The sequence below is a fragment of the Conger conger genome, chromosome 3 (assembly GCF_963514075.1).
Source record: "Conger conger chromosome 3, fConCon1.1, whole genome shotgun sequence".
NCBI classification, from domain to species: domain Eukaryota; kingdom Metazoa; phylum Chordata; class Actinopteri; order Anguilliformes; family Congridae; genus Conger; species Conger conger.
This window is the reverse complement of record NC_083762.1, coordinates 69958531-70023780: the sequence shown is the minus strand read 5'-3', so window position 1 is coordinate 70023780 and position 65250 is coordinate 69958531. Positions and strand designations below refer to the sequence as shown.

The following is a 65250-nucleotide window of genomic DNA, read 5'->3' as shown; positions in this document are numbered from 1 at the left end:
TTAACTATGCCACAACAGCCACCAAATGAGATCATCCCTGCTACTCTGACCAGAGCCTGTTAGCACCATCCCACCCAGACCAACTCCAAGGGAAATGGCCCACCAGGTCCGTGTCCATATAAAACCCTCCAATGGCTGGGAAAATGGCTGAACTAAAGCTTTAATCTGCTGATTCTTTTCATACATCTTCAAGTGCAAAATATTCCAGTGCTCTAGGCTTTGTGCAGCAGTTCTGACTGGCCCGTTAATGGTACAGTAAGTGCTTCCTCCTGACTACACCATGCTCTCTTTTTCCATGATTTAAACACTCAGGGTCTCATCCCTAGTTTTGATCTGGGCCGTGTCATTAACCAGTATAAAAAGGGAGACCGTAGCAGTGGAACACAACTAAATTGGTTGGGCACAGAGTTGCTAGGGTTATCATTGCGTCAGCAGCTTTAGCTCCTCAGTAGATGTGTACAGTCTACAGAGCAATGAGAGATGTGGCACTCCTCTAATTAGTGCTAGCTCTCCTGCAGTTTACATTATTACTTACAGACCTGGCCTATCTACCATGTGTACTAAACTTATGTTCACGTCTGTACAACCAATCCTATATGAATTGTACCTTATCCGACCTGTTACGTAGTTTGTTCTGCGACCTTGGTTTGCACTATTTGTGCTTTGTGCTTTGGATAAAAGAGCCTGCTAAATAAAATGGAATGGAATGGAATGTAGTGAGGGAAACGATCACTGGAAGGGCTGCTGTTGACTGTCAAACCACTGCTGTATTCTGTGGATGGGCCACTATGTAAAATCCACACCGTGCCAGTCCCAACTGAAGCCAGTTGACCCATATCAGGGCAGAAAAAAAACATGGCTGTGTGCGTTTTTGATGTGGCTTGAGTCTAAGTACCTCACGGAAAGAAGCAACAGTAATAATAATAGCATACAAATATGGGGAGGATTCAAACACGCCACTAAATCAATTTTGCCCTTGCCAAAAGGAAGAAAGGAAAGAAAGGCCAGTGCCTTGGTCAAGGGCAAGAGTAGGAGCACACCTAACCTAATATGCACGTTGTTTTGCGTGGGAGGAAACCAGAGTAAACCCACGCGAACACAGGGAGAACATGCAAAATCCATCTGGCTGGCCGGGATTCCAACCCAGAGCTTCCTCCAGTGCTAACCACTACACCACCATTTAAAAAAAAGAGAATGCTACTGATTTAGACCATTCTTAAAGTTTAGCAATTGAGGTAACCGTAAAGAAATTAAGCGGATATGTATTGAAAAAGTAATGATGCAAAATATAATACACACATTCTGGTTTACAAATATTTTCGTGAATGACATTTTGTATTATCTTTGCACATAATTCATATATTCAAATTTCATCATTGTCCGGTTTTAATACACTTTCATGCAAAGCACTAACAATCGATGATGTATCTAATGTTTAAAAAAATATAGCTAACGCATCTCTTTATTTACTGAAGCAAGTGCTTCCAGTAAGTAGCCCAATACACTGGAGAGATATAAATGTACTTCTCAGCCGAAGGTGATGTCTTGGAAAGCAAACATTCTAGTTTGGTCGTTGATCACTCATTTGGATGATGTGCTTAATCCATATTGGGCATAAAAGACTGATGGAAAATTACATTACTTGCAACATCACCCCACTTCACAATGTGACAACGATGATATACAGTCCTTTCCGGAGTCAGCTTTTCCTGGCATGAGACGGCACAGATACACCACCAATTTTCCGCGCGCGTCAAACACATCCAGGTTAAAAATAGAAACCGCTGTGGTTTTCACCTTAAGTTTCCTTTATTCTGGTAATTATGCCGTGGCGTCATCGCTTACAACACTCCGTGACATCAGAAGAACATTTATCTGAAAGACCATGCTGTTGATAAGTCCTTTGACAAAAAGCCGACAGAGCCTTCGCAGGTGGTGGCTGGAACATTTTTCAGCAATTGGTTTGGATATATAGGCTATAGGCCTACGTTTATTGTAGAAGCAATTATGGTCAGGACACTGAATAGCCTGTGCTGAGTGCAAGTAAAACATCGTAAAATACTAAAGGAATTGGTTTATATGCCTATGTTATAAATTGTAAACGTAAAAAACGTTTTTGTTTTTTTTGTGGGGTTTTTTTGCACACGACAATTAACACTGTTACTTGCAATAACACATTGCCGCATACATGTTTGCGGTTATTCTCGACACACACTGATTATCGCAGCATCTACATTCATCACGGGGCTAAAAACCCATACAGAACGTTTCGTAAATCCTTCAAAGCCAAGCTTTACTCGCACCTTTTTCAAAACTCTTTACGATCATTATAGTCATCTCAACGACAGCAAATGATGGTAAATAAATGATCTAAGAATATATATTTTTTTTTTAAGAAAAGGAAAAAGGACACTTATTTTATTTAATGCATTAATGTACTTACCACCTTCAAAGCGAATCAGTTAAGTGTGCCAAACTTCTGGAGCGCAAAATACTATAGCCGGCTATCAAAAAGTATTGAGTTAAGCCATAATAAATGTTGAGGACCCATGGAAAACTCCAGAAACTGACTCACAAAGTTTCACTTACTTCAAATTCTAAAAATCAAGCTTAAGTTCAAGCTACATTGTTGTTAAATTAAACAAAAAGTTCTGCTTTCTCCCTTGTGTTGCTGCCTTTAGTCACTGTAACGTGGAATGATAGTGGCTGCACGGTCGCAGTGGGAAAAGTGCGCTTTTGAATGGAGACCTGAAGTATACGGTAGCTAACGGCTCTAACCTATCAACAAGGATAAATACTGTGTAACTTAGCTTTCAATACAAACATAATGCAGGCTATTGCTCCGGCGTCCTCGACAAGTTATTCCCAAATAACTCATTCCATTTCGAAACTGAAGCGAAATGATTACAACGTCATTGTCCCTGACAAATTGGTCCCTCCACTAAGCGGAACTAAACTTGGCAGAATAATTAACTTTTTCTCGTTTATGTTCAATGCAATGTTTCTTTAGTTTACTCTTCGTGACACATAAGTATTGGAAGCCTGAAATAGTTTTTGAACCATCGTCATTTGCACCATCTGAGGCAGATTGTCACTTGACAATTTCATTATATAAACAATGTAACTGTATTGACAGTGGACAAATACATCTTTGGAATGTTTGAAAGTTTAATGTGACCGAAAAACGCGCCCGATCACAGTGCCACATTAATATGTTTGGTCGTTATTGATTGGATTTTATACGTATGTGGTATGCCTTCTTAAGGAACACTGCGGGTGGTACGTTGGGGGGTGTGTCCCACTTCTGTGTGTGGCCAAATGTTCTTGTTTATGTGCTGGCATAGTTCGTTGAATATCTCATACCACGGCTACTAAAATACTTTCCCTGTTTAAATGAAATTGTATTTAAACAAGCTTTTAAAAGCACATGACCAAGACTCACCACTCCTGTCAGGGCATACAGTCTCGTATATGTATGGTTGTTACGCAAAAGGTCTTAAAAATATAATGAAGTTGCAACCATTCAATGAAATCAAATAATTCAAACAACCGTGAGGGCATTATTGTCATGCATAGTTGTCAATAGGCTGATCCTGATGTTATATAACAGTGATGTACAGCTGAGCAACTGTGTAAACAGAAGAACACACTTTTACTACCTGCACTGATGATCTGTTGTCTGAGAGAGAGAGAGAGAGAGAGAGAGAGAGAGAGAGAGGGAGAGGAGAGAGTGTGTGTGTGTGTGTATGTAAGAGGGAGAGAGAGAGAGGAGAGTGTGTGTATGTATGTATGTGTATGTGTGTGTGTGAGAGAGAGAGAGAGGAGAGAGTGTGCGTGTGTGTATGCCTGTGAGTGTGTATGTGTGTATGTACCTGTGTGTGTGTAAGAGAGAGAGAGAGAGAGAGGAGAGAGAGTGTGTGTGTGTGTGTGTGTATGCCTGTGCGTGTGTATGTGTGTATGTATCTGTGCGTGTGAGAGAGAGTGGAGAGAGAGAGTGTGTGTGTGTGTGTATGTGTGTATGTACCTGTGTGTGTGTAAGAGAGAGAGAGAGAGAGGAGAGAGTGTGTGTGTGTATGCCTGTGCGTGTGTGTGTGTGTGTATGTATCTGTGAGTGTGAGAGAGAGTGGAGAGAGAGAGAGAGTGTGTGTGTGTGTGTGTGTGCACGTGTGTTTGTGTTGGCTATCAGGAGTGATGACAAAGTTAACTGTGTGCTCTTACTGGGACCCTGAACACGGTTTGATGGGATTGAGTGGCAATATATTTTTTTCTCATGGCCCTCAGGGACCATTGTAACACAACACATCATGGAGAAGAAGAAGCAAAGTCAGAGAAGTGACTATTTTCATTGTGAGGCCTTAATCACACAACTAACCTAAAGAGTGGTTTGAGTGGCTGAGTCAAACCTGACTGTGACTTCAAGCTGGCTGCCTTTTAGAACATTTGACCATATGAATGATGAAAATCTCAAAATCACATCAGATATTAAAAACATGTCAAAAACATACAACAACAAAATGTGACTTGACACTATGTCACACGACAGTGCAGATGGCTATTTGGCTCAGAATAATACTTTGGGTCCAATCTGACAAAAATCATGAAGATATGGAATTTTAAAATGATTCAAACAATTTTGGTGTTTTAAAATGATTCAAACAATATAACGTGCTCCTTCGTTTCATGTAACCAACATGCTTTATACGCTGTTTGGGGCGACTTCACTTTGGGGTGATTCTTCCCCTGGGGCACCCTCAGCTACTAAACTATTGTACTGTACATAAATGATGGCGCAAATGTTACCAGTACTGTTCTTTGCACAAGTGCTTTTTTAAAGTTCTGTTAAAAAGTGGAATGAGTATCACTATCGTGTAACAGGCCACTTCAGAAAGAATATTTATCAGATCAGATAACTTTATTGAATTTAAATTTTGCCCAATTTTAATGCAACACAAGGATTCCTGTTGTACAGTACCATGTAAATTTCCCTTCTAGGCAGAAGATTTTAAAAAATCATAATAAATCATTGATCTGAATCAATTTTGCAGTAAATGTCCTGCTATACTGTTGAATGTTTAAGCAGAATGTACCATTTTACTTTGTTTAATCTTTATCATGAATGACACTGAAAACGTCAGATGTAAATATTGCATGGGCATGCTGATATTCAGCTTGCAGTTGTCTCCTTATGTGCTTTGAGTGCTTCATGCTTTGTTAATGAGTTTTTCGGAATTATTGTTTATGTCGTACAGGAATAAATATGTAAGGAGTTGCTCTAATACAGTGGTGCCCAATCATCCGTGTGCCATGGAGGGCCAAGAGACTACGCCGGTTTTCATTCAACCAATCAGTACCCCTGCTGATTTCACCAATTAGTTCCCTCCTCTCTGCATGAAGGCGAGTTAATAAGTGAAATCAGCGGGTTTGGTGATTGGTTGGAATGGAATGACTGGAATGAGAACCTGCATACTCTCGGCTCTCCGTGGCTCGTGATTGGACAGCACTGCTCGCTGCTGCAATACGTTACTGTACTGTACATTCCTGGAGAGTCTTGCACCTCAGAGTATGTGAATTCGCTTTCTTACCTCATTTTTCTTCTCCAGATAAAAAAATCCCGAAAAGACTTCCGTGTCACCGCATGTCCGTCTTGATGGTCGAGGGGTGCGGAAAGAGAGGCGATCGAATCGGTTTTTGTTTATATTTGCGGCTAACGATGAGGCTCCAGCATTACAGGCTATGCTTGTTTGAGGTAATGCCTACGCAAACAGGTAATAAACACTCAGCCTCAGTGTTCGATCTTGGGCAGGCTGTAAAAGATATTGCACCAAACATTACACGGGCCTGCGCTGTAAAACATCTGCTTATTGAGATTAAGCAGAGAATTTAATTACTGAGTTCTTATGACTTTCCACGGTGTTTACCAGCAGCTCCCCTTTTCTGCACAGGCCGAGATAAAGGAAGATGGAGTTTGAATACGAAACAAATTGAGGCTAATCGTCCGGATGCGGTGCCAGCGGGCGAAGGCTTTCACAGCTCATAGAGTGATCTGAGGATGTTCAGAAAGGAGTTATTAAAAAGCAGACGAGAAGTATACCCAAAGGATCCATGTTGTGTGGAGCTCATGGAGAGCGGTGCGTGGGGTGCATGGCTGGGGCACGACACGTCGCTTATCTGTGTGATGTGTTTGCCTTGAGAAGCTAACAAGCTGACAGAGGCTTCTGGCTCTGTTAATGAGTAAACTACAGGCCTCAAGCCGGCACCGCTTCATATTCCCTAACTGACACACTGGCAGGCTACCGCCAGTGGGGTGCAAGCTTCACAGTGTATTGGCAAAGCAATAGAGACCCCTGGGCAGGACCTCTCTTAGGGGTGTTGAGCTGGATAAAATGCATCTAAGAAAGGGGCCACCTCGTGTGTTCAGCACCCCAATTCAAAGCCTGGCTGTACAGCAAACCTGGCAGTTAATCCATATGCTGGAAAAATCCCATATTTGGGAAGGTTCTCATTTTGGACCCCAATAGTGAAAACAGTTTAGTCGTCCAAATCAAAGACAACCCCTTGCACTCAGCCTTTCCCTCACTCCTGAAATGAACCCTAAACTTGCTTCAAGCGACCACTAACTAATTGCCCAATTATAGGCAACTAGGCACCCTGGACACCTAAGGACACAGACACCCCATCCTCATGCCCAGAAGGTCCACTACCCTAGTCTCTACAAGCAATATATTTGCAGCTCTGGAGGACTCCTGCAACATGGAGGACCCCTAAAAAAGTACCTACAAAAGTTACAAAACCATCTGATAAGCAGCAAACTGCCAGAAATCTACGCTGTACCCACATATATGTAATAAATGTAATTGTTCTGAATATAAAATATGTATAGGAGAGACCGGGAATATGATTAGAAGTACATTACCACAGCACAACTGTATAACATTAATCACAGAGACACAAACACACACCAAGTGGCTCATTTCCTTCACCATGGGCTTGAGGCACTATAAATATTGGCCTTTCAAACAAATACTAACTGGACACTAAGGAAAAACACTGCATCATAGAACTGAACAGAGAATTCCCAGGACTAGACAAGCGTACATTAACCTTTAACACAAGAGGGACCAAATTCTTCCTACTTAAAAACTCCAGTACAATGGCCAGTGCAAAGCATTCTTTCTCAAAGGGCCCTCTTAAGATTTTTTTTGTAAACTATCCATAATTATAGGCCTGGGAACCATCTTTGATGAGGAATTTTCCTATTAAAATCGATGAAAAAGAAGCCGATATGACCAATTCAAGAAAATAAAAGCAATGAAGTCTAAGCCTACAGTCTTGAAAAGACCCAGTAGTGAAAAGACGATAAGAAGAGGATTGCTAAAGCAGGACAGGAGAGAAGAGGCTCATGGTGCCGTCTTCAGTCTGCAGAAGATGAGCAGGATTTCCTGACCACAATGGCAAGCTCATTCCACCATCAGGGGGGTAGCGCACGCTGGAGACATGACCTGGAAGTGCACACACGCGGAGGGGTGGCAGAACAGAGGGGCCTGCTCGGTGCGTCGAGCGCCGAAGATAAAATTGTTTGAAGATAAAACACCGCGGCCCCTTTATAGCCGTCTCAAAGAGGGACCAAGGAGCAGCGGCGAGATTTGAATTCGACACGAGCCAATTATAGGCAGACGAGAAGGGTGGAGGAGAGAGGGTGGAGGAAAGGTGTGAATCAGATGAAGGAGGGCTAGAGTACAATATAGTACACGGACATTTAGGAATTCAGCAGACACTGGTATCCAGCGCCGCTCATGCAGCGCACATCCTTTCACACGTAGTCCATTTGCTTGGCGTGGCGTGCGGGGGGCAGCGAGCTCGTCGGGTCTCTGCGCTTGTTTGTACAGCGGACACGCTCAGTGGGCGCAGCGAGAGAGCTTGGCAGAACTTTGGCATCGCCGCTGATCCCTGTGTAAACACGTGGTTAATCCAGTCTTCGCAGTCCCGTTTCGGCACTCAGTCGATAGAGCAGAGTGCAGGGGCGTGTGGGCCGCGGAGGGCGTGGGGGGGGGTGGGGGTTAGGTGTGGGTGACGGGCGTGACCGTCTTGACTGTAACCGCTGGGATACGGTACGCACTCACGCTCCGCTGTGTGGAAAACACCACGTGAGCAGCCATACGAAACGCTCACACTGCTGTGCGTCGCTGTGCTCCACACTGAGATATTTGACTGGGTGATTTCAACGAGGGACTTAGTGCCGGATTGTTTATAATGCAAGCGGCTGGCAGGCAGGGGCGAGAAGCTAAATTGATTCAGTGAAAATATAACAATTGGTGTTGGTAGCGTTAAGTGCTTGGCTGAAATGAAGGTCTTGAGAATCCACAGCCATACAGGGCATGTGTACAGCAACAGAACTATCCCAACACACACACACACACACACACACACACACACACTCATGCTCAATACTCTCTCTCTCACACACACACACACACACACATACACAGACACTCTCTCTCACACACACACACACACACACACACACACACACACACACACTCTCACAAACACACACGCACACAGACACAACCACATACACGCACACACACACACCACATCCCCAAAACCCAACCCTCTGCACTTCTGTGGCTGGCCTGCCAGGTTGTAGGCAAAGGGAGGGTATAGAGTATTTTTCTTACCAGTCATGATCTCGCAATGTGATGGACAAGGACATTTACAGTTATGCACACCAATCAATCAATGTCATTAATGCTTAGTGCCTACAGTCCCCTCAAAAAGCATTGGAACAGCAAGGTCAATTCCTTTACTTTTAGAGGGAACAGTATGTTTCCATTAGCATTAATTTATGTGACTGGAATGATGCTTATCAGCTGTATGCATCTAGCTTAATAGAAACACTGTGCACAATATACTGGACCTTTGAATTTGTAACTAAGTTGACAGTTCTGGAAAGAACTCACCTCACCAGAAAATAATCCATTCCCAAGTGGCCTTTATTTGGGTTTTGCTGCCTCTAACAGATATGGCTTGGTGAAATTATGTCATTTAACTTGACAATAAGCTTGGTAACACCCAAGTATAAGTGATTTCTTAGTTATTCAAAGAGAATAATCTTCAATGTTATCTATTGCTGCCTTCCTAAAGTCATATGCTAAACACATTTCCTTAATCTTCCTACCCTCACCAAATCTTACATGTACTTTTGTCGGCCTCAAGAAAATAAAGAAAAACACAAAGATCATTTTATTTCATTGTTATTGCACAGACCTTGTTTATTGCACTCAACAACATACAGTCAAAGTTCGTCAAACAATACAAATATTGTCCTAAAGAATAAAAGGTGTTTTATTACTAAGGGACTGATGCTTCCAAAACACTTTAAGAAAATATACTTCAAATAATGACTTCTCACACCTCCATTCTATTGCTCTTGATTTCTGATGCTCAATACTGAATACTAAGAACGTCCTGTAATCCTGATAAGGTCTCTGTGGAGAGGAGGTGCTGTCGGGGGAACAGAGGAAGCATCAAAACTCCACAGGACGTGTGCTTTTTCTGCTCAATCTTCATCTTCTCCCACCAGAAACACCAGCATTTATTCATTATAACAGAGGCTAGTCATGATGGAGTCCATTTTGTTTTTGAACGGTGTGACTCTATAAAGCTTCCCCAATACATTTTGTAGCTAATTATATTTAGTATCAAAAAGAAAAAAGCATCCTATGGAAGATTAATCTCCTGGACAGTTCATCAAAGATACAATGCAGATATGGGACAGACTCAAAAGAGAATAACAGAAGATGACTCTGGATCTTACAAAGTGACCTAGCCATTTTGATTGAAAATTAGGTTAAAAGAACACTGTTGGTAGGGAAGTCTCACACTTCAGATGCCTTCAGTTAGGCTTCTCTCAAAATATTTGCTTTACTCCATATTGGTTAACATGGTTGGTTAAAATTGTAAATAAACTGAATATTTTAAAAGACACTTGCTCAAAAACCCAGATAACCTCAACAAACAATGATCAGAATGTTCAAGTGTGTCTAGTACAGTGTATCTTTTACAGTGCATTTTTGGTTTCTTTCTATTAAATACATATTACTGACACTGATGGCCCTGGTTTGAGCCTGTTAAAATACCACAAACATCACTAAAAGTGTACAACATTATTTAACATTTCCCTGTATCTTTCCAAAAAAAAAAGAAAAAGAAAAGAAAAGCACGAAATAGTGAATACAGCGCGATTGAAATGTTTTGCCACAAGCCACCCAGAAAATGGAAACCCAGGAAGTGCCGTTGCGTCAATGTTACAATATGACTGGGAGAGGAGCGTGAACACAGACAGCCGCGGCTCCGGTTCTGGTTCCGGTTCTAGTTCCGGTTCTGGCTCCGGTTCCGCTCTGGAATCTCAGAACCATGGTGCTTTCTGGCGAACCAGCCCACGTCCATGCCAGTCTAAGCAGAACCAAAGTTCCACCGCCCTCCATCATCTACGGAGGGCATTGCTCGATGCACAAGGCAGACAGAATTTGACACGCCCACTGATGACATCACGGTTCGCAAGGAAAAACCACCTGAGAACCAACTTTTCAGGTTCCGAATTTATCTTCGGTCTGAACGAGCCGGCCGTTTCAAAATCGGGTTCATGAACCGGAACCAGCATGGAGCCTAAGGCTGACAGGGAAGAATAATTTCTGACAGTGGAGCACATTTGGTCACAAATGACCATACGGGACACAATGGAATGACTACCAGGGGTTAATGCACGTTTATGGACAGCGGGGTTCCCTTTTCCGATGGTGACTTTGGTGACCTCATCATTGGTGTCTGACGCAATGGGCGACCTTGGAATTATAAGGTTCTCTCTGCGTTCTGAGTGGTTTTGAGACATTGAGCTTCAAAGATACTAATGTGAATGGGCTCCAAGCAGATACGACCATTTAAATGTTGCAATTCTTTCACACTTTTAAACATTATTTTTGTGTATAACTGCACACATATACTTAGTGCCCTAACAATGTATTTATGAATCATTTCCGTCAAAAATGTCAGTTTGAACCTTATGATTCTAAGGTCTGGATTATGGGGGAGAGCTGGAACAGCACATTAATTTAATGCTGAGTGCAATAAGGATTGATTAACAGCTACACTCCCTGCACCTCTGGCCTTGGCATAAGAGTTACTGTTGTTGCTACAGATATGTGCTGGACACTATGTGCCATCTAGGATCTGATTTAAGAAAAAGACAAATTTAGGCTTTAAATTCCTCACTCCAAAACCAAAAACACACAAACAAAGGTAACATGTCAGAAAATGGAACAGAATAACGGGGGATACAAATGATCATATTTCTGCTGGGCAAGCAGCAATCGCACCAGCGTTCTTCCACTCCACACCCATATATACACGCACAAGAAACTCGGCAAAGAGAATATATTACCCACCCCATTCTGTCTTCCCGTTGGCTTAAATAAAAATGACTTAATTACAAATGTGATGAAAAGGGAGTGGGTCTAAACAGCAGATTATCTTTCAGCATTCTATTACAAAAGACATTCTAAAAAATCAAACAAACACTGTTGAATTCACAAATATTGTAGGAAGTACACTCACTGTAACTGGGTAATCATAAAATATGAAAATACATCACAAATATAACTAGGCGGTCTCCGATATCCATTCTTATAAAACTATGTAAAAGATTTAGTAAACATTTAGCAAAGATAAATGTGAGATTTGTGTAGACTCAATATAATAATACTCATAAATATACTATGAGATTTCATCTTTGTCTTAAAACATTTATTGTACCGAAACGCAATGAACCATTATATTAAACCCGTACACAAGTTATCAAAAGTGCCGACAGTCATTAAATATATAAACACTTATTAAATAGTATTATAGCTATGCTAAAAACGCTTATTAAACATGGAAGGTTTCATGTTTTCCGGTTAACAAGTTCTTACCAGCTGTGGATAGCAGAGGTGGATGTTATTATAAATACTTAATAATAAATAGTGTATGCTACAGAATAGGGAAACTTTCCTCTAATATAGCTCCACTTAGTCACTTTGTCATTCTCACTGCAGTGAAGGGGAGGGGGGGGCACACTAAAAGAGAATGCTCTCTGTACTGGCAGCATCTGAACAGGACAAAGCAAGTCCTTATTTTTCTTATCAGTTCATTCTTGGATTTGGCAGATGAGGTAAACTGATATCCACTGGATTAAATTAATCACCAAATAACACCACTTCGAACAAAGGCTAAGTTGTGTAACAAATGAATCTGTGGCTGAGCCTGTCTCAATCCTGCAAAATCTTTCTTTCGTATCAACACATTAGGGTTTGGTTGAGGCCGAGCAAGCGTGCACGATTTGGATGGTGTTACGTCCGGATGGGCGAATTCACATCTCCGCACAGCATAATGCTCTGGTTTAAATGGAAGAAATATTACCAAATCAATCTGAAAAAAAAATGGTGCTCAGGGTCTAAGTACTTAACAGCAACAGTCCATCTAGGTATGTGTATTGTTTCCATATAATGTAGTCAGTGCAATTGTAGGATTATCAAGACTAATTACAAGCTTTATTTTCACCAGTTTTTTGGCTTCACAGAAGGAGAGCATGAGATAGGGTTTTACCAAACTTCTTATCAGTTGGTAAATGGTGCCTTTCGACAATATTAAATGCTGCCTTTCTTTGCGTCTCCCATTTCCCAAGCATCTCCTGACTGCATGGTTTTGAACTCTGAGCTTAGCTGGACCCCTGGGCCCTGTCCTCTCTGGCTAAATCTGAGTACGGGAAAGTCGCTTGACTTAGGAGATAAAGTCTGCTTTGTAATGAAAAAGTCACACTCTGGTTTGGTGTCGAGTCGTGTCATTTGTGCGTTGGTGTTGAAATCTGTGCTTTCGGTGAATGTGAGGACTTCTTCACTTTGAGAAACGTACCCTGCTCAAGGGCAAAGCAGCGGGGCTCCTCCCACCTGGGGCGAGAGCCTATAACCCTCCGGTTGTGAGCTTAAGAAACCCAGAAATCCCTTTTGTTTTTGTTTTTGTTTTTTTGCTTTTGCTACGTACATGCGTCTACACATATTTACTGCATCTTTATAGAGTATTTTTCACGTTTTCTACTGGCTAGTTAGTTATACACCCAATTCACAAAACAAGGGCCAGTGTGTGGTCTGGGTATCCGCAACGCTGGCCTACACCGGTCTTCTCCCAGAACCACTGCCTTCTATTCTCCACAAGAGCCGTAATGCTAACTAGACATCTCAACACATACAATGCTGAATCAAGGTCAAGTCAATTAGGGTACAATAATAACAAATAGGATAACCTAACCTACCTGAAGACACGGTGATATTATTTTTGTACGTGGTGAAAGGTACTAGTGTACAGTATGTGTAAGCATGGCACGCTTTCATTGCAAGGGCACAATCATAGATGTTGCCCTGGCAAGGAGTTGTACTGTATGCTAGAGGGCAACAGCCGACCTCTGGCGTGCCCTCTGCATCGAACACCTACAGCTGCCCGAAAAATATGGAGCAGAGCACAAACACAGCGTAGAGGAACATCAGACACAACCCCAGCCTCCGGTCCAACTTCCAGTGATTCAGATGTACGCTCAGGACCTGAGAGAGAGAGGAAAAACAGCCATTTTGATGATGAGCGGTGAGAAAGGCCACTGAGCACTCGTTCATTTTCTGTGCAAGTGAACAGCAATGGACAGTGCATGGAGCTTCATTTGAATTCTAAGTGCTCATTGCTCATTGGTGCAACGATTAACGACCCTGTTTAAGATGGTAATTATGCCCGTTCATGACGGACAAATACCTGTACTTGTCCAGCCGCTTAAACCCTTGACCCTAACAACCACACAAGAGGAATGCAATTACTTTCAAATGAGCCCACAAGAGCTGCTGACTAAATGGTGATGACTTTTCTGCACGGGCCCTAGCCCACGGTTTTGCTCTGTTGCTTGTGGCCCAGGTCCATCTCCAGCAGCTTAAATAAAACCTACCGAAATGATGAGGAGGAGGCTCATTGAGCCCGTTTATTAAACTCTCAGGTCCAAAGCCCCCCTGTGTGTGACCCCTGACCCCTGCAGTACTCACTGTGAGCGTGACGGAGGCCAGGAGCAGGATGACAGAGTACACCAGCCCCTTGCTATTGATGAAGACCTGTCCACGAAAGGCCAGTCATTAGTGACACAGCCACACACACAATTTACGGCAATTTGAGGCAAACCACTCAACAAAATGACACCAGCTTAAATCAAACAAACAAGGATTTCACTCAATGTATTTTAAAGGGCTCTCAATTTATGTTAAAGTAGAGTAGTGTATGTTCTTGTCATCATGGGTTATCCTTTTAACCACAATGTAGGTATGCTAAGGGCTCAATTTATTAAGTTATATTTAAAAGTAACAAGAAAGTAGAGTTGGGTATGTTGTTCTCATCATGGGCTATCCCTTTAACCAGAATTTATTTACGCTACTTTACTTTAATAGCACTATGCAATTCCTACAACTATGTAAATGCCAGAAAGTCAAAATTTAAGTCAACCATACACATCCCTGAGATCAGGTGGCTAAAGAGGAGGGAAGGAGAGAGGAACAGGGTCTTACCACAGATCCGTAGTCCACCACCAGAGTGCGCAGGGCCCAGGGGAACCCCAGGCCCAGGAGGATGTCAAAAATATTGCTACCAATGGAGTTGGACACAGCCATGTCACCCATGCCTGCAATGAGAAGCATTCATTTTACAGCGCTTTGGATAAAGGCGCTATATAAAAACATAAATGCAGGCATTTAGGACAGGCCAAGGTTACCGTTACAGATGGAGATGAGAACAGTTGTGACCTACAACTAACAACATTCCCAAAAAAGGAGAAGTTATAAACGGAAATAAGAGACTTGGTTGAGGACAAGCACAGAGAGATGGGGTGAGAGTTTAAAGAATCAGACACGGAGAGGTGGCGCAGCGATCGGACGACAGGGTGCGAGACCGGGAGTGAGAAGGATTCAGAACAGAGCTGGGGAAACAAGCTCCGAAACGTGACGGTGTGAGAGCGTCTCACTGGGTCAGACGAGACAAGGGGCCAGCAGGCAGAGGGACAGGGGGCAACTGCAGGCACAGGGAGGCACAGGGAGACACAGGGAGTCACAGGGAGACACAGGGAGACACAGGGAGTCACAGGGAGGCACAGGGAGACACAGGGAGACACAGGGACACACAGAGAGGCACAGAGGGGCACAGGGAGGTACAGGGAGACACAGGGAAACACAGGGAGACACAGGGAGGCACAGAGAGGCACAGGGGGGCACAGGGGGGCACAGGGAGACACAGGGAGGCACAGAGAGGCACAGAGGGGCACAGGGAGGTACAGGGAGACACAGGGAAACACAGGGAGGCACAGAGAGGCACAGGGACGCACAGGGACGCACAGGGAGACACAGAGAGGCACAGGGGGGCACAGAGAGGCACAGAAAGGCACAGGGAGACACAGGGAGGCACAGAGAGGCACAGGGAGACACAGATAGGCACAGAGGGGCACAGGGAGGCACAGGGAGGCACAGAGAGGCACGGGGGGGCACAGATAGGCACAGAGGGGCACATGGAGACACAGGGAGGCACAAGGAGACACAGGGAGACACAGGGAGGCACAGGGGGGCACAGGGGGGCACAGGGAGACACAGGGAGACACAGGGAGACACAGGGAGGCACAGGGAGGCACAGGGAGGCACCTTGTCGGGCGACGATGAGGCTGGCCATGCAGTCAGGGACGCTGGTGCCTGCTGCCAGGAAGGTGATGCCCATGATGACGTCTGGGATGTCCAGGGTGAAGCTGATGATGGTGACCTGGGCATGGCGACAATGACACACTGCATCACCAGACCCAGGATAAGGTGCAGCTCTACAAATAGATTTATACTTATACAACTGTTGGGCTTCTTCACTTTCAACTAAACTTTTTGTAATTATTCTCATTCGTGACAATTATTTTGGTGGTCTCATATATTTAGCAATGACATGTAAATGCACTGTATTCTTTATCTGTATGTCCCATTATGATTTGACTAATTAGCTAAAAATCATGTCTTTCCGAGAGCGAATACATTAAAAGTCATTTTGACCTTTCGGCGACATTTAGCATTTAGCAATATGTTATTACTTACATCAGAGTGACTTTCTATCAAGGCATTAAGAATGTATTAGCTAAGAGGAGTGAGCAAAGCACTTCTCAAAACAAACATCTTTGGTTGGTATGACGATAGCCCAGAAACTGTTTTTGCTGAGGGGAGTTCTTAAATTTTTGAGCAGCAAAACAAAATAAAAAAATCCTGGCAAATGAAATGTATTATGTTTATCACCCATATGGCACAACTCATACACTGCAAGAGATGGATCCAAAAAGATGGATCCAACTCCATTCAATTAGCACATGTATGGACTGAATACTTAGAAATATCTCTGCTAAAATCATGAAAAATTCAAAAAGCCTGACAGCCAGCCCAGAATTTCATCCCCCCACAAAGCTGAATGAATCTTGCGCTGTGACGCCTGCAGGCGGCCATCTTGGCTCTTACCATCCACACCATGAGGTAGGAAAAGATGGCGATCCACAGCGTGGAGCCCATGAAGGTGACCATGAACCAGCGGGTCCAGCGCGGACGCACGCAGTTGGGCACAGTGCAGTACAGCAGCAATGCCAGGGGCCAGGACACCAGCCACTTCACCTTCTGACAGTGCCCCCCTGTGGGCAAGCAGAGCATGCGGTCAGGCACCCAAGAGCTCCAGCACATCAAACACCTGTATTTTGAAGAGGTTGAAACCTTCCAGACGTGGGTCAAATACGTCATTGTTTTGGATTAAAATACTGCTCTACGCTTCACTGAGCTTGCCTGGTGCATTGGAACCTACAGTATGAAATACTCTCAAAAGGTGCAGACCCCGCCCTCTGTTCCTCTTGGTTCACCCAATTGCACCAGACAAGATCAATTGAGCACAGAAAAGTATTTGAATGAATTGAAAACAATTACGTATTAGACCCAGCTCTGATTTCTTCCCTATATCTAATGTGGCTGCATCACATGCCTGTTGCATTTTACATTAACTGCATGAATGGTGGCTGATATGTCACTGAATGGTGAAGTTATTGTTATTCACCATGTTATTAATCTTAGTGTGGGAAGATTATTAGAATGCAAGAGCGCGATTGCAGTATTTCAATACTAACTGAGACTAACTGGGACTATTCTGAGAATTTTGACGAAAGAAAAGCGAAGACAAAAATGTAGGATACTGATTGCAGGCCACACACCGGGCATCTTCAGGGGACTGAATGGTGCATCATCATCATCCTCCTCCTCCTCACGCTGAGTGTTCTCCGCCTCCATGTCTCCCCCCGGCCCCCCACCCTCGCCCCTCTCCCCGGGCTCATCCAGGGGGGTCCGCTCGTTCTCCAGGGTGCCCCCGTTCTCCAGACCCCAGGTGCCACCCTCCACCCCTAAGCCCGCTTTCACTGGGGTGTCCCCTGGCCCCGCCCCACTGCCACTGCTGCCCCCGGGGCTCCTGTTCCGGATCAGCCGCTGCCTCTGAGGAGGGAGGGACCAATCAGAGCAGAGCCACACAGTACTACAATATAGAATACAGAGCAGCATAGGCCTGACCAATCAGAGCAGAGCCACACAGTACTATAGTATAAAACACAGAGAAGCATAGTGCTGACCAATCAGAGCAGAGCCACACAGTACTACAGTATAGAATACAGAGCAGCATAGTGCTGACCAATCAGAGCAGAGCCACACAGTACTACAGTATAGAATACAGAGCAGCATAGTGCTGACCAATCAGAGCAGAGCCACACAGTACTACAGTATAGAATACAGAGCAGCATAGTGCTGACCAATCAGAGCAGAGCCACACAGTCCTACAGTATACAACACAGAGTAGCATAGTACTGACCAATCAGAGCAGAGCCACACAGCACTACAGTATACAACACAGAGCAGCATACTGCTGACCAATAGAGCAGGGTGGCAGTTAACTATATAACACAGAGCAGCATAGTGCTGACCAATCAGAGCAGAGCCACACAGTACTACAGTATACAACACAGAGCAGCATAGTGCTGACCAATAGAGCAGGGTGGCAGGTAACTATATAACACAGAATGGAACAGCATTGGCCAATACAGCCACATACGTCAGACAAGACAAGGCATAACCAGGACCTCAGACATACCAAGGTGAAGGGACTCTTTTTCCCCAACATTGGATTTGTTCATTTACATTTTACATTTTTTACATTTTAGTCATTTGGCAGACGCTTTTAATCCAAAGCGACTTACAAGTGCATAGGTTCTACCACAAGTCGAAGCATCACATCCAGAACTAGGAAAATACACCTGGACTGCTGTTCTAAACATATAGTCATATAGTCATTTAATTCAGGAGGTATTTTATGGGATAAATGCTGTACATATGCCTCTAGATTATTTGTGAAAACACCTCTCTTAAGAATACAATTAAAAATCATGTCCTCACTATACTCAATGGTAGACCACAGACCACAGAGCAGTACAGTACAATATAGAACAAAATAGTACATCACAGCTGAGAGCAAAGCAGTACATCATGTACCACAGCACAGTAGTACATCACAATGCAGTAGCTTGCCAGGAATGGCTGTATATCACATCACAGGACAGAAAAGTATATTGCAGAGTTTAGTGGAGTCAGTGGGGTGACTACCGGATAGTGCTGTGCAATTAGCCTCATGTGAAGAGGGATTTAAATTCAGAAGAATAATCACCGCGGCACAGGGATTATGATTATGACAAAGGGTTCGTTTCACTGAAGTGACAGCTGTCTGCTGTGACACTCATGTAAAAAAGAGATTTATCAAAAGTCATAACAGCCAGGATTACAGCTCCAAACACCGCCTATGACAGAGGAAGTACACTATCAACTGCACCGGGGGGGTTAAACGAACAACTCCTCAGAACAACGCAATGCAATCCGACCTGGCCAGGAGTTATATTTGACTGTTGCTGCAAACTCGGACCAGAACCTGGGTGAAATGCAAAACCGTTTTGGATTCAAATACTTTTTCGACGCTTCACCGAGCTCGTCCGGTGTATTGGAACCCATGAAATTCACGCAAACTCTGGGTCCTCTTGGTCGGCTCAATTGCGCCAGGCAAGATCAATCAATCAGAATCCTGGTGTATTGGAACCCATGAAATTCACGCAAACTCTGGGTCCTCTTGGTCGGCTCAATTGCGCCAGGCAAGATCAATCAATCAGAATCCTGGTGTATTGGAACCCATGAAATTCACGCAAACTCTGGGTCCTCTTGGTCGGCTCAATTGCGCCAGGCAAGATCAATCAATCAGAATCCTGGTGTATTGGAACCCATGAAATTCACGCAAACTCTGGGTCCTCTTGGTCGGCTCAATTGCGCCAGGCAAGATCAATCAATCAGAATCCTGGTGTATTGGAACCCATGAAATTCACGCAAACTCTGGGTCCTCTTGGTCGGCTCAATTGCGCCAGGCAAGATCAATCAATCAGAATCCTGGTGTATTGGAACCCATGAAATTCACGCAAACTCTGGGTCCTCTTGGTCGGCTCAATTGCGCCAGGCAAGATCAATCAATCGGAGAAGAGTATTTGAATCCAAAACAGTGACATACAGTATTTGACCCAGGGGTCCCTCTCCTCTGAAGGGGTCCCGCCCGGGGAGCAGCACCTCGTTGATGAGCATGCGTCCGGCCATGCTGAGGCGGGTTCTGGGGGAGAAGTGCTGGGTGATCATGATGCGCAGGCTGGCCTCGGAGAAGGAGAACTGGTGCGGGTGCAGGCTGAAGAGCTCGTCCACCATCAGCACTGGGGACTCCTGCCCGGGGTGGTGGCCTGTAGGGGGCGCAGCGGCACACAGAGGAGGGCCATTAAACTGTGACTCAGCCCTGGGCACAGACACATACACGTACAGACCAGACCAGTGACCAAACAGTACTGCAGTGAGTACAGCGGGCACTGCTGACACATTGCTCAGAATTTAGGACAGGAGTGTAGACGAACACACACACACGCATACATAAAAAACTGTTTTACAGATACTGGATAATTTAACGTGGGCCGGCCAAGTAGCAGATCCCTCTAAAGAGCTTGTTTTCTGTTTTTAGTGACCTGCTCGATGGTCTAATGCTGAATCCAGATTGGGTCAGTGTTGAGTGCAGGCTACAGCTGGGGTGACGGTCACAAATATGTGATTAGAATGTTCTCAACCGAACATTCTAATGCTGATGTAACAATCACTACTGGTGATTGAAAGCAATGGAGTTCTAGAACGCTGACTTAGAATTTTGAGAAAAGAAAAACAACATTCCAAAAAAACCTTACTCTTCAAGGGGTTAAGATGAGTGAATATTTGTCCATGGCATCATCTAAGAACAGAAAGTAATAATGGGCAGAGGGTTGTCCCTGTATCACTGCACAGGAGCCACCCTGCGAGCGGGTCGTAGGATGAAAAGCTGGCAGCTGGCAGGACACACTGCAGACGAGATGCATGCGTATCCACACTCTCCTGAACTGACAGGTGTCCCTGCATTGATGTGTAGCACAGGCTAATGAATATGGCAGCGTATTCCAGATCAGGAGATAAAACTAATATAAAAACAACAATTGTACAGCAACAGGAACCATAGAAAGCAGCACAGAAAATCAGCTGCATGAAAGGACAGACAGCATGACAGAAGGACAGACTGACAGCGGTAGAGGCATATACACACATACCTGACAGACAGCAGTATAAAGAACCACCAGTACAGAAACACAGCTGGATGGACAGAAAGACAGATAGTCAGAAAGACAACAGGCAGTAGAAACATACCTGTGTAGACAGGCAGACAGACATCAAGGGGCATAGAACAGGGGCAGACGGAGACAGACATAAAAAAAGAGGACAGGGAGTAGATTGGCAGTTGATTGACCAATGAGAGACTGACCTTTCCTCAGCAGCACCATGGAGGTGTCACAGTTGGTCCCGCCCTCTCCCACCGCCCCGTCCCGGCGCCTGGCGGTGACCAGGCAGGGCTGTCCCGGGCCCCCACAGCGCCTCTCCACAAACCCCCAGATCTGAGTGTTAAACCTGCCGGGCGTAACCATGGCGATGGTGTTTAATCAGCACGTCTGCGAACTTCCCTCCGGGCCACTGCGGTTCGCGATTACAGCAATGTAGCCATTCATAAATACGCATGTCCTTTACGGTGATTTATGTCACGATGGCAGCGCCTACATTTAGTCATTGTTTGATCAGTTCTCAACTTCATTTATACATTTTCTGTGAGGCGTTCAAAGTAAATATGCTTATATTTGTGTGAAAACTCAACCCCATTAGAGTACTATTTACCAAACATTGAAATATTCCTTCGTTTCGTATATGACATAGTATTTTTGTGGTCAAGTCTAGTGCTCATTGACTAAAATACATGGGGTTAGGTTTAAGGACATTGTGTCTCTTCACAGAAACAGTGATTGGGCAAAAGCACTGTACACTCACTTCATGATGAGAATGTAGATGCCATACATGGATATCAGGATGATTGTCTCCCACCTGCGTTGAGGAGATAAACACATTCAGACAGGGAGGCGTGGCTGTAGTTGTCTTATCATCATGTCCAGGTTTTAAAGGACCCATTTTCAGCAATACAGGCTGCTTATAGTCAGACTTCATGAGCTACACCTTGTACTTTTGCTGGCTGGCAGACTGACAGTCAATCATCATTTCGCTATGGTGAAGAAAATGTTTAGATGGGTGAAAATCCATGGTTGATGAATGAACCTACTTCACCGTTCAAGAGCATTGAGGATTAGGACTATGGCCAGTTTTAGACAAATGCTTAACTTTCCCATTATTAAAAGCAACCCTTTTAAAGATGAAATGATGGTATTTCAATCCAGTGATATGTTATGACTTTAGAAGCTAAACCAAAATAGGAGAATAATTCTTCCTTCTATGTCTGTAGTAACACTCACCAAATAACTTTCTCATCATAGATAACCTGCAAAAGAATAAAACAAACAAAAGAGTCATTTACTGTGCAGCTCTTATAGCTCAATCCTTTCCAAAAAAGATAACATAGTTATTTAAATAACTACTGTAAACTAATAAAAAAGATACGGTTATATTACAGTTATATAATTCTTTTATTGTGCCATCATCATGATCTCAATAGCTGTGGGAGAAATGACTACTGACAAAAATGAAAAAATTATAATCCCACTGATAATAAATAACTGTCACACAGAACTGTACCAGGCCTCACCAGTATCAAGGCCAGCACAGAGAAGATGTAGTACAGGCAGTCTCTGAATAGCGGCCACCAGGTCAGGTAAACAGTCTGAAAACAAAGAGGGACTCGGTGATTACACCGTGCACAAACAACTCCCGACTCAAATTGGATATCTTCACAGTAAACCCCCGACCGTGTGAATGTGTGAAATTACAACATTCAGCGCTGGTGGATTATTAATGACAATAGGAATGAATGTGAACTGAAAATCCTTTCCCTTGCCGTTATCATAAGTCAGATGTGATTTGCGAGTTCGTACAGTACAGTACATGCTGTTCTTGTTCCCTCCCCGAGTTTGGTTTAAGAGGGAAATAGAAAAGTGTCATACTGTAATAAGTTATTTGTTAAGGCAGGATGCCATTTCTCTGTGCACTGCCTGTCTGTTCTTTATACAGCATATTCATACAGAGAACAACAACACCTCTCCACCCAGAGGGTCCAGAATCTGACTGCCTAATCAAAGCTTTGAGGGCAGTGCTGTTGGCTGTCCGAGGGCAAGGATACCTGTCCAGCAAAGATTCCACACACGCCAATGATAACCAGGATATTGAACACGGCAGACCCTACAATGGTACCCACGCCCAGGTCTCCCTTAGTGATGAACACACCTGAGAGAGAGAGAGAGAGAGAGAGAGAGAAGGAGGGAGAGAGCGAGAAGGAGAGCGAGAGATGAGGAGAGAAAGAGAGAGTGAGAGAGAGGGAGGGAGGGAGAGAAAAAGAGAGAGGGGGAGGGAGGGAGAGAGAGAGGGAGGGAGAGAGAGAGCAAGGGAGGGAGAGAGAAAGAGAGAGGAGAGAGAGGGAGGGAGGGAGAGAGATGAGAGAGGGGGGAGAGAGAGAGTGAGAGAGAGGGAGGGAGGGAGAGAGAGAAAAAAGAGAGGGATAAAGAGAGAGAGATAAATAAATGATAAATGAGAGGCCCTGTTGCATTCACACAAGCGACTCCCAGGCCTGGTCTTGGGAACCATCTACAGTACATGTGCTGGTTTATATTTAAACCACTCTTAATTAATTAGGTTTGACTGAGTGCATAATTCAGTGTTTATCTGGGGTGAAAATCGCAACAGTTTCTTGCTTTGAGTAATTTGTGGAAGAAATATTGGATGCCTGGTGTGCTAAAACATAAAGCAAAGGCTGTCTCCACTGATTACACTAATTAAATACTGATTCAATATTACTTCTTCAATTAATTGTCCCAGACCCAGTGACAATTGACTGACACAAATGTAATGAATCCAAATCAATTCAATACTATTAATTTGGATTGTCACAAGTCAAATTTTTTGTTACTATATAAACGTATATATATTTTCAGAGCACCATTCTCAGAGTAGCATTAATGAACCCAGGACACGTGAAGACCTGGAGTGGCACACGCTGCCATGCAGTCGATGCCATTTCACAGTCGCTGTTCTCCGTTACGGTCGCCTGACATTTCGCTGAATCAAGCTGATTGACAGCCAATAGAATGGAGCAGGTCTCTTTCGGCTCCCGCTCCCGAGGGTTAAATTAATACGAACACTGATCCTGTTAATCCTGCTGATCCCTGGTGAGTACATTTATGATGATTATTGTTTACATTAGCTTCGCAGCAGAAAAGAGCACGTGTGTCTGGGACAGAGGCCACCCTGTCTCATATGAATAAGCCCCATGCTGCTGTAATTATTACTGTCATTAATTCACCTCCCCATCTCAATACCCAACCGCACTTAAAGCTGCCTGCACTGACATCTGCTGGGAATCTATGGAACTGCACCATTCAGGACAAACGTTAATAAAGGTTCCAATGAATTACGATAGAAAAGCGATTCAAGAATGAACTGAAGCATTGCCCATTGTTGTGTCATGATGAGAGTGTGATGTCATGTGCTAAACTGACCAATCAGTGAGGTGAAGAGCTCTGGTGCCGAGCTGCCAGCTGCCATGAAGGTTGCCCCTGCAACGTCCTCACTGAGCTGCAGGTTCTACAGGAAGAAATGAGGGGTTAACAGACAAAGACACTGTACATACAGAGAGAGAGAGAGGGAGAGGGGGGGAGAGATATAGGGGGAGAGAGAGGGAGAGAGATAGAGGAAGAAAGATAGAGATAGAAATAGAGGAGAGAAAGATTGAGATTGAGATAGAGAAAGAGAGATAGAGATAGAAGGAGAGAAGGGTAGAGAGAGGGAGAGAAAGAGGCAGAGAGAGATGGAGAGGGATAGAGAGAGGGAGAGGGAGAAAGAGCATGATAGAGACACAGGGAGAGAGAGACATTGGGGCGACATGGCTCAGGCAGTAAGAGCAGTCGTCTGGTCGGAGGGTTGCCGGTTCGATCCCCCGCCCGGGCAGTGTCGAAGTGTCCCTGAGCAAGACACCTAACCCCCAAATGCTCCTGACGACCTGGTCGGGGCCTTGCATGGCAGCCAATCGCCGTCGGTGTGTGAGTGTGTGTATGAATGGGTGAATGGAGAAGCATCAATTGTACAGCGCTTTGGATAAAGGCGCTATATAAATGCCTGCCATTTACCATTTACCATTTGATAGAAATAGAGGGAGAGAGAGAAAAATAGCAAAACTGAGATAGAGATAGAGATAGAGAGATAGGTAGATAGAAAAGGAATGGTAGGGACAGGTTAGATGATGTGAAAAACACAGTTCTCTAACCTGCCCCCTGAGAGGAAGGGGAGGAGAGGTTAATTCACACAGACATTGCCTAAATACAGAAAAGACAGAGGGAGAGAGGTGAGCACAGAGACAGAATGTATAAATACATCTGCAAAGAGAGGAGGCCGAAGCAGGTTAGCACAATGGGAAAACCAAAACAGCATCACAGTATCTTTTTATCCTATCATTAGGGTAAAAGTAGAAAAATAAAAAATAGATTGATTAAAAAATAGAAATAGATTGATTCATGTTTGCAGATTGAGCAGAAGAGAATAGATTGTGCAGCATATTGTGCCAAACCCACCCTACAGCATGTCTTACCTTGTATTTGCACGAAATGAAATGTGAGAACAGGAAATGGGCACCATCAGAATTCAACAGGGGCAAACTACCACACTACCAACGGCAATTTAGGAGAGTGTCTAGTGCACTGGTTCTCAAACTTTTTTAATATCAGGACTCAAATTGGAAATACTTTTTAAATGAGAAATGTAGCACCTTTTAGGGACCCATCCAATACACATACTAGCAGAGGTTATTGGACTTCAGACACATTCTGAGACCTACCTCATATACACCCATAGTTTAAGAAATGCTGGTCTAGTGTAACAAGTCGGGCACAGCACATTCATTGCAAACAGAATGAGGTCCAGGGCATGCATTTTGCAATAAAACATTCCTTGAAAGGAGCTTATAGATGCATACCATTGTGTGAATATCAGCAAAGAATGTCAAATTACTCAAATGAGCATTGCCTTGAGTCAATAACGGACAAAACTGGAGCAAAGGCCTGCATTGCATTCTGCGTCCATAGTCTTGCGGTCAATGTTCTTTTAAGAGCGTCTGCTACGTGAATAAACAAATAATGAAAGTCGATATGTCTAATGCCAACCAGGCACCATGAAATCCTGGATAAAATGTTAATTTTTTAAAATTGATAATGAAAAGGCCTAGTTCCCACCTCTGAGATTTTCTCCAAAGAGGGGACAAAGTAGTCATCACAGACGAGTGCGAGAGCGTAGAACATGTAGATGGCCTGGAAGAGAAAGAGTAGAGTGTGTGAATACCTTTAGCGGGTAACAGACAGACTTCAGCGACCGCTAACAACATGTTTATTGCCGTATGGTATTTACCTTACAAAAGCTATTCAAAAATTCGACCTAGTATCAAAGTGGCTATCATTTAAATGCATACATTCCTTTAAGACAGCTTCCAGCAACGTAACAGCAAAGTTCACTTTTGTTAAACAAAGAAGGCAACTGAGGCTAATAATACAGGGGCAATGTACAGTGCATTATGCAATAGGCATATCCATGCACCATTTGAATGTACAAGAGCATCGCTCACACAAACTGGCCCGCAGGTAAACGTGTCTCTTTTTCTCCTAATTACAGACGGGACGTGAAGCGGCATGTGTGAACCGCCTGCTGTTTCCCGGGTCCCTAAGGGGGGGGGGGGGGGGGGGGGGGGGGGGGGCGCTGTCTGTGGGAGAGTTTTGGGACTTCAATTCAATTTAATTCAATTCAATTCAATTCAATTTTGTTTGTATAGCGCTTTTGTACAGAGATCTCAGGAGGAGCCCGGCTACAGGGGAATACCCTATAGGTTGAGACGGTAACATTAGATGTACTAAACTAGCAGGCGCTCTCTGAAGTCCACAGGTCTGGAGGTCAGACGGCAGGGGGGCGAACAGCTCCAGGGGGAGGGCGGTTGGAGGTGCTACTCCAGCTCGGCGGGGACACTCACACAGAGCACGTGCAGCAGCACCGCGCCGCGTCTCCGCTGCTCCTTGGTGAAGATGTCCTGCGGGAACTCGTGTATCGCTGTGGGGGGGGAACGAGACGTCCGCGTTACTCACCGCCCCGCCACCACACGTCACAGTTCCAGGCTCAGGATGCCCTTTCCCTCTGTCCGCATACGTCCCTTCACCTTTCCCTCTCTGTGTCTCTCCTCCTCTCTCTCACGCTCTCTTTCCCTCCCTATCTTTTCATCACGTACCTTTCCCTCTCTCCGCATACATCTCTTCACCTTTCCCTCTCTGTGTCTCTCCTCCTCTCTCTCACTCTCTTTCCCTCCCTCTCTTTTCATCACGTACCTTTCCCTCTCTCCGCAAACATCTCTTCACCTTTCTCTCTCTTCCTTTCTCTCTTTCCCTCCCTGTCTTTTCATCATGTACCTTTCCCTCTCTCCGCATACATCTCTTCACCTTTCTCTCTCTTCCTTTCTCTCTCTCCCTCCCTGTCTGTTCATCACCCCCTTTCTCTCTCCCTCTCCGTCTCATCATCTCAACGCTCATCTCTCTGTCGGCTCTTGCATTCACTGTGCTACGGTTCAGACTAAGCGACAAAGGAATTTGAAGATTGTTCAGACACAGAGGTGGAAAAACAGTGATGGCTTCAATGTAAAGATGAAAACAGCTTTGCCGGCACTGACAAGAGAAGCCAAGCTATTCACATAGCCCGATGTCCTCAGATGGCACACAGCAAAACAATGGTAGTATATTCACACAGGCTTTACTAGCCCATCCAGGTAGATTAAACAAAGAAAGGGGGTAAAAATAGAAGCAAGATAAGTAAAGAAAATAATCTTTAGACTTAAACCCAGCTCACAATTATCACCAACGCACACAGCCTAATCCCTTACTAAAAAGAAATTCAGAATATTTTGTGTCTCAAACCTTCTTGCCTGTTCCCCACTCAAATTAAAGTTTGTAGTTAATGCTCCAGTATGTGATACAGTATAAGCCCTTACTGCAGTCAGCTGTATGAACGCACAGAACCGCAGCACAGCCTGGATCGGCTGGAGAAATTCAATCACCCAAAAATAAAAATGATGAAGATATTTTTTTTAAATGATGATATTTAAAAAAAATATCCAAAGTGTGACACACTATATGAACTATTAGGCCAAACATGACAATATGTAATTGCAGTAAATGGCAGTGAAGTATGGGGGTGACTTTTTTGGTCAATTGGACGAACACTGAAGTTCTTGCTTGCACAGTATATTAGCGCAACAAGTACAGAGAAAAATACATATGGGTAGAATTAGGCTGGTATCCGCAATTAATTTACATCAAAAAGGACTGATTTAATAACAACACAGTCCTCACTTCTGTTGTTAGAGAATCTCTGACAAGCTAAGAGCTGAGTGGAGAAAAGTCCCCTCTCCCCTGGCTGCGGCTGACAGCACCTAACATCCACTAACAAACAGCTGCCTCAGGACAGAGTAATAACCACACAACAGCCCAGAGCCAAACACATTACTCAACAACAGAAACAAAATGACTTATAGGGACACACACACACACACACACACACAAGCCAAACAACAAAGGAAACGGCATGCCCTGCTCTCTGAGAACACACTATCTAACCACCGTGAAGAATGATAAAAAAATGTAATTTGACAAGTTACGAGCACAGCTTACACAAGCAAACGCCAGCAGAACAGGCCGCACAGATGTGGCAGGCTGCCCCCATTTGCAATTTCCGAGAGACAGCGCCTAATTTCCTTACCAAACGTGAGCCGTACACAGACACAGGAGCCTACCCAGTACTCCCGAAATAATGAAGAATATCTGCCCTGACTTCCAGAGCCCCCCGGGGGGGCCACGCCGCCCTTCCCCCTGGGGGAGGACTGGGTGATTGGCAGCCCAGTATGAGTGACAGCAAGCCATGTAAAACACGTTTTTTTTACTTGTTATTTTATTAAGATTTAAAAAAAATAAGTTGCAGGTAATCGGTTTTCCATCGTTATTTTAATTTAACACCACCATTTTGTTCTGGTTGTTAAGTTGCTGTATTTAAGCTCATGCAGTGAGTATACCTATAACTGACGCCATACCAGAAACTTCAGTTTCACTCTTGACGTATATGTTTTTTAAAGCTATTTATTTGGCACCTGCATTTTAAAGAGGAAGAGAAAAACACAAAGGAAAAGGTTACAAATGTAGCATGAAATCTTCAGGCACCAACACTACAGTCACTTCCTGTCACAGATGGCTTCAACTATCGCCCACTAAACTTGCTCACTTCCACTTATTTCTCACTCACTGATACTGTGTTTATAAAAAGAATGTTCCAGAGCATTCCAGCATTTAATCAAACCACGTGTCAACCAATTATCCAGACTGCACCATCCCAATCATGTACATTGATAAAGTAATTACCACCAATTAAGCACAGGCAATGATTGACAGCAATGTGTCCAGACAGCACATTAAATTCAGTCCAATTATCTTGGACCACAGACATTTGGCAATATTTTTAATTAGTGCAGCAGATGTACGTTTTTGCAGAGGGAATGAGAGAATGAGAGCAGTTATATAACATTTACCTTGAACAAAAAAAGTTGAATAAGTAAACAGCATTCATTAAAAATGACTGATAACATTTTATCAAATTAAATTAAAAGCTCTACTACATACCACTGTTGTAATGTGTGGTTATTTGCGTTACTGTCATCTTCCAGCCAGCTTTGACTAGTCTGGCCCTTCTCCACTGACCTCTCTCATGAACAACACATTTCTGCCCGCAGAACTGCTGCTCACTTATTTTTTCGCACCATTCTCTGAACCAGTCGGCTGAACCAGTGCCTGATATAAACGTGCAAGCTGTTCAATGTCATTGCAGTGTTCATGGATTCTGTTGCCACAACTTTCAAACCACCAGATCATGTCAACCGGTTTTCTGGCACAAGGGGAAGTCTTACTAACAGACAAGAACTTTGCTCTGTAATCATGCTGCTGAAAATTAGACAATGTCAAAAAACACTCTCCTGATAGTGGCCACAAGCTTACAGAAATTACTTCACTAAACAATACTCGAAATAGCACAACGTGGGCATTTGAAGTTATATGCACTGAATTGGCCAACAAGCTTTTAAGGATGTCTATAATAAGCTTTGGCATACAGAATATGTTGGGCACAATTGTACTCACACAAGCTTAAATCAAGTTTAAAATCACCATCTCTCACAATCGACAAGTCATTCTCAGTAGTAAGCAAGAAAAACATTCAAATCTGTGATCAGTTTCCTTTGAAGAACAAATAAAACGTGTTTAAATATAATTGTCTTTCCCATCTGTTGATCACAGATAGCCCATCGCTTGTTTTGATCAGTTCTTGAATGTTGATTTTATGCAAAGCTTCTAAGCAAAGCTTTTTCTGGTTGATTTACGGTTAAACTGCAAGTTTTGCCAAACAAATTAAATCTGCCTGTGTTCAGTGTACCAGGCGAATACTTCTGCATTTGTTCTTTAAAATAAATTATTTTTATTTTAGTAATGCTCCATCTATCTTCACACTCCCCCTCATATTAGGTCAACTAATTATTTTTATAGGTCACGATTTGCCACTCAATTGTATAATTAGTCACTCGACTGCACCGCTCAAGAGCCCACAGGGACCCTTGCGAGATAAAACATTTAAATAAGGTTTAAATGCCGGTCACGTGATCGAGACCGACTGGTGTCTCTGCTTTCGGGGCTTTGTGGAAGTTCTGCTTTGGCAGCTCATCAGCATCCACTGGCATTCCCCCCATTGCTGTACTCACATTTACATCCAGAGGACACTTTTATCAACAGCAACTCACACAGATTACACAGGGGGCAGCCTGTAGCCTAATGGCTAACTAACATGACTGGGACCCGGAAGGTTGGTGGATCAAGCCCTACAGAAGTGTTGCCATGATAAGATCCATGCAGCTGTTGGGCCGTTGAGCAAGGCCCTTAACCCCACATTGCTCTAGAGAGGATTGTCCCTTGCTTAGGAGACAATCCTCCACTGGAGCAATGCAGGGTTAAGGGCCTTGCTCAAGGGCCCAACGGCTGTGTGGATCTTATTGTGGCTACACCGACCTTGCGTGTCCCAGTCATTTACCATAACCGCAGTTTTGAAACAGCTGGCAGCTGGTTGACCAGTTCAGACCAGCTCCCAGCTTGATATGGTTCAGCTGGTTTACCAGTTCAGACCATCTCCCAGCTTGACGTGGTCTAGCTAGTTGACCAGTTCAGACCAGCTCCCAGCTTAAATTGTTTCACCACTTCAAGCTCATTGAAATCAGGCAGCCTGATATTGGTTTAGAATTGACAGAGAGAGGGACAGAGTGAGAGAAAGAGAGAGGGAAAGACAAACAGACAGAGAGAGAGAGACAGAGAGTGGTACTGGGGTGGGGTGGGGTGAGGAGTTGACAGGGGACCTTGTTTAGGTGGCAGGGTGACACCGGCTGGAGCCTGCAGCTCGTTAGAGACTTCTGAGCCCCTAATTGCCATGCTGGTCCTGATGTGCAGCCCACAGACTGAGAGACTTTGCCCAATCTCCCTCTCCCTCACACACAAAACACATCCCCAGCCAGACTGAGTCATAATGTGCGCACACACACACACACACACACACACACAGGAACACACACACGCATACGCACACACACACACACAAAGGAACACACACACATACGCACACACACACAGGAACACACACACACCACACTCATAGGCACATACATCCACACACGCACACACACACACATTCATACACACACACACACACACGCATACACGCACACACACACATACCACACCATACATTCACACACACACACACACACACACACACACACATGTACATACACACAAACACACAGACACAGACACCCCACCCCCCACACACACGCTGTTCACCTTGTAACCAGCTCCTGGCGGTTGTCAGTGCAGTACATACGCAGGGAGACCAGCATGATGACCTTTAGCACTGGGTGTGGGCAGAGGGTTCACACAGGCAGTTCGCTCCGCACAAATGAGGCGTCAAGGAGTCGTCACCCTGGCAGCGGTTTCAGCAGGCACACAACCACGCAATACCGCCGCCTCACATCACAGCTAATGCTTTATAGCACCTTCTTTTTTAGCACTATTGTCTTACGCCTCTGTTTTTGGATCATGCCTGTTTAACTGGAGTGGGCACATCCACAGGCCCATCCTCAGGTGCAGCTGTTCAAATTTGGAAAGAGACCAAACCACAATACACAGAGGGTCCTAATTCCCTTGTGCTGCACAGTGGCAGGACGGGGAGAGTGCGCTGGATTATCCACGGTCAAAGAAGAGGAATTAAGTGCAAGGACTGGCGCCGAGCCCCAAGATTAACCGATATGGCTTAATCGCCAGGGCGTGGTGTCAGTTCACTTGCCTTGCCAGAGCGGCACAAGAGATCCCTGACGCCCCTCTCTCTCCCTTTCTCCCTCCCTCCCTCTTGAGGGGCCGGTTTGAGGAACGCACATTCACTCAGCCTTCCAGGAACATCCACACTGTGGCTGGGGAGGGGGAGAGGAACTGTGGGAAAATCCGTGTGTCAGAAAGATAGGGAGAGATTGAGCGGGGATAGGGGTCTCAGGAGACATTGTATACGCATATGTTTACTGAACGCACGCATTTGTGTGTGCGTGTGTAAGAGTGCATTTCTGTGTGTAAGTACAGTTTGTGAGTGTGTGTGTGTGGGGGGGGGGTTACATGTGTATAAACATGTGAGGGTGAATCCCTCTGAGCATGCACATTATGGCTCATTTCAAAACCAGGCTGCTTTCCTTTTACATGAAATTAATATAATATTATAACATCTCATTCAAGATAACATTCAACGTTCCATTTTTAATGTTAAGCAATATTTGAAACAGTAATATTTCCACAAAAACACAGGCTGCAGCCCAGATTTAAATGCAAAGGTCCTATTGGTCACCCGTGGCAACTGGCTAGAAGGTTCTTCTTCCAAACGGCTGTTCTACCTCCATAATCTGATTTTAGTCAGGTAAGCTCAGCTTTACCAAGGGACGCCTCACACAACACTTCCATCACTCCATCACTTCCACCCCCCCCAAAAAAAAATCTCCCCAGTGCTGGAATTTCTGCTGGCGACCCCCATCCCCCTTATACCCCTGAAATTGCATCCTAACTGTCAGCATCAATTCAACGCCGAAGAATGGGGCTCATATATAGGTTTTGACAAGTTGCCTCAGTCTGACACAGCAGTTGCCATGGAGACCCTCTCCCAGGGGCTGCCATTGGCCCCCAGGATGTTGACAGGCAGCGGCGGGGAGCCAATTGCAGCGGCCTGGATGGCAGGAGAGGGGGGGAGGGCGAGCACTCATACGACGCAGAAACGTGGACAGAGGGCTACTCTGGGGACTGCATGTGAAATGTGAGGGGAGGGGGGAAAAAAATACACATCAAAAGAGAAGCGCATTTCTCAAAATAGATTCTTTTGCTCGGCGTCCTTGGGAGAGCTGGTGTCGGCTGGGCTTCTGCTTTGTGGCTGTGCCCTCTCTCCCCGTCTCCGTGAGAGGCTTTTGTTACTGAGCGCGGGGAAGGTGGCTTGATTGATTGGACCGGCTTTTATGTGATTTGATGCAGTCAGCGGGACCTGCCAGGCCCCCTCTCTCTGAGTCACGCCAGAGAGACTCGGTTTCCGCCACTGGCATTTGGGGGGGAACGTTGGACATTTTGAGGATGCGTCGAAAAAAAAAAACCTACCAGAAATCAGAACCAGTCTGTGACCTCTGTCCTCTAAACCCCAAACTGGGTGAGGCTCCACACGTGGAGTTAGCCCAACAATGAGCTAATCCTATTCTCCGTAAAACATTACGCAAGTGTGAGTTATCAATACAGAAATAAGCCCAGGTTGATGAATATCATAAGCTTTAATAAGTATGAGTTATCAATACAGAAATATGCCCAGGTTGATATATATGCATAAATCAGGGCTGATGGCAAAGCCTATCTGTCTGTCTGTCTGTCTCCACTGCCATCTATCCAAATCCCCAGTCCGAGCTCAAGAAGGACAGCGCAGCACTGATCCCGAATCAGTTGCATGATTTTGCATGGAGTGATTGAGGTGAGGATTATGGGCTGCGTTCACAGATCCAGGATCAGCCCCTGAGTGCGCAGAGGGTCACGAGGGCAGTGGCGGGCGGGTGGATCAGATTGAAACAATAGCAGATTCAGCTGCCGTCACACCGCTCCTCTGCCCTGTCTTGGCAGATTGAGGCTGGACTGTCGTGTAGCGGCTGATCCAATAATGTGTGGGGAAGGGATCAGAAAAGGGACGGCAATATAATCTCTCCGTAAGCATGGCTCTCAATCCATCCACATCAGCCCGCACAATAAATAAAGACAGGAGAGCCACTGCCTGTTGGACAGAGGACAGGGATGCAAGAGAGTCCGTGTGAAATCTTCAAACACGGTTATACCTGGCTGAAAAAAACTGCTCAATCTAGGGTTTGAAACAGCTGGTAGCTGGTTGACCAGTTCAACCAGCTCCACAATCAACGTGGTTTGACCAGCTCAAGCGGTGTTTTGAAACAGCTGGTAGCTGGTATTTCAAACTGGTCATAGCTGGATTTTACACCAGGGTAATAAATCACAGCAGTTTTCAATGCCAACACCCCCCTATGCAACGGGCATCATTTTCAAAGCAGAAACTGAGAATCCCCTCACACAAGTGGGCGATCTGTCAGGGAAAAGGTACGCTTTTCAGGTAGACTCACGTTGCAGGAGCAGAATTTAACCAAGCGCACATGCATTATTGCTGAAGGGGCTCCGGGCAGCCTGCAGTGACCTGTTTCTTCTGCACAGCAGTTCAGCGAATTCACGTTCTCGGTGCTCTCCATGAGAACAGCGTACATCTGCAGAAGGTACTGCTGCAACCTATCCTTTGCTCCCCTCTCCCCTCGGTTCAGCTGATCCCAGACCTGTGACTAGTGAAATAACAGCCGACTTTAAGTGCATGTGCACTGCTCATCTGTTCCAGGGCTGATCTGAGGTCAGCCTTGTTAAGGAGTTGCAGAGGAGCAGAGTGCATGGTACAACAAACCTGTCCAAGATTTCTCCGTTTGCTCTAACCCACGTGGTCACTGGTGTCCCTCACCCTCTCTCCACTCTAATCCTAGCGTGGCTGCATCTTCTTACGTCACAGCGCAGCACAATGAGTACACAAAGGAGGCGAAAGCCGCACGTTATAATCCTAGGTGGGGAGGCTCTCTGGCCCACCATGATTAGAGATGAAGCAACGCACAGTGTAGTGTTCAGTGTTAAATCACAGGGTATATACACTATGGCCAGACGGGGCTCAATTAACACTGGACGTGTTACTTTGCAGAGACCCGCTCATGTTTTGGTTACAGCTATCGAGGCACCGACCAAGTAAAGCCTATCCTTCCTCACTAGAAATCTGCAGTGCTGCAGTCAGTAGTCTAGCTGCCTTCTGTTACAATGGGAAATTTGTTCGTGACAGAGACGTCTTCTCTCTCTGACCACTTTGTGATCTGAAGAGGATGGGCAGAGGATTTGCCACATGCTGCTCACTCTCTCTTTCTCTCTCTCTCTCTTTCTCTCACTCTCACTCTCTTGCTCTCTCTTTCTCTCCCTGTCTTTCTCTCACTCCCTCTCTCTCTTGCTCTCTCTCTCCCTCTCTTTCTCTTTCTCCCCTTCTCTCCCTCTCCTCTCTCTCCACCCCTCTCTCCCTCTACAGCAGCTCCTGCCCATTTTCCTTCAGCACATAGAGAATCGACTCCTGAGATCAGTCCTCCAGGACAGATTTAGTTTTATCGCACCCCCCCCCCCCCCCTCACGCTTCGCACAGATTGATTGAGACACTAATAGTTTGTGACAATGGCATTACAGCAGGCAGACTGAACCTGCATAAACCTGGGAGCACAATAACTTCAGCAGAAAGGAGGCAATTCATGTGCCTGGATAAGCAGAAATGGGTGTGGGGGGGGTAAAATAGTAGACAGAAATCTGACACTGTACGAGGCGGGGGGTTTGGTTATGTTATACTGGGCAGGGTGCTTTCAACTGTATTTTAGGTAGAAATGAACCTAGTAATAGTAGGAAGGGGGACATGTTTGGTTCAGGGCCAGATTATGAACTGAATCAAGCCGGCACGCATGTGGAACATGGCAGTTGAGGGACTTTCTCTTAGTGCAGTTACTGTGCCTACCTCACAGTGTCAGTTATGGCTTACATTGTGTCAGTTGTCAAATTGCCTGCTGTTTTGCCCGGGGTTAGCAAGTACTCAATGTTTATCTGTTTCCACACTTCTGATCTACCTGCAGGATTGCACCCTTTCCAAATTTGGCATTACAAACTGGGAGAGGCTAAATTGGAAATGACAAGTTATATTTAATAATTTATTAGTCAGGTACATTCCCCTGTCCTCAATCTTCTTTCAGGCAGTACCAAGTCAGGAGTAACTGCAGCAGGCCCATCACCTTTTACTCTATGTTTTACAAAACCAGCAATGACCTGTTGGCTTTGTGATCAATGCTACAGTGTATACAGTTCATCCCCTTCAAATCACAAAGAAATAAAGACAATTAACTAAACAATAGGTTTAGTACAAACTGCTATTAGTAAAACTAAATAAGTAAAATGTTCAGGAAAGGACTTTTTTTAACACTTACTCGTCTTACCAAATACAAAGTAAATAATATTTAGGTGAAAAAATATCTTCTGAGACACCACAACATCTGTGGAAAGTTTCTTCTGTGTAAACACCCTTCACATCCAATGATGTGAAATGATTTGCTGCTTCTAAAAAGAGGCTTCACCACTCTGACAGTCTTTCACACCAGACACACATTTCATGCTGTGTAAAGGCAACTAATTGCAACACAGGCAAAAAAAACCTCATAGGGTGCATCTTTGTGTATTTAAAAAAATGGATACAAAATACATTTGTTCAAAGAGTGTCTGTTAGCTATCTTGTCAGGAATTGCAGTAGGAATGGCTGATTACATTTTGAAATAACATGAAAGTGTAGCACCATTCCTATTTCAATCAATCATTAGTTGGAATTTGGTGTGCAAAATAATTATTGAACAATTCTGATGCAGTTAAAGGTCAGGATTTTATGGGTACTCTTTTTTGCCCTGCATTGGCAGCACACAAGCACATTTTATAGACAGACGCAGTTACCTATGGGGTCAATGGGGAATGGATCACGTAGCTGAAAGCAACAGAAATCCACTTGGATCAGGACAGCAGTTAAAGAAGAAACTAGATCCTAAATTATAGCAAGCAAGCTTGACAATGGGAAGGCAAGGAAGAGAAACAAATTTAAAATTCACAAATACATCAAAGCTTACACAAAAGACTGAATCCCGATCCTAAAATTAGACATGGTGTGAGGTATGAGAAAGAGAGAGAAAGAGAGAGAGAGGTTTCAGGGAGGAACGAGGTATTAATGTATTACATTTTAGGCAGAATCTCAGACATCCACTAATGAACCAGCTTTCTTAACAATCCAAAAGCTGTTCATTCCATCATTCCATGCCTGGCGTGTTATTGTTGGGAATGGCTATTATTGTCATTGTTGCCTTTTTGTCATCAAGGCAATTAACACGCATTGTTCCCATTTTAAACGACGCACTATTTTTGGCAGCTGTGATGAATCGCTCCCTCGACAATTCAAAGGTCTCCACAGACGAGTAATCTGAAATATGTTTGGACAAAGATTTTTTTTTTACCCCGACAATGGTGAATTAATCTCAGTGGAAACCAATAATTCTTTGATTTCACTGCTCCGTCATCTTTACAGGCCGTAAATAAATAATGCATAAAGCAATCATTATCGGCACCTCTAAAAATAAAGACACCGCAGCTCTATTTTTTCCCTGCGTGCATTACTCCCCCGAGGCTCGGCCCAGCGCTCCGACTGCTCCGAACGCAGACTTCCCTGGGTTTAAAAATTTAGCATTCAGTTGCCTAGCAACGTAGGCCTCAAAGGGACTCGACTGCGGGTACAGGCTTCTGCCTGCATCCTTTTAAGGAATGGCGAGAGAGCGGGAAGAGATGGGGTGTGAAAAGCTTTGACTAGGACGCTTGGGGGGGGGGGGGGGGGGGTGGAGAAAGTTTTGCTTGTTTATTGCATTCATAAAAAATATACCCTCACTGATTGTTTGACACATAGGTTGACACAGGTTCTTATGAAATAATAAAAAACACTTAAGATCGCAAAGTTGGTAGCGGTAGAGAAATACGGAAAAATACGGAACAGAGCATGTCATGAATTTATTGTATATTATACATTTGTCCGTTCGACATTTTAGAAAGATCACTCATTCAAATGTCTTGATTTTTATTGCACGGTTTTAATGAGTGCTAATATGTACTGTAGATAAAGACAAGCAAATGCAATGTGAGAGCTAGAGGTGAAATAGTGAAAATTGTATAAATTGAATGTAGTGTGACAAAGATGCCCAATAAGACAGAAGCAGATTGGATGTTCTTTTGGCAGCGTACAGTTTACAAACATGACATAATAACTCCTTGAATAAATAAACAAAGGCTTAAGAGCATGCTGTTCACATACCACACAAACACCTTGTTACCTTGGATTCGTCGGATAATGAGTGCCTTGTTTCATCGATTCAACTGTCAAATTTCAAACGGCTGCATCGTTTGCTCACAGTTTTACACACAATGCACTTTGCCCCACTCATGCCACATCTCTGTGATTAGATCCTTTCAAAGAGTCTCTATCGCTGATTAGATATTGAACTCTTGAATAATTTATAACGAAAACTCTGTACACCTGACAAGGTTCAACAGACAATTCTACTTCTTAACATCAGAATAGCTGAGCTCACGAGCGCTTAAGTGATGAGAGGAGCTGTGTGGCACACACACTCTACACCAGGTGTCGTCAACTCTGGCCCTCTAATCCAAATCCAGCCCAGGCTTTCTCTGCTCCCCGATAATTAGTGCTACTGATTGGCCAGGATCTTCACACCTGACTCCCAGGTGAAGGGAGGCTGGAAAACCAGCGGTTCTCGGCCCTCAAGGACTGCACATTTCTGATCCTTGCTCTATACCTTTCAGCAGAGGTAGAACTTGCAAACGGCAGTGGCCAATTCCACACTTACAGAGAGAGGAACTTTATGATTCAGAGTGTAAAATCGGGCTCATCCAGGTACGCCTGCTCCAGCAGATGACTGCCGTGGAATACACAGTGCAAAGTCACTCTCTCTGAAGAATAATTAGAAGACCAATACGACTGGAGAAATAACGACCTTTTTTCAGTGAGAGGACATTACTGTACAGTCACAATAAACATAGCCAAAGGCTTCCCATTCATGGGAATAGTGCTTGTTTTAGATAGCTAAGAGCGTACGACTGGAATCAAACCCCGGATGCACATTGTGTATTTCTTCTAAAAGCCCAACATGCAAGATGTCAGAGCAGCTTACACGCAACAGAAGAAAAGCAATGAGGAAATATAAAGGCTTGGCTTATAGAAATAATCAATACTGATTACAAATAAGGATACTGCAGTGCTACAAACTGTATATGCAGGCATTGTGAAAGTGGCGGAGTCCTGGCTGCAGTAACGTAAACCCTCATCCTATTTATGACTGTGAAGAAACACAAACAGAGAGCGTTTCCTTGTTTCGCCTGGTGGATTGCCTGTGGACGGAGGCTGCTTCTATAATTACCACAATCTCTACTTCTTGTGGGGGAGAGATTCCCAGGCAGACTGAGTCATAATGCAGACGCACACGTGCACACACACACACACATACACACACGGGCGGACCGGCACACACATGAACACACACACATACACACACACGCACACTGACACACATGTACCGACACACACACACGTGTGCCAACACACACACACACACACACACGCGCGCACCGACACACATGAACACACACACATACACACACGCACACCGACACACGTACCGACACACACACACGTGCCAACACACACACACACGCATGCAAGTAAGCACACACAAGCATTGCACACCCACGAACACACACAAATACGATCATCCTTCAGGGCGAATATGACACACACTGTCGTGAAAATATCCTCTTATTCCTATTTCAGCAGAGGGTGAAGAACCCGGTTCAACACAACAAGGGTATTTATTTTTTATTCTTTACTTGCAAGCCAATAAAGAATGGGGGTATGTGCTTACCAACACTTTCCCCAAAATGCAAGAGGGGCAGTCCCATTTTATACCTGTTGACTTGCTTAACACATGAGAGAATGCTGTCTAAACATTCACCATCTTACAATGTCCAAGGTACAATGTCAAGATTTCTGAAGATGTTTACTACCACGGGGTATGTGTGTCACATTGATTGCTCATCAGGGGCCTGGGTTGGTGTGGACACATTAAATAAACAGAAGCCGGGCCTTGATGTTATACCTTATCTTTTCTGCTTTGTAAGACGTATCTTTTCTTGTAAACATGTTGAATATCTCTCTTCCTCAGTCAACATTACTTTTTTCCCCAATGTATTTAGAAGCCCAAACCCTAGCCTCCCCTTATCAACTGGTCGCCAGCTGCAGTCTGAATGTTTCAGCACAGCAGTTACACACACTGTGTTAATGCATTACAGTTTTTTTTACAATCACTTTGTAGGATTTATAAAACATACAAAAATCAGGATGAGAAAATTCCCCTGTACAACACCAGGACATGCTCAAAGACGAACACACACACATACAAGCGCGGAACAGTAGGGCTTAGAATAGGCACAGACATTCCACAGTGATATTCATCCCAAATGTCCGACACTGGATCGATCACTTTGCACATCGTGTGCCCATGACTCCGGGTTCCCGAGGAGAGTCTGAATTGTGTCTCTTTGTTATTTGTGTGTGCGTGTGTGTGCGCGTGTGTGCGTGTGTGTGTGCGTGTGTGCGTGTGTGAACTGGGAAATAAAGTCCAGGAAATAAGGCCGCTGTGTGTGTTTGAACTGACAGTGCAGGGAAGATGAGTCTATTTCAGCCCTCTCCTCTCATGCTCCACTGACCCACAGCCCTGTAAGGCCGGGTGATGGCTGAGTCTGGGGCAAGCAATTCCACAATAACTACCATTACTGTACCACACAACAATACATATGTAGTACAGCTAGTGATGAAACTGTGGTGAAAGGGGCTGAATGCAGGTGAGCAGTGACGATTAAGAACATTATCAAGGAGAGCATAGCATTTTGGATTTGGTCAGGGGGTTCGGGGTTGGAATTGGGCTTTAGTGTAATATTGATGAATTCATGAATTGTTGATTCAAAGTGCACCATTCTAAAATGTTGACTGGTAAGAAAAGGGCAGATCATTTGAATGGTACAGGTGTGGAACCATTCCGTTATCGGGAAGATGTCTAGCATTTGAGAAATGTAGCAGATATGTGCTGAATCAGTGAACACTGATGCCTCTCGGGAAGGTAACAGCCGTGTTCACCATTCTGAGAATGGATGGGTGTGGCATGGGAACTAGAGCAGTGATCATCACTTGGTGTCACCTGCATGTTTAATTTGTGTCAACGAGAGTGATTACATGATGAATATAATTAACAAGTTTATACTTCATAAAAAGACGTCCGGTGTATAAATTATGATGTGTTGTAATTAAATGCGAATGCTTGTTTTATTACAGAAAAACAGCTTGGCCCAGTGAAATGTAAGAAGCCTTTGGCTAAGTCAATTTGCAGTCTGGGTAATGAAATTGTGAACAACCAGTGACAGAATAAGCTGATGCATGCTACAGAGAACTAGTGCTATATTTGCAAAAGTAAGCAAATATAGCCTCTATATTGGCGAATGTTCAGATTTTTTTATACATGGGTAAACAAGTAAAAAATTCCAGTTCATGAGCCATGGACATAATATTGGATAAAGAGCAATGAAATACATTTTATAGGCAGTGTGCTCCAGAAGTATTGGCACCCCCGACTGGCAATGCAAAAAATAAAGGCACTATATAAATGCCAACTATTTACCATTTAATAAACAATAATTATGCAACCTCAATTTTGGAGCACAGGATGTTCAGCATTCTGAGTTTATCTCAGTAATCGTGTAAGTAGTTTTTGTGCATTGCCAGTCAGGGGGTGGCAATAATTCTTGAGACCACTGTACATCTTTGGTATGTTGGCTAACAAATGTGCATGAGTGGAATTGGCCAATGTATTCAAGATTTGAAACAGGAATAAAGAAAAACACATCTTGAATCAGGAATAAAGAAAACTACTGACAGCACCCTCATTGGCATCAACGCTCAAATGTAACCTAGTTACAGTATAGTATCAGAGATGGAAAGTTCAGGGGTCAGAAAGTAAAAGTCCAGTGATGTGTGTCTTCTACCCATGAACTCAGCCAGCTGATTGAATTAATTCTACTTCCTGGCTGAATTGTGCTAATTAGCAGCTCCAGGTGATTAGAATAAAATACTGGTTCTAAACCCATGCTTTACACCTATGCATACAATAGGTTTATTATAAATTACTCTATGCGGTGAGAACATTAAATCCAACATAACAATGTGCAAAACAGTTTAAAGAAATGCGAGCACATCGGTGTACATTCTAAAATGCAAGCCACTCGTCAGGACCTGTAATTAAGCTGACTCTGAACCATACATTTAATGGATAAGTATACCATAAATGCATTTATTAGATTTGAAGATGGGCAATTTTTATGTAAAGTGCACTTAATCATGCATTTTCCATGCATAAAATGGCCGCACTTCACATATGAGCCGTACAGCTTATCTCTGTGAACCAGACCAGCCAAGTCAAGATCAAAGGATTTCAAAGCAAATTCTGATTCACATATCAACCCTGCTGAAAAAAACAGCTCAGACTAACTTTTCAAAGCAGCTTGTAGCTGCTTGACCAATTCAGACAATCTCCCAGCTTGACATGGTTTGACCAGCTCAAGCTATGTTTTGAAACAGCTGGTCAGACAAGCTACCAGCACTAGCTGGTTGACCAGCTCATACCCAGCTAGACCAGCCTATGACCAGCTTCATCAACTCAATTTTCAAGATGGCATAGTTGGATTTTACAGCAGGGAGCTCATGTGATTGAAAAAATCATATCAAATATTCACAAAATACAGTATGTTAAATAATAATTCCCTATCAGAGAAGTGTTACTTAATATATCTCTGCAAGTCGTGCTGCCTGTAGACACATTGCGTGCTCTCCAATTACAAGACGGCTGACAAATCACCTGAGATCTGAAAATGAAACGTAACGTAGGCAGACATACAGGCTTCATACAATCCATATGGAAATATAATATATGGCCATACACTGTATATCGAAACATAAAAATAAGACAGACATTCTGTATATGATACATTTATTACATTTTCATCAGGGGAGAAAGCATGCCAAATTCTAGCAACGTCAAGAAATGCGGAGAAGAACTGCATGTCAGAAAACAACGTGGCGCTTACCAGCACGGGGCAGATCGGACGTGTGGTTCTGTTCCACGGCCTGCATCAGCCGGCGTGTGGGCCGGTCAGCGATGGAGTGGTCCTCACTGGAGAGGGAGCTGGGGTGATCTGTGTCTGTGAGGGGTGGGGGGGGGGGGCAGGGCGGGGCAGCACACAGGAACATACCATCACTACTTCTTGCAGACTGTCGTCACATTAGTGGGGCAACCTGTAGCCTAGTGGCAAAGGTACATGAACGGGACCCAGAAGGTTGATGGTCCAAGCCGCGATGTAGCCACGAAAAGATCCGCACAGCTGTTGGGCCCGAGAGCAAGGCCCTTAACCCTGCATAGCTCCTGGAAGGATAGTGCTGCTTAGTCTAATTAACTGTAAGTCACTCTGGATAAAAGCTTCAGCTAAATAACAAATGTATTTCTAGTTATTTATCACATCATCCTCCAAGTAATCTAAAATAGACAGACAGCAGATTCCTGAGTAGCTGGCCAGTGAAGGAGCTCATCCTTTACTTGAGGTGCTAGTCACTTTACTTGAAGTGCTAGTCACTTTACTTGAGGTGCTAGTTACTTTGTCGTGTCTAGGAAACGTCCAAACGTCCAAATCTTCAATTTGTCGAAAAACATCTTCGCGACACCACGGCAGCAAGTTCTTCAGGAAAATCAGACTTTATTAGCAGCAGCGCATGAAGCTGGATCAGTTCTCCAGAACTGAACCCTGACTGTCATTTTTACACCCATTTTATACACAGTTACTCCACCTACAACTCCTCCTCAAACCTCATTCTGGCAAATCACCCACACTGTTCTAATCGTAACTCCTCCCAACGCTCCTCCCACAACGTCATTGTGGCAAATTGCCAACGGTCCTTATGCTCTACCAACTCTGTACAATGTTCAGGGCGTTCTGCCAACTAGAACAAAGTTCAGGACTCCCCCTGTCCTCACTTCACCCCGCACCTGCTCTTGGCAAACTACCAGACGTCATAAAGTTCTGGATGCCCCCCCTCTAACACACACGTCATCCATACACGTCACTCTGTATCTTTCGCTTTTATAAGACAAACTATGCAGCAGTAATCTTTGAAAATATACAGACATACTAAACATTTGATTTAATATTCACTTCTAATATGCTTTTCTAATATACAGACATACTAAATATTTGATTAATTATTCTCTTCTAAGTGAGTAAATGTACATTGCATTCTTTGCTCTCATTTCAACAGTTTTCACTGTGGTTTCTTGCGTTTTCATAAGCTCAGCTATAATTAATGTTCTAGGTCAAATAGATACACTCCTGGCATAAAACATCGAGAGTCCTGGAGAAATCAGCTGTAAAGTCATATCTCGCTCTGTGTCCTTGGCTACACAGTTCGAGACGCCTCCCCCCCAGCTAGCTGACTCACTGTGTAATTCTAGCACAATTTAGCATGTAATCAGTTTGAAACTATACAGGATACATATCATACTTTAATACGGATATATTGATACACTTTTAGCATACATCATCGAGCGCTTTGGAGGAACCAGCCTGCTCACTAGGGTGGAGTCTGATTTTGACTTGTGATTGTTTATCATGCTTTTAGGAGGGAGATCTTTTGTTCTGTGAATTTTTCCCCTACAACTTTACTTGAGATGCTAGTCACTTTACTTGAAGTGCTAGTCACTTTACTTGAGGTGCTAGTCACTTTACTTGAAGTACTAGTCACTTTACTTGAGGTGCTAGTCACTTTACTTGAGGTGCTAGTCACTTTACTTGAGGTGCTAGTCACTTTACTTGAAGTGCTAGTCACTTTACTTGAAGTGCTAGTCACTTTACTTGAGGTGCTAGTCACTTTACTTGAGGTGCTAGTCACTTTACTTGAGGTGCTAGTCACTTTATTTGAGGTGCTAGTCACTTTATTCAACTGGCCACAGGCTGGCCCAGCGCTAGTTTGTGGTGGCGCAGTGGCATTAGTCAACTACGACTGGGAGTTTGCAGCAATCAGGGTCCAACTGACCTCCTGACCTCTGTCCAGGTTCCCTTTCATGTCCACTGCATCAGTGGCTCCTAGCTACCCAGCAAAGGCCTAACAGATTACCCAGAGCCGGCCCCGAATGATGCGCATCCTCCCCCCAGCAGGCCCAGGTCCCCCGCGGCCCGCTGTGCGGCTTTAAGTAACGAGAACCGTCAGAGAATCAAAGGCTTGTGTCTGGCGAGAGTACACAAACGCCCGCTCCATCTGCAGCTACTGGTGTCATAGTGGTGACAAATATCAACCCGGAAAAAAGTCAAAGTATAAACAGATAAACAATGAAAGAAAGAAAAAATCAACCAGATAGTGCTTAAAATATTGTGTGAGAGTAGTTTTACCATTTTTGACATTTTATTGAAATGGAATCAACTAGGTTACCCCCAGGGATGGCTATCACCTACTTATCAGGTCTGGTCCATTACTCTCTTACAGGCTGCCATAGCTTATCTTTCGCATGCTGGACTTCATATGCCTAACTTCAAATAAACCACAATGCATTTGGAAGGCAGAGGTGTGTACCACAGATAGGCTAAATTAATTGATGAAAAACACACTATGACTATGACAAATCGTTTATTACTATACAGGTGAGCCCTAAGTGACTGAATGTGCCAGTGCAGACTCAAACTAGATTTTGAGCTCCTTGACCAGTTAGACCAGCTCAAGCTGTGTATATAAACAGTTGGTGAGTAGTATTTCAAGCTGGTCATAACTGGATTTTACACCAGGGTGAGGCTTGTATTCAATCAACATTTGCCTTAATGCAAATTTGCATGGCTTCCATGTTAATACAGGCATTAGACTTTTTCTCCACACATTCAGCATTTTAGGGGTATAGTGGCTGAACTCAACAAACTGTGTTTGTCAAGAATAGAAAATAAATTGCCTGTCAAAGTTAAGGACAAATGTTGATTGGATCCAGGAAGGGGTGAAGCATGATTGGCCATATCATCACCCAGGAAAGGAGTGGCAATTTCGATGTGATTGGCCACCCACAGCCTGTCTGTACCATTTGTTCAGTACTCTGCTGCACAAATTGCAGCAATTCAGCCGGTGCATTTCAGAGAGTAATTCAGCTCGGGCCTTTCTCGGTGTAATAAAACGTGATTATTGGTGTTGGTTACCGATCTTGATCTTATTTTAAAATTCTGCTTCTCAGAGAGAAGACCGAGGGCCAGGTCCACTAAAGCACTAAGCACATTAATACTCACATTATGAAGTAGATTATTATGAAGAGTGTACACAGTACAGAATTTCAATGTTGCAGAATTATGCGTCCCTGAGAGTTTTTACATTAGGTTAAATACAATCCACATTTCAGATAATATACATACCCTCCCTTTACCTGGGTGTCTGGTGTGACAATCTGGCCAATGAGTAGCACTGATTTGCATTCTTTCTTGCACAACAGGCAACAAATAGCCCCAGACAACAAGTTTCTGCCTGATTTCTCACTGCCTTTAATCTGGGACATCCCTCAGAGCCTGCCTGTGCTATTGCCCATGGAAGAAATAAACGCCTGAGCCACTTGGTTCATTTACTTGATGGGTTTATCCTGCCTGACCTGATCTTAGCAGCTCATTTTAAATTAAGATTAATTATGAGTTTACTCAATGCCCCCAAGTAGATGACATATCACTGAAATAAATGCTAAATACTTTGCTTGCTATGATTGGCATTTCAAGATGATAAACCGTACAAAGGCAGTAACAACAGCATCAAAATACGCTGTTAAATAGGTTTGTACCATGAAATGTGTTAAACAATGAATTATCTTTGGCATCAGTATGGTTCCACATAACCAATTTAGAAATTACAGCCTGTCTACTTTATTCGCTCTGAATGAAGAAATGCATTCCTTCTGTGGGCTCTCACCTAACATTACAATTTCCTAGGGGTGCTCTGACCAGTATCATCATTTGGTTTTGTAATATGATGCTAGCTAATGGTTTTGAGTCTAATGAGTCATCTGTCCAAGTAATTCTCTTGTTTCCCAAACTTCAACATTTGATATTTTTTAGTTCTTTTAGTTCACTTATCATGGAAAATGGAAGATGACCTTGAAGTATAAAAACAGACAAAAACATGAAAACAATCACAGTTTCGTCACAACAGCATAACCTTTCATTAAAAATCGGAAATCAAAACTGTAGGTATCAAAGCCATATAAAATAAAACTCAGCAAATAACATCTATATTAATAAATATTATTTAATTGTGAGTGTGACGAAACGTTCATAAAACAAGCCCTTTTCATAGCATACAAATCTCCTTTGTGTGTGTGTTTGTGCGCGGAGGAAATTGGATAAGATTGGTGCAATCCTAAAAAAAGAATCTCAAGATTGCAGGAGACAAAAAAAGCAACAAAAATACCAAAAGCGTTTGCTGTGTGGATCTGAAGCAGCAGGACAACAACATGGCCGCCAAGCTCAGGCAGATGAATAGACACAGAAACAGAGGAAATGTACTTCTCCACCTTGCACAAACCGTACACAACTACCACCCAACAACCCCTTGCCAACCCCACAGAAGCTAGCAGTCACTAAATCCACACAAATCTGTCGATAAAACAGCCCTTCAAACGCTTTCTTTACATCTCCTCCGGTTCCCATAGAAACCTGGCCCAAGCCATTCACAGAAAAAGGGGGTGTCTGGAGGCAGTTGTGAATTAGGATAGGCTTGTCAGGCTAAGCCAGGCCTCATTTGCATCGTAAACTAATCAGATCCAAAAATAGCCTCAATGAGCTGACAGCAGGCTCATTACCATGTCTGTGTGGGGACTCTTTTTTTTTTTAAATGAGTGGTTTATAAACAGGACGTTTGGAGAGATTCTGAGTGTATCAAAGGAATACAGCCATCAGAAAACTTCAGGTCCTCCCAAGAAAGTCCATGTGTTCCCGCCAGGTTTATTATCATGTGCAAATGGCTCCAAGCTATTTACAAAAAAAAAAAACCAAAGCCTTATATAGGTTAAGACGAGTACAAAAACAAGGACGTCACAAAACATCCATCCATCCATCCATTATCTGAACCCGCTTATCCTCAACAGGGTCGCAGGGGGGCTGGAGCCTATCCCAGCATACATCGGGCGAAAGGCAGGAATACACCCTGGACAGGTCGCCAGTCCATCACAGGGCACACACCATTCACTCACACACTCATACCTATGGGCAATTTAGACTCTCCAATCAGCCTAACCTGCATGTCTTTGGACTGTGGGAGGAAACCAGAATACCCGGAGGAAAGCGCAGAGAACATGCAACACGGGGAGAACATGCAAACTCCGCACAAAGAGGCCCCGGCCGATGGGGATTCGAACCCAGGACCTCCTTCCTGTGAGGCGGCAGTGCTACCCACTGCACCATCCGTGCCGCCCGTCACAAAACAGTTTAAGTTAATTAACTGACCGTTTTTTATATTTTGGTCTGTCCTGGTTGGGAGCAGTTTAAAAACTTGGAGGACTCCTACAAAATTTGTGCAAAAGCTTTTCCTAACAATAGCTTTAACCAAATGCATTACCCTTAGGGAGCAATAATTTGAAAATTACATGTTCAAAATGGATACTGAACTCCCAAGCGATGCATCCAGTTGAGGAACTCATTCATAGTGAACACACTCCAGGCCTGCTGAAACCTGGACAGAGTCAGTCCCAGCTAATCAAAGGTCCTGTGGGTAAAAGCATAATTGGCAAGAGTATTGCCCAGGTAGTAAGGGTTTCACTTGATGGGACACACCAAAATTCATTACTCAACTCAACATTACTCAAGTCATGAGATAGGCCTCCAGTTGCCACTGGGTGTTGTAAACTCAGGGACTCTGTTGTGAACTGCATTTTCTTAATTTCCAACAAATGTACCAGCTGTAGATCAGCAAACACATAGAAAAAGTAGTAAAAAAATGTTAAGCACTTATCTGACTTTAGTTACAACAAAGTGTTCAGTATCACCTTTTCTCTGTACAGTATGCCATCTGCGAGTATACTGCAGGATCTACCTGTTTAGGACATATTCTGTAGTACACACAGTAGTGTTTGTAATAGAATAGAAAAGAACAGCACAGAGAGCCACTGTGCCACTCCATAGTGCCTGATGCTATCAGCCTCATTACAGACTCAAATCCCTGGTGCGCTTCTGCAGGTACAATCCAATCAAGTGCTCATTAAAACTAAAATCTACTCGCTTGAAATCAGATTCCAGGTCTGTAATTAAACTCAGCGGTGGAAGAATGATCACTAGCACATTCTCACATTCCTTTATGACTGGAGTCAGGTAATAGTGTGGTTTACATTCCATCATATTTAAAGGCCCTATGTAATTACTGAAATAATATACCCGAGGCTAGCTGTCAGGAGTGCACGCATGAAAAAGGAGAATAAGTCACGTATAGAAAGGTGGGGGGGAATCAATCCTTTTTTAAATGTTGTGCCTACTCCCCTCCTAGTGCCGGCTCTTGCATGCAATGCATCACACAAGGGAAAGCAAGTATCAACCGAGTCAGTTCTGTGAGCCAACTCTGTACATCTGCCACCTGCTCGTTCTCTCTCTGGTTTGGGGATTGGGTCATTTTAATGCCGCCATCTCTTGCTGTTGCACATTTATCTTCTAGTCAGTCTATTTTGAGTAGGAGGAGGCAATCCGCCACCAGACTTACCCAGTGAACCAGGTCTCCAGAGCCCGCTCTAAGTACCCATGGTGCTCTGGGGTTTCTCTCCCACGCAGGACTAATGACTTTATGGAAACGGGCAAATTACCTGCTGTTTAACTATGATAACATAATAACATCAAATAAACCAGCAAGACCAGACATCAGCACAGCCTGACTCCAGCTATTGAAGAGTTCCCAGGTCTTGGTTTATACCAGATTTATTTTACTTTGGGCCAAATACCAGATGCAGACGAAATGATCTGGCTGAACAGCAGAATGAGCACCCAAATCCCAAGTACCTAAGTGCCATTATTATGTCATTATTTCCCAGTCATTACATTGCCAATTGACTGGCTAACTTTACCACTGTTATTAAAGCAACAGGTGCCTTCACAAATTATACCAGTCTGATTTGTGCTACTAAAGTGTTTAATACTTAATCAGACACTGCATTACATTGGCTGTCAGCCCCCATCCACACTACATACTGTATGGGCTCAGCAGTGCTTTTTTGACAAAACCCACAGCAGTTGACTTTGAATGTACTGCAAAGTTTTGCTGAGGATTTGTTTTTATTTCATTTTGATATCCTCCTTAAGACCCAGCAATTCAGTGTCTGGTCTTAATCCAAAAAGAACCATATTAACCTAAACTGCAAAGGGGATAAAATACATTTTTAAAAAATATTTGGGAAAAAACATATTACTTCTGTCATCCAAAACAAGTATTATGTTAAGGAGGATATTATGTACTTTCATGATAAACAATCAGTACTAGGCTACTGATAAATCTTAATAGCTTATACAAACAGGGAACATCTGCCCAATGTGTGTACAATGCTTGCTGTACAGAGCAGACAGTATCCAGGGATCAAGTCTGCATGTAAGATGTGTGCAAACGCAAACCCCTGTTGTCTCAGCGCCAAAGAGGCAAGTGCTGCATAGGAATGAGATTATGCATGTCATCACATATCAAACTGTACTCCACACACATTATTGTTTCAGAAGTCAAAAAGTTGGATTTTGGGGTTTCTGGCTCCATGTTGTAGTCAGCAAAATCATTGGCATTTGGCAGACGCTCTTATCCAGAGCGACATACAGTTGATTAGACTAAGCTCCCCTGGAGTAATGCAGGGTAAAGGGCCTTGCTCAAGGGCCAAACGGCTGTGCGGATCTTATTGTGGCTACACCGGGTTTAGAACCACCGACCTTGCATGTCCCAGTCATTTACCTTAACCACTACGCTACAGGCCGCCCTATGCACGATAACCACTACGCTACAGGCCGCCCTATGCACGATAACCACTACGTTACAGGCTGCCCTATGCATGATCTCTGCTTGATCTTAAATCAGGATATCCAATATTTATTGGGATTTACTGTAAATGCACTTGACATACTGTAGAGCCTAGGCTTTGGAAGGGAAAAGGGTCATGTGGAAAGTGCATGGACCTGAAGAACATGTTTGTGAATGGGACTAAGAGAGGTTTTGTCATTCGCAATAATTGAGGCATCTTTGAATTCCTGGCCTGATGCTCATGTCACTCATGCGGATTATATGGGAATATCTTAGGCTTCATATGTTCACGACTTGGTTTTGCGTTATATTTTTAAAAAAGTGAATGTATTAGTCAGCACACAGAGAGAGAGAGTACTGAGAGTACTAGGTATTTGGCTCCATCCAAACATTTCCAAAAAGGGAGATATTTGTGCCAGTCAGAAACTAATTCTGGAGACATTGTTTGCACTCAGCTTCAGAGCAAACGCAAACACCCACCCACACACAGATACACACACACACACACACACACACACAAGATTTTTATGCTATGAAAAAGGCTTGTTTGATGTAATATTGAATAGGATGATCTTCAGCAGATTTGCTAAATAAAACATTTTTAATATAAATGGTTGCTGACTATTACATTTCATATGGCCTTGGTACCCATGGCCTTGGATTTCCTTTTATGAGTTTCTTATTACTATTCACGGAAATCCTCATCCCAAAAATAAAACAATAAACAGCACGGTTTATTAATGAAAAATAATTAATTACACTTTACATAATTACATAACGACAGAATGAAATAGACTGACTCATATATATTAAGTTATATTTATATATCAATGCCATTATCACCTCATATGTTTATATCTCAGTCAAACCTTAAAATATTCTTAAAATGTAATGCTTCTTCAAGCTATCAATTACAAGCGAAATCTATTCTCATCAGAAAGAGTTGTTGGCTAAGAAATGTGAGCCAAATCAAGCCCATTTCTACAACTCCCAGAGGACCCAATTACACCAAACTACAGCTGAAGATCTGCGTTAAGGTGTCAGGAGGGAAAAGGAGGGGGGAACACAGACTTGCCAATTATATGTCCCAATTCTCCCTGCATCTGACAGAATTATGCAGGCAGGGCTATGCTGTTGTCATTTCCTGAAGTCTATTTTCATTCATATTCTATTTTGTGTATGAAAGTGGGTTTTTTTTATTCACAACTATTTCATCTGGTTAATATTCATGATGGATGGATTGCTTCTTCACAGTGTCTGGTGTTATTTAGATCCCACCTCTCCAGCTGACACAGTGAAAGAATAAAACATTCTCATGTTGACAGAGCTCCCAGTTTCATAGAGACAGGTTTTCACGATGTTGCTCGGAGGAGTCACTCCACAGAAAATGTGTTGTGGATACGCTCAGCTGTTTTAATCTCAAAAACATTCAGCCCTCCCATTAGTATTCTTTGGCATTTCTGCCGGAAAATGTCCATTTAAAATACACACCACAGAGGCTTTACTAAAACATTTCACCAAGAAACAACAAATAAGACATAGAGGAATTGGTCCTATATGTCAATCAAAAAACTGTGTAAGTTGCTCTGGATGAGAGCAAGCAACTGTAAATGTAAAATGGCAAAATGAGCATAATTTCAAAGGAATCTTACAATACTGAAATTGATACTGGAAAACTCCAGCTGTACTGTAGGACTAATTACTGAAGAAATAATTACAGTTTAGATTTTTCTTTTTTTTCTTTGGCAATTTCCATTTGATTCACTATGGCTTCTCGAGTTCCTGAACTTCACTACTACAGCAAGATATATTTGCATAACATAATGAACATGTATAATCAGAAATGTCTAGTTCTTTTTAATGTTTTAGACACATACTTTGATTGTACACTTGTAATGTTTAATTCATTTGCTAGGTTGTGACAAGTGCATACTCTGAAATGCAAAGCATTATATTCATTCTGTATTTATATATTGCACACATCTATTCGATGTGTAATATGTAAGACTATGGAGATCTGAATGTGAGGTTTTATGGATTTTCCTCTGATGATTGCAGAGACGCTGGAGAATTCTGTGGAGGCACAGTGTCTTGGGGAAACTTTGCATTCAGTACAGGAGAGATGAGTAAAAACATCAAAACCACGCTCTGGTCAAGGCACAGAGCGAGCCAGCAACGCAATACCAGGGGAAATGAAGAAGGCTTATTGTTTCAAGATGAGAAGTGATATGAAATTGTCAAGAATTTTTTTTTTTTTGCAGTGTAGTTTTATGTTACGTCATATATTTTATATACTTGCTTGCAGTCCTAATGTCCATCTGGGAGTGTTGTGGCTGTATTTATATGCGTTTTCTGTGTGTGTGTGTGTGTGTATGTGTGTGTCTGTGTGAGAGAGAGAGAGAGAGAGAGAGAGAGAGAGATAGAGAGAGAGGGAGAGTCATTGAGCCCCCTACTCATCTATCTGACTTTCAGTGACAACACAGCCAGCTCAGAAAACTCTGGGCTGCACCATGCCGGCTGGATGTGGGTGAACAGAGTGTGGTTGGCTGTGTGTGAAGACCCTTCATATTCTGAGCTAATCAGAGAGCCATAGGGTGCAACCCGTGAGAGTCATATGAAAAGGTAGTCCATTCAGCAATAATTACCCCAAAATCTACAGAGGAAAGCGTGACTTATTCCAAGATTACATTGAAGCACTTCCCATTTACAAATGATTCTGGCTAACTATGAAAACCACCAGCGTCACGTGTGCTGAACACAGTGTGAAAACAAAGATAGCCCTAACCTTCAGAACCTCTAAATTAGCCTAGCTTCAAACTGAGAACAAAATAACTACTTCTCTGCATTCCAGTGCATTTGCTTGGCGCTCCCCATTCAGACTGCTGTACCACTGTAGACCTCATTACCTATTGTCAGTTAGGTGTGTGCAGAGCTGCAGTGGTATTTTTCAACCTCATTTAGCAGTAGCTGAGTGAAAAGGAAGGGATCACACTGTATATAGAAGGTCATTAGAGCATATCACTGGTTCATTCATATGTCATTCTAGGCTAGTGAAATCTGTTGTTCAACCTAATGTACAAAATCAGCAGCAGCAAATCTTTATATTAATGGATTCCTTTTAAGAAAAACATGATCATCTTTAATGTATTGCAATGCATAATTTAACTGTAGCACTTATGTTAGAAAACATTTGACTAACAGAATTTGTTTGAAAATGATGTGATCTATAGATCTATAGATCTATAGCTTGTTGTTTTTTGTAGTACAGTATTTTAAGTGCAAAGGAAACACAGTATTCGTGGTTAGCACTTCTTTTTTTAACTTGTCCGCAGTCTTAATGTGTCCTTTCTGACTCAGACACATGACTGTTATTCAGTTGGTAACTCAAACTGAAAAACAGCCTGCTCCCCCTGGACCACTGCTGTATGTTCATCACCTGGTCCAGTGCACATTTCTCACATCCCTGGAACCACACCGTTACACTGTTGCCACTGTACAGGAATGTGATAAGCTAGCTGGCAGTGTTTTATAGCTAGATATGACCAAAAAAAGAGGACTGCGTGATGCACAGGTACAAGCCTCCTCCATTACTGAAAACTGATTAATCAACCACATTTCACTGCTTGAATTATCCCAGGCCAGGGATATCCTCAATGAGTCACAATGACATTTTGAATTTAGAAAAAAATATCATAAAAATAATACATAAAAAACATGAAAACATTACAGGAAATGCATTGAAATAAAAGTACATCATTTTCCCATATACACTCAGTGAGCACTTTATTAGGTGTTTATTAGACTTATTTTTTTGACTCATCGGACTTCCACTGCTGTAGCCTATCCACTTAGAGGTTTGATGCATTGTGTGTTCAGAGATGCTTTTCTGCAATACCACTGTTGTAATGTGTGATTATTTGTGTTACTGTCACCTTCCTGTCAACTTTGACCAGTCTGGTCCTTCTCCTCTGACCTCTCTCATTAACAAGGCCTTTTTGCCGGCTGTGCGTGAAAATCCCAGGAGATCAGCCGTTTCTGAGATACTCAAACCACCCTGTCAGGCACCAACAATCATTCCACCGTCACTTAGATCACAATTTTCCCCCATTCTGATGGTTGATGTGAACATTAACTGAAGCTCCTGACCCGTATCTACATGATTTTATGCATTGCACTGCTGCCACATGAATGGCTGATAACATAATCGCATGAATCGCAAGTAGGAGTACAGGTGTTTCTAATAAAGTCCTTAGTGAGTATGAATGTTTGAGCATAACCGATAGAATATTACCCGTGTTGTTTATTTATTATTTATTATATGCAGTCTTTTCTCTTCATTTTTATCCGGGAGCCCACCGTATATAGCAGAACGCCTCCATTTTACCAAGCCCCTTAAAGGCAGGATCCTGATGTAACCTCAGCGTCTTTATTCTGCGCAGGAGTGTGGCAGGGACAGAATAATGACCCATTCAGGACCCCTAACACCCAGCACTCCAGCATCCGCCCTAACAAAAGGGCAACGCTCCGCGTCACATAGGGAACAAATAACAGCCCTGGAACTAAGGAAAATACAGTGTGCGCAGATCCCAATTCTGCCGTAGCGGAGCAGACGTCAGGAGCTGACGAAAGGTAACAGAAAAATGCTAATAATGTAGCATTATTACAGGCCCCTGTCGCTAACAGATTTGTCCTTCAGATCAACAGGCACCATTTTCAGTAAGGTGCGAGAGACACCTCTGTCTACACCCCTGGGAGGAAAAAGGGGCACTGCTGAGGTGAAAACATGGTGTAATCCTTTTGGGGGGGGGTGGGATAAGGGGGGATGGGGGGGGGGGGGGGGGTAGACATTTGTAAACGCATCAGAGCAATTGAGATGCTGAAGCCAGAGCTCTGTCTTGGAGCAACAGAAATTAGCGCGGAGCAGAGACAGTGGTCAGCATTAGAGCCCCACTTGTGAGCCTGGGGGGTGACCAGGTTCAGACTGGTGGGATAAACTGGCCTGTAGCCTTCAACAAATCATTTTCCTGAACTGGTTTGTGACAATGTCAGATACATGGTTCACAGAAACAGCAAAATCCTTAAGGAGTCAGTCCAACTGCCTGTCAGTAACAGGGAAACACAAAAATAATAGTGTCTGGAGCCAATGTGGGTTTCACTGCGTAAGTTTTTTTAATCTCTAATTGAATGCTGATTAAATCATGTATCAGTCCACATATGCATTTGTAATCACTGAATTATAGACACACAGAATACATTATAGCAAACCAGATCAAGGGCTCATGGGATTCAGCATGGTGAGGTGCAGTTTGATTTAATTTTTTATTGATATGACGATAAATTGACACTATATAGTTGAAATACATTTTTTTTTGAAGCCACCCTCTCTCTCTCTCTCCCTCTCTCTCTCTTTCTCTCTCTCTCTCTCTTAACTTAACATTTTATGTGCTATCTGGTGCAAAATCTTCTGTCCCACTTAGACGAACAAACCGGTTATTGATAAGAGTTATCGACAACAACATATTATAGATTATTATATGCGGACTATAGCCTACTGAAGGCATGTGTATGCACCGCTGCTTCAGTTTTCGCAAGTGTGGCTATACGCGTATGCGCGCATTATAGGATCATCAGTGCATTGTCGATTCCAACGGCAAACGTATCGACACTGTAGGAGTAACAGAATATATGATTATAAATACCACATAAATAGTACATGGCATCATATCCTATATTAGAATGTAAGGTCATATCAAGTGAAACTTGTAATGTCGGTTTCTTTCCTCACTAATGAGGCAGCGATATCGGAATTGTAAAGTATTCATCCGGTGTCCCTGCTAGTGTTTTCCGTGTCTTAAAATGAACATTCAACTCACCTGTTACGTGCAATATTTGTGCCATCCAGGTGAAGGCTATGAGTCCTACTCCACAACAGCAGAGCCGACGGAAGAGCCGCCGTCTTCTAGTCCTCAACACCGCCTTCATCCTACTGTTGGTTGCTCGCTTCAGAACATGTCTGTCACAGATGCAGCCCCGTTGTTTTTTCTTCTCGTACTTAACGCTTTTCCTAAATAACCAGCAGAAACCTGGTCGGTTGTTCGATCATCAATTAATTTATCTCGATGTATTTTCCAACGCCAGCATCACTCCCTAATTTGGGGGTTCGTTTTTGTCATCTACTATGGACTAAAGCATGCTTCAAACAGCGATTCGTTTCCACCTGCTTACACTACAAAGATAAGAGAAAAAAGTCGGCTATGACTGCAGCTTTCTGTTGTAGGACCAACAAACGGAGCAGGCGAGAAAGGGATTCTCGCACACCCACTCACGCACCGCCGGCCGTGCCAATCTACAGCGATTCGATTCACTCCCCTTCGCTCCACTACCTCCCTCACCCACTCACCCAATTCGGATCCGGAGTATTGAATATCTTTCGTCAAGTTCAGTGAACGACCGCTAGGTGACGACAGGCAGTCGTTGCGAGAGAGCGTTATCGAAGATGCGGCCATATGGTCTTCCATTTAGTCTTCATTTCATTAATAAATATCAATAACCATATACCAACAGCGTGAATTATTTTCATACCTGTATAGTAGCCATATACTCTGGTAGCCTGCTTTAGGAATATACTATACTTCTCTGATTAAACAGGAATGAAATGGAACATATGGGTATTGTGGTGCAGCGCTAATCAACTCCTGGTCCTGCGGGCCGCAATGTCTGCATTTGCTTCAACCGTGCGCTACACCAGCCGATTTCACTAATTATCGTATTATCTTAACCAAGCAGGTAAAATAATTAGTGAAATCGGGTGGTGTAGCGCACGGTCGAAGCAAATACTTGCAGACACTGCCGTCCGCAGGACCAGGAGTTGAGGAGTGCTGCTCTAGAGACTGTTGTGCGTGAAAATCCCAGGAGAACAGCAGTTTCTGAGATACTCAAACCACCCTGTCTGGCGCCAACAATCATTCCGTGGTCACTTAGATCACATTTCTTCCCCGTTCTGACATTTGTTCTGAAAAACAGCCGAACCTCTTGACCACGTCTGCAAGCCTTTATGCATTTAATTGCTGCCACATGATTGGCTGATTTAAATATTTGCATTACCAAGCTGGTGTACAGGTCTACCTAATAAAATGCTCAGTGAGTGTATATCTGGTGTGTGTGTGAATGTTTACATTTAAAATGCTTGTATAGATTGACTAAACTATGCCATTAAAGCTGTCCAGAGGTATCTGACATCATGAAATGATGAATTAATTACCATGATCAAGTTGCTCTTTGAGAGTGTGTTCAGGCACACATAAACAGTGTGTGTCAACACGCAATATACAGGAATACAGTGTACTGTGTAACTAATGAACCAGCTGAAGGAAAATCCTTCCTCCTCTTCCATCTTTCACTGACCTGAAATGGCTAATGATTTCCCTCAGTGAAGTTTTTGCAATATTGATCCCCCTGTCTACGCTCTACTGATCTGGAGAAGGGTACCTGACTTTAGAGATTTCAAAGTCAGCCTGCGTGTAAAGATTTAATCTTTACTGAGTGCTGAAGGTGAATCATCAATTGTTTGAAATTTGAGCTGATGGTGAGATGCAGGTCAGCTTTCTTTTTTTGGAGGGAAGAAGAGACACAGCTGGGACTTCTCGGCCCATTGTGAGAAAGAGAACAACACGGGGATGTCAATGCGCAACAGCTGCTGACATTGGCTGGCAGAGTCCGTGCCCTCCTATAAAACCGCTTTGCAAAAAAACCTTTTTATAAGCTTTCTGTTGACACATGTTTTAGTTCATTGATGCGAATTTGCTGATTTTGTCTTCATAGATGAGCTAGTGTCTTTATTATTATTTTAATTTATGAAAAACCGGGCCCTACTTGTACACATTCTCCAAAAAACATGTTTTCTTGTGGCCCATCTGCTTGGTGGACTGCTGCACATACAATGGAGACTGACGTATGAAAGGGTCGGGTGGATTTGACAAAACACATCTTCAAAAACAAATGATCTCCGCGCTGATTTTACATAGCCGCAGTAAGCTAGCCCATAAATGTGACTCCTCAAAGGCCTGAAGCCCGTTCCAGCTTTAGGGAAATCAGGGCTAATTCTGCTCAATAGCCTGGCAGTTGTTTTGTAAATTAATACAAAATCATTACAATAAGCCAAATGGGCACTGCTAATGTTCCCTTCTACGTGCGCAACAATAAATTATGCATGCACTCTCATTGATAGAATGTCAATGAGGACGATGTATTGCCCTGATCTCCGCGGAAAAAGTATTCCAGCAGCTGATTACGTAATTCCCTTAAAAAGAACATTATTTCTTATGTGCTCGCCAGAGCCGGTGACCTGCGCTGTATGGTGTGGGCGCAGTGGGCGGCCTGTAGCGTAGTGGTTAAGTTAAATGACTGGGACACGCAAGGTCGGTGCGCTCTAATACTGGTGTAGCCAGTGGTGCAACCTCCCTGTAACACCACTCCATATATCTGACCACTCCTTCATCTCTTTTTCTCTTCCACTCTCCTCTAATATCCATCGATCTCTCCCACCATCCACTGACACCTGTCGGCGGAACCTACGCCACCTGTCTACCTCCACCCTCTCGTCTACAATCCTCTCCTCCATACCATCCGCGGAGTCTTTCTCTCAACTGTCTCCCAACGATGCTGCTACAACCCTCATATCCTCCCTCTCATCTTCCTTTGACTCTCTGTGTCCCCACACCACCAAACAAGCTTGCCCCCCCCCCCCAGTCCTTGGCTTTCTGATGCTCTACGAGCTGTCCGAACCAAACTGCGGGCAGCGGAGAGAAAATGGAAAAGGTCCTGTCTCCCCAGTGATATGGCTTCCTTCCATGCCCTCCTATCATCTTTCCATTCCTCTGTCTCTCTAGCTAAATCTTCCTTCTTTCACTCGAAAATTAACGCAGCCACCTCTAATCCCCGCAAACTTTTTTCGACCTTCTCCTCTCTTCTGCCCCCCCCCACCTCCCTCATCACTCAGACCTGATGACTTTGTCTCCTTCTTTGAAAAGAAGGTCGATGCCACTCTCTTCTACCCTTTCTCGTTAAAACTCTGGAACGGGCGGTCTGCTCCCAACTGTCCACTTATCTTCTCCACAACAATCTCCACGATCCCAACCAGTCTGGCTTCAAGAGTGGCCACTCCACTGAGACCGCCCTGCTCGCGGTCACTGTGGCACTCCACTCTGCTAAAGCCAAATCCCTCTCCTCTGTCCTCATCTTCCTCATCTTCCTCGACCTGTCGGCCGCCTTCGATACAGTCAACCATGAGATTCTGCTCTCATCGCTGTCTGGGATGGGTGTCACAGGATCTGCACTCACTTGGTTTTCCTCCTACCTCTCTGGTCGGGCCCAACGGCTGTGCGGATCTTATTATGGGGGATTAGAACCACCAACCTTGCGTGTCCCAGTCATTTACCTTAACCACTACACTACAGGCCACCCAGATGTAATGTCCTGGGGCTCAATCTAAACCCTTATTTTTCTTCTCCTTTTCCTTTTCCTTTCTCCTTTTCTTGCCCCTAGCTCCACCCATTGAGAGAGGATAGGAAAAGATTAAAAACGAAAAATAAGCATAGAAAACTTAAATTAGGCAAATGGAATGCCCTTGCTTTTTCAAATGGCAGTTGGAAGCCACCTCAGTCACATACATGGCAGATCAGTGGCAGGTTGGGAGAGGTGGATCCACAGGTCAATCATTTATACATCTGGCTTTCCAAAGAAATTATGGAGAAAAATAAACGATTGGAATGAGCCCCCCAGTGTATTTTACCTCTTCCTCTTGTTCCTCTTGTAATTCAAATGAACCGAGTCTCAGTCCTTTCCTTACAATATTAAAAGCTGCATGGAGATGTTCCATAATATAATCCTTTATTATATTACTGTTACACTCGCTCAATAGTGTGTCACAATTTTATTTTAGAATGACTTTTTGACAATAGAAATGCTTGCACAAATGAAGGTCTCATACAAGTCTTTGATATTGAGGAAATGGAAATCCAACAGATGTTACATTTCCTCTTATAACCAGCAGGTGGGAGCAGAATCACACTAATTGCGCCACCTGTGTTTTCAACAGGGGGTCCACAGACCCATGGGGGCCCTTGAGGGTACTGTAGTGTCTTAGAATATCTATTTATCTATTAGGAGTTACTTTTGCGTAGGAAATTCCCACAATGAGTGCCAATGTTTTTGGTATTTGATTCACAGGTAATTTGAATTAGATTTCAACATTCCAGGTTAAACACTGCTATATCGCAGACCCAATATTTTAAAATGTGAGGCTTTGAACCTCATTCATTATCCTAACCCACTTATCCGGAACAGGGTCGCAGGGGGGCTGGAGCCTATCCCAGCATACATTGGACGAAAGGCAGGAATACACCCTGGACAGGTCACCAGGCCATCGCAGGGCACACACACCATTCACTCACACACTCATACACTCATAAGACTCATACCTATGGGTAATTTAGACTCTCCAATCAGCCTAACCTGCATGTCTTTGGACTGTGGGAGGAAACCGGAGTATCTGGAGGAAACCCACGCAGACACGGGGAGAACATGCAAACTCCACACAGAGAGGCCCCGGGCGACAGGGATTCGAACCCAGGACCTCCTTGCTGTGAGGCGGCAGTGCTACCCACTGCACCATCTGTGCTGCCAGGCTTTGAACCTGTTAAACATGTTAAACAACATACTCAGCCAGATTTCATAAAGGGGAAATAAAAATGAAACAAAGAGTATATTTTGTCTGGAGTTATGAAGAACTAGAGCTGATGAAGAAGAGACAGTAGGCAGACCTCAGAGTACAGACAAGATCTTTTATTGCCAGGAGCCCTCCAGTCCACATACTCCACATGTACAACACTTTCCATCACCCGATCCTTCTCTTGATTAAACGAAGGAGAAACAGGAAAACACAGAGTATTTTTGTCCTTTAGTTTTTTCAGTTTCCCATGGTGAGTCAGGCCTGGGCATGATAATGCTGTTCACAGAGGTAATGGCAGTGGGATATGACCCTTGGACAAACAAAATTAACTTTGTTACAGTTAATCCTTGTATCATTAAAGTCCGTTTTACAAACTGCAGAACATGTGTGGAATATCTGCACGTGACGTGAAGTGAATGCAAGGAGAACTGAGAGGAAACTGAACAAAAAATGGAGGGGAAGAGAAAATAGAAATAAATTAGCACCATGGTAAAAAAAGAATCACATTGTTTATTTGTTCCGTTTAAAAGTGATAACATTCATTTGTTTTTTTTTTTTACCAGGGCCGGACATCACTTCCCTGTGCCCTCTATCATCACACATTGCCTCTCCTCCCTCAGATCACCATTCCCCATTCTTTCTCCGCTCTGCGAGGGGTGATATTCCACAAAGGGTGCCCTATCCGAGAAAGCCTCTACGCACACAACTCTGAAAATATTGCTGTCCGTATAACAATATATATTCTCAGGAAATTCTCAGACAATTTTCAGACGAAATTGTATTTCTCTGGAATACTTGCTTTCTGAGGCAAAGAACGAAAACGGTCGGAATCTTTGGTTCCGTGTGTCTCTCTCTGAACGGGCACGCCTTACGGAACAGCACGCCTCGGCCAACGGGGTTTTCTGGCTTCCATTTTGTTTTTTGCTCAATTTGAAATGGGTTGGGCTCTGTGAGAAAGGGGCATTTCACAGCTTCCAGGGACCGAGGTACTGGGCTGTACACACTGAGACGCAAAATGATGGAAGACTTAGAAACTAGAAGAGCTTTGAACAAACAATAAAGAGAGGGCATTCCCTTAGCAGGCTGCAAACACCCTCTCATCTCCAGCCCAAATACTGTGATAATAATAGTTATATTAATAACAAAATAAAATATGCAACATTGTTGAAATATTTATCCTTAAACTTTTTTGTTTAATTTTTCTTTACAAAAAAAAAAACATCTTTGAAAACTCCATCTCCCCCCCATCCCCCACCCCCACCCACTTCCCATTTCATAGCATGTGTATTTACAGCTGTCTAGTCATATTAAAACATCTAACAAGGAATTCCACATTTGCATGATGATAAGTTATTACAGTTTTTACACACACACACACACATATAGAGGGGACCTCGGAAGTTGCTTGGTGCATTTTCTTTTGCTTTAACAACCCCCCCCCCCTCCCCTCCCCTCCCCAACAATAACTATACAGCATACTGTCACACATTATTTATTTTTGCACATTGCCACTTTGCTAGTATTTGCCAACAGGGCGGCACGATTTAAAACAATATCAAACCACCCGTGAAGACACTAAAATACAACTAAGGTCCCTCTGGAGTGAAGTCTACTGTATTCCCAGTCATGTCCAGTGTGTGTACACATTCACTTACATTTATCACTCTGGCAGGCATTCCCAACTCAATGCACAAAGTAACACAGAGAAGGTCAGCTGTATCTGTCTTTATACATAGCTAAAGATATAGATTTATAATTTAATTTTAATATATCATTATCTGCTGGTACCGGGTAATCACAGTGAATCTAAAATAAAATAAAGAACATTGTCTTCAAAATTGCAAGAGGAAGAAAAACATGTGTTTTTTTACAACATACAGGTACACTGAATATTTTCTAATGGACTTTGCTTTGCATCCCTTTATAACTCTGCATTGTGTGTATGTGTGTGTGCGTATATGTGTGTGTGTGTGTGTGTGTGTGTGTATGTGTGTGTGTGTGTGTGCCTGTACTTTATGGGTGTATGTGTGTATATGTGTGTATGTGTGTGTATGGGCGTGTGTGTGTATATAATGTGAGTGTGTGTATGTGTATGTGTATGTGTGTATGCATTTGTGAGTTTGTGCATGTGTGTGTATATACGTATGTGTGTATGTGTGTATATACGTGTGTGCGTGTATACATATGTGTGTGTGTGCATGTGTGTATATACATATGTGTGTGTGTGTGTGTGTGTGTATATACATGTGTGTGTGTGTGTGTGTATATACATGTGTGTGTGTATATACATATGTGTGTGTGTGTGTGTGTGTGTGTGTGTGTGTGTGTTGGTCTTGTTGTACTGGTTTGTGCTGCTGAAGGAGCCGTGCCCAGGGTAAGGAGGAGGGGCAGATGGAGAGGGATGTTCTGATCCTGTTCAGATTCCACGTGCACGCTCCGCTCCTCCATCCCTCTCCTCTCTTACGCTGTCACGGGTAACCATTTCCTGTGGGGCTGTGGACATTCTTCAGCTAAAAAGAAATAATTGCCCAGAGAAGGATTGGCTTTGACCACATGCGTTTGGGGATGTATGGGCTTTTTGGGCGTAGCCTTGATGTAGCCATATCGACGGGCTGAAGAAAGGGAGAGTTTTACTGCTGTGTAGGAGAGGAAAAGTTGTACATGTTCATTTCCCTTGGCACATTGTGGAAAGAGCAGGTCGTCACAGAGAAGTCAGGCCTTCCCTTACAGGTGCTCCTTAAAATCCGAAGCGGGAGAGACTTACAGAGGGTTCTTGCAATAATACTGAACAGCAACTGAAATGCACATAAAATATAAGCTTGTCGGCTCAGTTTAATTGTAACAAGGAGTCACGTAAAATGTCAGTTTTTTTCTATCTTGTGTCCAGCGCATGATCCGCTTCCTTCAGTTTGTGATCAGAGTTCGTGTTCCTGCTGCAGTCTCAGGGACAGGCCTGACCACGCTCGCAGGAGGGCAGCAGGGCCGCTTTGAACCAGAGACCTTGCATATAGCAGTGAAATTGGCAATGCAGTGGTAAAGGGTTTCCTGGCAGAAGCACAGCGAGGCCTCAGGAAGGAAACTGTGGTTATACAAACATGAAAAAGCTACAGTTCCGTTTGAGAAATGGTTCCACAGAGAGATTGCACTGTATTCTCTTATCAGTTCTTTTTCATAAGATTTTTTTTTTTTTTGTTCTTACTTTCGTTGACAGCTGTGTTATTCTGCACAATCCTGCCAACTTGTTGCACATCGCAGTTATCAAGCCACATTTATTCACACCTATGGACTCCAGCACCCCCGACATGTACACACACA

At 43.6% G+C, this 65250-nt stretch overlaps 2 protein-coding genes across 2 annotated transcripts in view; both read right to left on the bottom strand.

The window, feature by feature from the left end:
- Positions 1 to 13092: 13092 nt before the first annotated feature.
- Positions 13093 to 57231, bottom strand: slc24a6a (solute carrier family 24 member 6a). Its single transcript, XM_061234913.1, has 17 exons — positions 57080 to 57231; positions 43256 to 43369; positions 26746 to 26822; positions 25961 to 26035; positions 24236 to 24320; positions 22864 to 22967; positions 22333 to 22407; positions 22043 to 22068; positions 21567 to 21620; positions 21002 to 21155; positions 19755 to 19910; positions 17324 to 17597; positions 16590 to 16756; positions 15747 to 15861; positions 14628 to 14740; positions 14115 to 14180; positions 13093 to 13631 (listed from the first exon to the last, which is right to left on the bottom strand). The coding sequence occupies exons 1-17, from the start codon at positions 57186 to 57188 to the stop codon at positions 13521 to 13523; spliced, it is 1875 nt and encodes a 624-aa protein (XP_061090897.1). The 5' UTR covers positions 57189 to 57231; the 3' UTR covers positions 13093 to 13520.
- Positions 57232 to 64742: 7511 nt separating this feature from the next.
- LOC133124090 (signal-induced proliferation-associated 1-like protein 2) overlaps positions 64743 to 65250 on the bottom strand; it is a 22381-nt gene continuing 21873 nt past the window's right edge. The window contains exon 15 of the mRNA XM_061234977.1: positions 64743 to 65250. This exon is cut by the window's right edge and continues 209 nt beyond it. The gene's annotated coding sequence lies outside the window, so the exon portion shown is untranslated.

Coding starts and splice junctions, on each gene's coding strand:
- slc24a6a (XM_061234913.1), bottom strand. CDS start 57,188: ATGAAGGCGGTGTTGAGGACTAGAAGACGGCGGCTCTTCCGTCGGCTC. Junction 22,408..22,863: donor GTGGAATCTTTGCTGGACAG/GTATCCTTGCCC, acceptor CTTTGTTTTCAG/ACTGTTTACCTGACCTGGTG. Junction 16,757..17,323: donor CAGTCCCCTGAAGATGCCCG/GTGTGTGGCCTG, acceptor GCTTGCCCACAG/GGGGGCACTGTCAGAAGGTG.